Here is a 72,089-nt window from a genome sequence, read left to right on the forward strand (position 1 = left end):
ACTTCTCTTGCAGCAGTCTGGGGCAAGATCACATCCAGGATAACACATGTTTGGGAAGAAATACATGGCTTGAATGCGGTTTTATGAAAATAATATACAATGCTGGCCAGTTGCTTACCCTCCCCACCCCCACCCCCAAAAGCTAGCCCTGGCCAAAACTCTTTAGGAAAAATATACCAAAATATACCTGCAGAATCATAAGTCTACAATAAGGTTTATGTGGACAGGATATAAGATCAGGCTTACGGAAATGAATAGGTACAATCTTCATCAAGAGGTCCTAATAAATCCATGAGCAGTGTAACAAACACGTCACAGCCTGTTGGTCATACTTTTATATTGAACCGTGTGCAGAGTATATACTCATGTAACATTTGTCATGCTCACATAAGTAGTAATAATAATTCACCCTTTATTATGGTTGAAAGAGTATTATTCAAATTTCAAAGTGAGTCACATACATTCTATCAGTAATTCTCAAAGTAATACCTTGGGAAGTCCCAACAGTTTGATTTATTCTATTAGTTATTGAAAATGTTCTATATATACAGATTTATGAGGCTGCGTAGACAATCGCAATAAAACGATGCAATGAAAGCTGTTGAAACAATGGCAAGAACTGAAACGGACAATCAATGATGCAGAGTGAAAAGCAGACCCAATGTTGAGTGGCATTAAAACACAAGAGAATCCATTAAGTCCTAAGTCTAATATTTACTAAACGCACCACAGTTGTCGTGGAGGCAATGATGTCTCTGAATAGTATTTGCTGGAACCCACAGGTGGGGAGAATGCTCTTGTGCTCAAAGCCTGCTTGTGGGGTTCCCCCCAGGCATCTGGTTGGCCACTGTCAGAACATAATGTTGGACTAGATGGGCTCTTATGTTCACTGCCTGCTGGAACTGAACTGGGTTTTCCTCAGACCTTGTAGAGTTGATTAGGTTGGGTGGGCGTGGAGGTTCAAGGGGAGAGGAGAGGAAGTCCAGTTGTGCAGACAAACATCCTTGGGATGACTTTTCTGGATGCAACCCATATCTTCTGTGACCCCCCCCCCTCCTTCTCCTCTAGCTCTGTTGCTCTCCTCCTAATTTTCCAGGGGAAGGAATCTGAGTTATTATTATTATTGCACTGGATTAGGAGTATGCAACTGACTTCTCACAAAAGAATGAGCGGTGAGCAGAAGCAGCTCACTGGGTGGGGTGGAACTGCTACGCTAGCTTCGTGGTTGCTTCCCATAAGATAGAGGGGTGAGGTGGTGGGAGGTTACTCTGCTGGTGCGTTTGCACCATGCTGACCTGCCCACTGCCTCACCCCTCCTGGTCAGCAATGGTGATGCACCTGCTGGGAAGCTAGCACGAGTCACATGGTCCCAGTATTGAAGGGAAGCATTTTCAGAGCTTCCTTGCAATATGGGAATTTCACATCTCATCTTTTTATGCATTGTGAAAGAACCTTTATTGCTTTGGTGAAAAAACACATGGGGGGGAGAGAGAAACATACAATAGGGGAAAGCCTAACTTAATTACATTCACAGCCAAACCTCCTACTGACTTTGCTTAACCAGGATGTCACCTTCATGACTGAGATAAAATGGAGATCATGCGTTTCGGGGGTGGAGTTTTTACAGCCTCATTTGGTCACAAGTGCTGAGGCAACCATTGTGCAAGCCCACTGACTGCCCAATAATGAAGGGAGGAAAGTCATCATATGGGTTTAACTAAAATATTCATCTTCACATTCATTTTAATACAATACATATTGTTTGTGGCTAGCAACCATATGTTGCAGATGTTGTGGTTTCACATTGCCTTCCAGAATATTCTTCACAGTGTTAGCCAGCCATTGGAGAAAAAGCTTTGGTTTGGGAAAGTGTTGTGAAAACAGAGGGAAGCATTCTTTTATTTTTTATTTTGATTTAATAACAATTTATTAGAGTTTGAGTATGGGGAAATCAGGTGAAATTAGCCAGGCCTTTTCTTCCTAAAAAGAAAAGGTTTTCTTATGTAATTTTCAGCTGGTGTCAAATGTGAACGCCAACTATATCAGAGATTCCAATTAAGTTATTTCAATATACCTCAATAGAGGATTTTAAGCTATCCTATTGTAGGTCTTCTAAAGAAAGAAAGAAAGTGCAGGAAAAAAAGAAGTTCAGCAGTTTCCTTGTTATTGGAAGAGGCCAGTTGTGTCTTTGAAAGAAAAGGATGTGGTTTTCATATTAGGAATCGTGTTCATCTCATGTGTAATATGGTTCCTCAAAGAAAACCAGGCTGAAAAAGTCTTTTGAAGATGATAATTAATCATTTTTATATACTGTCCTTCCCCCTTAAAGAGCGCAGGGCAGTGGGAAGCATAAAATGTGACACAATAATTAAAACATCTACATTTACAAAACCAAGATCAATTGCATGGTATAACATTGGCACAGCAGGAAAAGAGCATGACTTGCATATATCAGATTGCCTCCTGGGACTTTCAGTAATGGCTGCCGGTCATGTTAGATGTTAGATGGACTCTGATTGCATCAGTACAAAGCTGCTCCTTACACATCTGTAAGCAGCCCAAGAAAGTGGTGTTTGTCTAGTGCACAATGTCAGAGACAAGAGCCTGCAGTTCATGTGGGTACGGTTGTTGTTGTTGTTGTTTAGTCGCTTAGTTGTGTCCGACTCTTCGTGACCCCATGGACCAGAGCACACCAGGCACTCCTGTTTTCCACTGCCTCCCGCAGTTTGGTCAGACTCATGTTGGTAGCTTCGAGAACACTGTCCAACCATCTCGTCCTCTGTCATCCCCTTCTCCTTGTGCCCTCCATCTTTCCCAGCATCAGGGTCTTTTCCAGGGAGTCTTCTCTTCTCATGAGGTGGCCAAAGTATTGGAGCCTCAGCTTCACGATCTGTCCTTCCAGTGAGCACTCAGAGCTAATTTCCTTAAGAATGGATGCGTTTGATCTTTTTGCAGTCCATGGGACTCTCAAGAGTCTCCTCCAGCACCATAATTCAAAAGCATCAATTCTTCGGCGATCTGCCTTCTTTATGGTCCAGCTGTCACTTGCATACATCACTACTGGGAAAACCATGGCTTTAACTATACAGACCTTTGTTGGTAAGGTGATGTCTCTGCTTTTTAAGATGCTGTCTAGGTTTGCCATCGCCTTTCTCCCAAGGAGCAGGCGTCTTTTAATTTCATGACTGCTGTCACCATCTGCAGTGATCATGGAGCCCAAGAAAGTAAAATCTCTCACTGCCTCCATTTCTTCCCCTTCTATTTGCCAGGAGGTGATGGGACCAGTGGCCATGATCTTTGTTTTTGTTTTTGTTTTTGTTGTTTTGTTTTGTTTTGTTTTGTTGGGTACGGTACCCCGGGACAAACCTGGGACCCCAGACTGTGTGCATTCACAATGGCGATGAAGGGGCTAAAGAGGTGGAGGCAGAAGGTGGTAGTGGATGAGCTAATACTCTCTCCAATCCTCAAGCTGCCTTTTATTCTGTGAGAGACAGTGGGAGTGTCTGGGACTTTCAGTAGGAAAGTGGGTCCCAGGGCCAAACCTACTATTTGGCAGAGTAAGGTGGCCACCTTGGGCAGCAATTGCTGAAGGGTGGAGAGTGGCAGCAAGGTGTTGGGAGGCAGAGCTGTGTGTGCTTTGTGACCTGCTCTGCACCCCTTAAGTTAGTCCGCTCTCCTCAGGAGCAACAGAGGGTGTTGCCCACTCTTCAGTTGTGATGAACCATTTGACTACCAGTTTAGTTAGCTTGACTATCACCACCACTATGGAATTTACTGCCACAACGTGAGCTACAAGTGATGGCTTTAAAGATAGGTTAGATAAATTTATGGAGGAGAAGGTAGTTGGTAGCTACTAGCCACAATGGCTATGTACTTCCTTCCAGCATCTGAATACCAGCTGGGAATTGAAGCAACTGCTGCTGTGTTCATATACAGCTTGTGGGTTTTCCACAGGCACCTGGTTGGCTACTGTGGGAACAGGATGCTGGACTAGATGGGCCTTTGGTGTGATCCAGTAGGGCTCCCTTTACATTCCTATGATCTTCAAGCAGGTGCCTTCTTGTATTTCACCTTAGGCAGTGAAATGTCTTCGGCTTGTGCTGGTGGGTCCTTTCCATAAACTATTTGTACAGTTCATAGAAGAAGAGGCAGGCAGAAAATCTAGCATAGCTCCTCATACCCCAAATCTCCCCCATGAAACTGCTGCAGCTCTATGTCCTTTACAGTATTTCCCTTATGGTACAGTATGTTGTTTGTTGATACTCTGCAAAATATATTGATCAGAGCCAGCCCATCCATGTGATGGGGTAAAGCAGCTGCCTGAAGCGGTGAAAGTGCAAGAGGTGGAGCCCCACCTGCCCTACCATTTCCACTGCCATTGGGACACTCTCCTTTCACTTAGTTTTGCACATGGCCTTGGCATTTGCTTTCCACGTGCCTAGGGTGGAAGAAAAGAGAAAGCAGCCAAGAATCCTCTCTTCCATCCATTAAGGGACCTCAAAGGACCTGAAAAGACCTGTAGCTCTTATGTTTGACAGCCGTGATCTACTGTATTGCATGTATGTACATGTGTGGTCATTGCACTTCCAGGCCCTTGGGTCCACATCTCACTATTAAAGGTATCTCCAGATTGTGCAGAACCCTTGGAGAGCTTCCTCTAAGCTTTTTATAATCAATCTTTTACCCAAGCAGCAATCTTCAATAATCACTGTAAGTAAAATTCCATGACAACGCCACCTGTCTGTCTCTTACACTTGACTCTATGCTGTTTCCTTTTTACTTCCTTGTTTTCATTAAGTGCAGACTCCTGGTCTCCGCTGCATAGCTCACAAAGCTAATTAATTGATCGCCCACCCTCATTCCTTTCTCTGGACACAGACAGGGGGTGTGGAGGAGGAGTAGGCAGCCTATGTAAATTTGTTCCCTTTTGTTTAGTCCAGACTTGAGTCATTGTTTCCCAGTCACTGTCTCCCCATTTTCCAGCTGATGCAGCTGACTTTAAAGCCACTGAGCAGGAGCCACAAGGAGATGGAGTCATCAGTCATCTTGGTCCAGCCACCTAGCTGTCCCCATCATGCCACCTGCTCACTTATCTCAGTTTCCTACTTACACATTCCACCACACCTTACTAATCTTCCACCCTTGTCTACTCACTCTACTTTAGATTACTAAGAGTGTGAACTGAGAAGCCCCAGGTTCAAATCTTTGGGTGGGACCATAGACCAGTAGCTAGAGGACATGCTTTGCATGCAGAAGACCTCAATTTCAATCACTGGTGTTCTAGTTTTAAAAAATTCCAGTGGGTTGGGAGCAGGAACAGGCCACCTATGTAAATTTGCTCCCATTTTATCCCAGACAATTCACCGTCTACCTGTCAGTGTCTGTCTCCTTATCTTCTTAGCTGATGCAAATGATATTAAAGTCACAGAATTTGCAAGTGGGACCTCAGATCAGTTGGAGAACAGATGCAGGGAGCCTCATGTTTAATGCACTTTAAAAGATCCCAAGGAAAGTCTCTGCCACGACATTGTCATTCAGAGCAGACATTAATCGTTTAGAGGGACCTACTTGGACAAGGGTGGAAGACAGAAGTGCCTGGCGTGCTCTGGTCCATGGGGTCACGAAGAGTCAGACACGACTAAACAACTAAACAACAACTTGGACAAGGCAGCTACATATCTTTATATTTGTGTTGATTTTAACACCCCCATGTCAATACTTAGAACGGACAGATATTTGCCTGAACTGTAGTTTTAGCACTATTTTCATACCAGTGCTACCTATGGGTACTGTTGGCATCTCATCCTCGCCCCAATTTCAAATGAGGGTTTGAGCTGCATTTGTAAACCCTGGTCAAGAGGGAAGCCAGTTAACATCAACCATGATTTAGATTTAGATTTAGATGTAACTCTAAGCTGTGATTAAGGAAAACAAGAGTCAAAGGGGGGAATTGGGCCAGATAAAGGAAAAGGAAGGGCCCATTTCTTAGGTTAACTTCTGGTATGAAAGCCAGTGTTACAGCTTGATGGGACTCAGCCACAGGGAGATGCCCAAGGAAAGCAAGGAAGCAGGAGTTCTGTTAAGGAATAAGAGAAATGCACCAGAAAGATCATTGCTAATCAGGCAAATGCTCGGCCCAAGAAGAAAGCCCTTTATAACCCTTCCTGTCCAGAAGGGTCCAGACAGATAAGATTATGGAGGGTAGCCAATCCCTTTTACCTTACCCACAAAAAGCCCCTGGGTTCATTTGTCTGTAATTTGTCAGGATTAATCCACTTGGAGAGTTTCCCATGCCTGTAAATTTCATTCACTTTGGTCAAAAAGAGAGACGATTATAGCCATTTTTAGACTCCCTATTGTAATGTATGGCGGGGGTGGGGGGGACAGTTTATTTTTATACACAGCAGTTTAGAGCCCAAATTCCAGATCCATATGGAAACAGCATAGAGTGAATCAAAAAGAGATCAGTTTTGTTTTGTTTTTAAAGCACAGATACAAGACTAATCTTGTGGGCTGCACGCCCCTATATAATGCTCACCTTACCTGACTATTGGCCATGGTGGCTGAGAGAGATGAGGGGGGAAAGCTGAGGAGGAACTTGTAGGAAATTAGATGAGCTACACTTCAGAGAGGGATTAGGAGGTTCATGAGCTCATCACTACGGAGGTGTCTGTTTGACATGACAAAAAGCAGCAAGCAAGGCTGCACAGGTGCATACCTGCTGTGTTGCAAGCAGCTGACACTGGATGAAATCCAGACTCCTGAGTTACTAGCTAAGAAGTGAGAGTGAAACCTGCATGGCAGGGCAGAGCAAGGGATTAGGGATTCGGGAAATACTATGCTTGGAACCACTTCCAACTTCAGACAGACTCTCTGCTGCCTTGAGTTTCAGAGAAATGCCCCAAACAAATGTTTGCTATCAAAACAGATCCTACGAAATTGGGGAACCTGCAGCCCTCCAGACATTGCTCAACTCCCACCAGCACCACCAAGCACAGCCAGTGGTCAGGGATTATGGGACTTGTAGTCTACACTGGTTTACACTGACTTCAGCTCCTCAGGTTTACAGACTGGAGTCTTTTCCAGCCCTTCCAGGAATCACCAGGAATTGAACCTGGGACCTTTGCAAACAATACATGTGTTCTGCCACGGAGAATACACCTAATTCCCAAAGAGAAACCTCTCCAAAGTAAGGAGTCTGAGCTTTGTTACTAATGAAGCAGTCATTGGGACACAGCTAGTCTCATAGTTGCTGGGTGAAACCATCATGTCCATTGCAATAGACTTATAGATATATAAAGGTTCAAGGGTGTGTCCACATCAAATGCCTGTGGTCTCCTGACTCTGCGGTTGCTATCTAATTATTGGATGATCCTTCCTTTGTTGCTAACCTGATGATGAGTGTCAAGCCATCTGTGATGGGCAAGATCAACACATGCAACAAGGTGGTGTCTTGAATTCTACATGCCTTGGGAAAAAATGTTGTTTTCTCTTGTAATAGCTTGGACCATTTCTAGGTTATCTAAAAGACACCACAGCTCTGTTGGTGGCAACTCAGTTGCTTAGAGAGCCTGCTTCACATATTGCTTAATGTTGTAGCCTATTAAGTAAGACCGAGTGGGCAGACACACACCCATGCTAACTGCAACTCTTAACTACTACCGCCTCCATCTGCAATGTGTCACTCACATCCCAAAACACATTCCAGCTTTGGGCACATAGATTCACATACTCCTCCCCTGACAGAGAATCCCTCATTGTGCAAGATGGCATTGTATCTGCCTTATAAATGCCATTTCAAACAATGCTGCCTTCTTAGTTGCTCATGAATACAAACAGCTCACATTTTTAAAGACATACTTTTCATTATGCTATTTCAGTGTCATTGGGTTGGATCCAGACTAAGTTAGTTGAACTTCGTTCTCATTGAAGTCAATTAGGCTCAAGTCATGTCTTTAATTCAACTTCATCATCAGCCTTTCTCAACCTGTGGGTCCCCAGATGTTGTTGAACTACAAATCCCATCACCCCTAGCTAGCAAGGCCAGAGCTCAGGGATGATGGGAGTTGTAGTCTAGTCCAACAACATCTGGGGATGCACAGGTTGAGAACCGCTGGTTTAGATCCAAGCTCCAGTTGTTTTTGAGCTACAATTCCCATCATCCCTGACCACTGGTTCTGCTAGCTAGGGATGGTGGAAGTTGTCATTCAAAAACAGCTGGAGACCCAGGTTTGGGAAACACTGGCTTAGAGGTTTTCTTGAAATGTACATGCCACTTCATTGCATTAAACAAGATCAATAAATAAAATTCTGTGCCATTCCTATTCTTCCAAACGGAGGACCCATTAAGTGACCAATGGCACAGTCCCACTGAGTGGAACACTAAGCTTGTACTTTCCCTCGTCTAACCACCAGGACCCACTCTTTTGAGCCTCACGGCTTCTCTGAAGTGCAACAATCCAGCTCATTGTGATGAAACTTTTCACCTCAAACATTTCAGAGAAAGGAAAGGCTTAGAAGTGCATTCCTGGCATGCTCTGTACTGTCATCAGACACCACCCATCTCTAATAATTAATAGCAATAATGCTTAGCAGTTAAGACTTTTAAATCTTCAAAGTGATTTACTAACTCAAACTAATTAATCCTTTCCACACCCCAGGCAAGTTAAGCGTAGTTCCACTGATGAGGAAACTGCTAGAGAGAGGCTGCACACAGCATGGTACATCAGAGGGGAAAGAAGTGGCCTTTTTTCACCTTCACTTTCTTTCACAGGGGGGTTCCCTCCAACCATCATTTCTAGCAGGGTTAGCCTATCCTCTTAACTGCAATAGCTGCAGCCTAGATCATCCTCAACTTACCTCTTAGGAGAATTTCGATTCTGCTGAAGGACCTTGTAAATGTTAAAGCTGCTTTTAACTCGAATACCATCCAGGTGGGAACTCCAAGGATGCACAGCACCTGTGTAGCAGGACTGCAGGCTCATTGCCTGATGCCACCATCACTTAGTGCAAGTGCCAGAGTGCTGCAGATGGGGCTACACCTTCCCATTCCCATTTCTTATTAAAAGAAATGTTTCCCTCTCATCCACACTCCCTTCTGCTCCAGAAACCCAAGCTTTCCCCTTGAGTTTCTTGCCTGTCTTGTTTAATGATAACTGGTAGGAGCCGAGAGGAAGCTAGATTCATATCCATCATTGTTATTTTGGGATACATTACCTAAATGGTGGTAGGAATGGACTTGATAACCCCTGTGGCCATTCCTACCTCTGTCCTTGGATAACCCTCTCTGGCTTTCTTAAATCACATCCCTGGTCTTTTGAGTTGGTCTTCTGTGCCTATCCATTAATTCAGGGAAGAGAACATCTGGCCCTTTAGATGTTGATAGACTCAAGCTCCTATCAACCCCAGAGAGCATGGCCAACTGTTGTAATTCAATGACAACTGAAGGACCATAAGTCCCCCATATCCCTGCCCTATCTTCACCCTATAAAAACAGTCTATTGTTGCTCCAAGGAGGGGTTCACACCCCAATCCTACACCCAAGATCCCTGTATGCAGAGGGCACACTCAATCCTGACCTTCTCAACTTGACTGGCAAGGTCAGAAGCAGACTTCTAAGAGCATTCAGCTAAATGTTCCCAAAGATTTGAAACGCTGCACTCTCAGGATTCCTGATTGTGAGGAAGTTTTTAAGTGAAATCTCTCCGGATTGTGAGGTGGCTTTTAAGCCATTCAGCCAACTACTATCAAAAAGTAGTTTGGTCCTTCCAACTCTTAGTCATAGTAGCTATGCACAGAATAGGGCACCCTCCTCCCCCAGACTTGGGCCTTAATACCTGAAGAGGCATTCAAACAGGGAATGGTTTCCAGATCTCCGGTGATGGTGGTCTGTGGGAAAGAGGGGCATTTAGGTCCCTATGACCTGTCTGCCAGTTGATCACAGTTCTCAGTATTTAATAACTGCCCAGTTTGTGGGTGGAATATTGCCTGAGTTAATGGCTATTTTTCAAGTGCACCAGCTATTCTAGTCAATTCTAAGAGAAAATTGCTAACCCACTGAGCTTCAAAACACTTGTAATTGCTTTGTCAAATGAGAGAAGAAGAGTAAACACCGATTATATGCATCACATTTCTGTGACTTTAACTGAAAACAATATACTCTAATTATAATGATACCCATTAAATCATGGATTGGGTTGGGAATGTGGGGTGGGCCTTGCTGCCCAGTATTATTGCTTAAGTACTCTTTATTCATTGTATTTCCTTTTAGGCTAAAGCAGCTGGAAACCAATTTGCATACGACTGAGAGGAAGTGCCTGCTATTGAAAAACAACCATTCACAGAATAGTAATGTTCTGATTGCCTCTTTTGACTACAGTACAGGCCATTTCCTCTCTGCTAGTCCTACTAAATCTGGGACTAGCAAGTCTCTGTACCATACCCCTCAGCTAGCCCAGTAAAAGTGGGACATTCCTTTTTCCTTTTTTGTCTGCAAGAGCATGGCAGTCATTTGGGGCATTGCGATCTCACCCAAAAGAAAGCACTTTTCTGGGGGCCACAATTTTGCGTGGGTCACATGACTCACGCAGGAACGCATCCTGGTTTTTCACCTCAACATGTTGGAGGGAATGCTCTATGCATTGTTAGAAGGGTTTAGTTTCTGCACCCATGGGGATATGTGCCAACAGTGTGTTGATAGAAAAGATAGGCACCACACATCTTTTCTCTTTAGGGTGGTATGTTTTGGAGGAAAGGGTGAGTTTTGAGCAATCAAATAGCAGGTAAGGATACATGAGGAATTAATTTATTAATATTTTGGGGGTGAATTCTGATAAAAACTGATTTGATCCACAACTCACGGACTCACACATAGATCAGAATGCCGTTTTCCTTTGCATTTCACATTCCTCCACAATCTGTTTTATCTGTTTTTAAACTGTTTTAATGGTTATGTTTTTTAATTGATTGTTTTAGTGTAGATTTTAATAAAGGATGCTTTAATGACCTAATGCACCTATTGTGCATTTTAATTCTGTTTCGATTTTATAGTTGTCAGCTGCTTAGAAGCCGCTTTGGCATATAAGTGGTATAGACACTGCTACTTCTACTAGCAATAATAATATAAATTTCCTTCCTCTCGTGTTTCAAAAGGACCTCACCATGAGCACAGCTGGCAAGTGGTGTACTATTTATTTACTTTATCATTTCATCAGACCAATGTGATCTGGCAGTATTGGCAGGTCTCATTAATCTTACTTAATGTTTACTTTTTAATTCATACATTTGCCACCCACCCAGAGCCTCCACAGATAAGCTCAAAGAAATCCATCAGGAGATATTTGCCATATGCCTGTCCCATTGGCACTGGGGTTTTCCTAAGTTTTTTGTAAGAACTTGAAATCAAGTAAAAATAATGCACTTGTGCAACTGCATTACCCTTTACCCTGCATTACTGGAAGGAATTAGATGACTGTGTAAAAGTCATTAGCTTTTTATCTTTCTGAGATCAGTCATCCCTTCTGGTGTGTCTCTAGCCAGGCAAAGAAACCCCCGTGATGAAAAGGCCACCCACCCACCCTCCAACTCCATGTTCCTATATCATAAAGATGCATAAACCTGACAATGGTGCCATATACAGTGCCATTCCTGCCCCTCCACACTCCCTCCCATTCCAGTCTGGAAGGGTCGGGATCATGAAGAACATATATCATCTATCTGGAAAGTAAACCCCACATCATTCGCTCAGAGAACCATATTTAAAGATGAAAACTGCTTCAACCATATTGCAGTTGGGAAAGGCATTGCTCAATATCCTATTGGGTCTGAGAAAGTGTGGGTTTGGGTCTTAATGTTTGTGTCCTGATGAATGGCAATTTCTATCCTTGCCCGTAGCTGTGGGTGTTGGGTGTGTTGGGTTAGGAAAATCAAAGACACGGAAACCAACGTGCTAAAACTTTGCAACCATCATGGCCTGGAGAACCTGAAGCCTCACCCATCTCTTACTCTATATTAAAGGACAGTGGGTAGAATTTAATGTTGCTCTGGTGCAAATGTTCCACCTGTGCAAGCGTTTCAGCTAGAAATGCCAGCTAGAACAATCTCTCTCCCCTTGCATGCTCTGATGGGGGCACTCCCAGCTCCCCATGCTAATTTCAGGAGGTGCAAGGGAAGGAGAGGGGGACTTCTGTGGATGGGGTTCATTAGGGGAATCCCTTCCACTTTCTTAGTCTTATAAAGGCAGTGTAAAGCATTTATTTCAACAGCAGTTTGCATAGAGACAGTAGGTGTAGGTCAGTGTTTGTTTTCACATGGATATTACACAGCCATGAATTAATTTATTGTCTCCATATTTTCTGCCAGCTTAGGTGTGCCTTGGAAGGCTGAACGCAAACAAGGGGGTGCTGATTCAACATCCTTCCTTCTTCACAAGGGTCCTGATGCTTTCACCACATCCTGTTTATCCCATCTTGTTTGCTTTGATGGAGGAATCTGCAGCTGACTAGCAGAAACTGGAAAAGGATTCTTTCGGAACGGGAAGCAACCACTTGAAAGGGTGGGATTGCAAGGCAATTCCTGGCAGGTGGTGGCGGGAACTGGGATGTAAAGTAGCAACAGAGGAACACACAGAGGGAATAATATAAACCAGTGTTAGTCATTTTCCATCGGGTCATGAGGCAGCAATATGTGAGCGTGGTTTGGGGTCTGGGTGATGCAAGGGAAAACAGATGTCCATTTATTATATTTGTGTTTTAAATTATATTATGTGGCAATCGCCTTCAGATGGTGGTTTATAGGGCAATTAATAAATTAATTGTAATAATAATAATAATTTATGTGTAATCTGTTGTTGAAATGTGGGGATTTTCTTTCCTTCGCTTTGCAAGATAAGTGGCTATATAAGAGCAACATTTTAGCACTGAAGCAAACTTGCTCTCAACAACTCTCACACTTCTCTTCTGCAAATATTGATGTTGAATATTCGCACGATATTCACATGATACATGGCAGCATGTCAGGCCAGAAGTCCACCTTGGGCAATGTTTTTCCCCTGCCCAAGGTCTGCTGACATGGGCTGTTTGTGGTTTGGTGTGTTGAGTGGCAGTAACATGCCAGACCCTGAAGAGATGAGGCAGGAGATACCCCCCCTCCCTCCAGCTTGCTACTGTCAGATTGGGTCAAAAGGGGAAGCAGTTTCTGGGGGTCAAGGGAGATGGGTGGGTTTGGGAACTAGCAGGATGGGAGATTGTTTTCTGGTTCAGAATCATAGAACTGTAGAGTTGGAAGAGAACCCAAGCGTCTTCTAGTCCAACCCCCTGCAATGCAGGAATCTAAAGCATCTATGACAAATGGCCATCCAGCCTCTGCTTTAAAACCTCCAAGGAAGGAGTCCACCACCTTCTGACCGAGTCCATTCCACTTTCAAACAGCTCTTACTGTCAAAAAGGTCTGACGGTATTCTGATGTTTAGTTACAATTTCCTTTCTTGTAACTTGAATCCATCGGTTCAGGTCTTAACCTCCGGAGCAGGAGAAAACAAGCTTGCTCCATCTTTCATGTGACAGCCCTTCAGACATTTGAAGATGATTATCATATCTCCTCTTGGTCTCTTCTTTTCCTGGCTAACATACACAACTTCCTCAACCATTTCTCATAAGGCTTGGTTTCCAGAACCCTGATCAACTTGGTTACCCTCCTCTGCACATATTCCAGCTTGTCAACATCCTTATTAAATGATGCCCAGAACTGGACACAGTACTCCAGATGTGGTCTGATCAAGGCAGAATAGAGTGGTACCATTACTTCACTTGATCTGTACACTATACCTCTTTTGATACTGCCTAGAATAGCATTAGCTTTTTTGCTGCTACATCACTCTGTTGTGATCTACTAAGGCTCCTAGATCCTTTTCACTTGTACTACTGGCAATCTATCTTATATTTGTGCAGATGTTCTGCACTTAGGCTCCTAGATCCTTTTCACTTGTACTACTAAGGCTCCTAGATCCTTTTCACTTGTACTACTGGCAATCTATCTTATATTTGTGCAGATGTTCTGCAGATATTCCTGCATAAGTGTAGAACTTTATATATGTGCCTAAAAAAATAGTTTGTTCATTTGGGCCCAGTTCTCCAATCTGTTAAGGTCATCTTGAATCCTGATTCTGTCTTCTGCAATATTAGCAGGATTACAAGAGTAAAATCCAGGCTGGAGAAGAATTTGAGGGCCTTAATGCTTACATATTTGTGTGCTGTTGCACTCAGATCCTGCTTGCAGGTTTCCTAAGACATCTGGTTGGTCACTGTGAGAATTAGATGCTGGATTAAATGGTTCCACTCTTTCCTCCAGAATAAGCGTGTAGGAAAGGAAAACTTACAGGAACAAAGAAAGTAGAAGACTTCCAAAAACAGAAGACAACTTGTGATAGCTTGTGTTCAGTTTAGTATGAATGTTTCATGTTTCATTGTTGACTTACATGGATCATTGTATATTTTCAGAATATAATACTGTAATCTCTTTTTCATTCACCTGCTGCCATCTCCTGGTGATGTTAGTACCTGGCTCTCTTAATTCTCAGTAGCTAATACCTTTGCTGTTCTTTGCATATCTCCATACATCCATCAGCAACTATTATGGTCTGAGGGTAAGCACACTTTGGCACAAAGAGCAGGTGGAAGGTGAGCCTCTCGCCTATGAGTGACCATGACGCAATTTGATAGGCTGCAGGTTGTCTGGGCCAGTACAATGGGGCTTACTCTGAGGGGAAGTATGTGTAGGCCAGGATTGCAACCTTAATCTTCCATAAAATAAGGAGAGATATAACCAGGGGGGACTGCTGGATTCCACTCCAGGAGAAGCAGGCCAATAATTCAGATTTCACTGAACCTTCAGATTCCAAACCCCCCCCCCCCCATTTGTATATCCAGACAAATGGAAAGATTGTAGGTTTGGGAACTGAAGGAAATACCTGAACATCTTAAAAGTTTAGAGAAACCTGATCTAGACTTCCTTTCTGATCTGAAATATGTTTGTCTCCTAAATATACAATCTAAATTGCATTGTGATAAATGGCAGATTCTGGAGATTTGCAAAAAAAAACCAAAGGCTTAACATTTATCAAACAGGCAAAGAAATACTAAGTGCTAAAGCAGCAGCAGCACAGCTGTTCCCTTCAAAGTAAAGGGTATGACTTAATTGTTTTCCTTGCAATAAAGCAAATGGGTCAGCTGGTTGCTGGCTGATACCAGTGGATGCACACAGAGAGAAAATACACAGCATTATCGTAGAAGAGCACACACAACTTACTGCCTCTGTGGAGTTCCGTGGGTGCCAGTCACAAAATGACTGCTGTTCTACCAACTATCCCTCAGGTTAGGTGTGTGGCATAAGGTCCAATATCTGCCACATCTTAAAAAGCCAAAGCAGAGACAGGACCACAAAACGTTGCAGGTTGCACCATTTGCCACTTCCATCTTGGGGAGGTGCCTACATCAGCTAGTGCCACACTCGCTCATAAAGATAAGTACATTGCACCTTTTTGCACCTTGTTTCTGCTCAGAACAAAAGGGAGGATAGGTGTCCAGTCCTGGCATCTGATGAAATATGGGCATGCTTAAGGGGTGTGTGAGTTCAATGTAGTCTCTCATGCATTGTGGATTTCTTAGCATATATTTACTGAGATGATATAGGGAGTACTGGCAAGTACACTGGTGGCTTCAGGAGACAGGTTGGTGTCCCCTGGTATAAAGCATTTGCATACATCCTAAGGCTTAAGAAATTAGGTTAAACCCACCTCCTGTTTACAAGAGAAGCTAGTGTGCACCATTATTTCCTTCTGTCCTGCTTGCACAAGCCCTTTCTTGGCATAATCACATGCCAACAGTAAAATGTGATGTGAGCAGGAACTAAAGCGATTTAAAAGCATGGGGAGAATTTGTTCTGGGTGACACCAATAGGGAAGATCTGATTATTGTTGGCCTCTGTCTGTTTTGAGAAACAGTGGAGTGTGCCTCGGCGGGGTGGGTGGGTGAAGTCAACCTGCTGTGTTAGCAGCACTGATGTGACCTCCCTGGAGGAAAAGACTGGGCAGTGTGCATGGAGGTCCTGTGCTGCCCAGATAACAAGGCCCCACTCTTGGCCTTGCTGATATGGTCCAAAGGAAAGGAGAGCGATATGTTTGGCACCAGATTGGCTGCAGCAGTTGTCAGAAGGTGGTGTCACCCAACTGACTTTGGGACTCAACTTCCTAGCCTTTTCTTCTCCCAAAGATGTCGCACAAGGAGTTTAGGATCAGAGTTTTCCTTCTTCTAAATGGGCTACCTTCCCAGGTTGGCAAGCCCCTCATTTCCCTCTATAGCCCTTGCAGAAACCATCTTCTTGACTATTGAACCACTATTGGTCTCATCTGCTTAACCCACCGGAGTCTGTCTTTGCATGTAGAGGAAGTCCCTATCTCACTGAGGGTTTGAGACCCATTGGCTGCCTCACCTGGTTTAGCAGGCCAGTCAAAGCCATTCCCGTGTGGCCACTGTCACATGCAGATAGCTTCTAGGAGCCACAGGTGCAGGGTAGGGACCAAAGGTGGATGAACTACCCCAGAAGGAACACCAGAAGTACTATCACTTCCCATATACCTCACACAATTCTGAGTGACACCAGCAAAGAAATGAAATGAAGAAGCTCTGACTAGTTCCAGTTTTATATATAGGTTACTCGCAGCATAGTGCTAAGAAAATCTTGTTCCTTCTAATCCAGTCTCTGCAGCTTATTTGTGATCTTGAAAATGCTATGTAAAGCTTCAGTTGTCAAGCATCTAGGGTGTGCACTTAAAATGACATAAAGTAGGGAATATTTCTTCAGATGCACAAACTGAAATGCATGCATCAAAACAGGAGAAACTATTCTCAAGGGCATATCCAAAGAACCTATGCTGAAAGGGTCCACATCAGGAGAAAAATTAATTATTTTATTAGCAAAGTGTCTGAAAACAGGTCACAGTTGGCTACTGAAGCTCTTCTCCCATCTCTGTTGAGACCAAGATTTAGCAAACGTTTAAGCAGCCAGGTCACATGAGATCAATTAGTGAAGAATAGATCACTGGACCATTGCTCTTGTTTTCCCTTCCTATAAGATACTCTTTGAACTTATTTTCATACCATAACACAAAAAGGCAGGCTGGAGTTCTGAACAATCCCACATTCTTTCTCTGTCTCGGTATGCTTTATTTCATTTCAAGCAAGGAGCATCCCGGGAGGCCTCTCTGAAATCAATCCTCACTCAGAGCAATTACTTTGCACTGGCTGTTAAGTGCTGTACAGTAAATACATGATGCTTCCATTCCTAAATTGGCATGTAATCTCATTTGGCTTGTAAACACTCAATGTAAATGCATAAATAGTCATTCATTTAAATGACTGTGTGCTTAAGGCTGGACAAACTACCTCCTATTTAATATAGGCTTCTTGGCTTCAAAAGTGGGGCACAAAGACACACCCAGTGAAATATATTGCCTTGTTTTATTCATGTCCCCCCCCCCCCAGGTACTGCCATTCACCACCATCCTTCCAGGTTCAGTATGCTCTCTCCTCCCCCCATGACCACACTTTCTTTGGAACGCTGCCCTTTCTAAAACCTGTTTGCAGCATGATTACCTCCTGCTTTGGTGACATTTATTTGTTTATTTTTAAAACAGCCTCCTCCATCCTACAAGCAAGGTAAAGATAAGGGACCCCTGGACAGTTAAGTCCAGTCCAAGGCAACTATGGGGTTGTGGCGCTCATCTCACTTTCAGGCCGAGGGAGCCAGCGTTTGTTCACAGACAGTTTTCCGGGTCATGTGGTCAGCATGACTAATCCGCTTCTGGTGCAACGGAACACCGTGACAGAAACCAGAGCCCACGGAAACACCATTTACCTTCCCACCATAGTGGTACCTGTTCATCTACTTGCACTGGCATGCTTTCAAACTGCTAGGTTGGCAGGTGCTGGGACTGAGCAACGGGAGCTCACCCCGTTGTGGGGATTCGAACCACTGACCTTCTGATCAGCAAGCCCAAGAGGCTCAGTGGTTTAGACCACAGTGCCGTGTGTGCACAGTGGTATCTGATGCTGAACCCACCAGACCAAGCTCCCCACCACCTTGCTCCTCCACCTCTCCACACCTTGCAACAAGATGTGGCATTGGAAAGCTAGGATAGTAATGCAGCTCCGCCCACTCTGCTGACTGCTAAAGGCTGTCAACCAATCATGTTTGGATCAGGTGATGACAGCAATCCGATTTTGTGGGCAATGACCTCATTCATTTGCATTCAGTGACGACATTACCCAGTCAAACCAAACTGGTGACATGGTGATGACCTCAGTAGTTCCAAGAGGAAGGAAACTTTTTTTTTAATGAATTGAATTGAAGCAGCAACTGTGAACACTGAACAGCAATTATTTTAGCGCTGAAAGCTGAACCCTGTGACAATTCAGTGCAGAATTAAGTCACTGTTTTGTGCTTCAGAGCACACCCCCTTTCTGCAAACACTTTCACTAATTGAATTTAGCAATTATGGCTCTGTGCTCAGCTAATTAAGAATAACTGTCTTGTCTTCCCAAGCACCTGTTGTTAACGCTTTGATCTCCACTTCTCTAGGGATTTGTGAGAGAGAAATCAAAGGGCTGTAGGAAAGCTAATTAACTGATTAGCCAACCAACATGATCCTGTTGCATGGATGAGACAGCACAGATATACTGTTAGCCAAGTAATGTTTTAGAACTAGTCAAAAGTGGAGTTTCCAACTTTTAAAAAGAAAATATTCATGATTATTAATAGCAATAGGATTACTTTCAAGCAAGGCTTTTTGAATATGAAACATTATGTTCGATAATTTTCGGAATAAGTGTGTTCTATTATCCTCACTTTATTCTTTCATATAATGTTTTATACCTTACAGTCAAGTCACTAGTCCATCTAGCATAGGAATATTAACACTGTGAGCGACAGCATCTTTCAAAGCCTCAGATCTGTCCCACCCCTGTATCCTAAGACCCTTTTAACTGGAGACGCCAGGACCTGATCCTACATTGGCAATCCTAATTCCCTGACCTGGCCGCCTTGTTTGCACACCTAAAAGGTTTTTTAAAAAACAGCAACAATGAAAGTGTTGTAATATCTCCTTGACAAATGCCTGCCATGTCTTTTTCCATGTAGTTAAACCAAATTGATTAAAATGCTGGTAGAGCTACAAGACAGGTGGGAATGCGGAAAGGCGAGACTCAAAGGAAGAACAAAGTGTTATTGTCAAGTCTAGCACTTATATTGGACTCACGGGGACTTCACAGGTGCATAGTAAATAAAAAGGAACGGGAACGAAGCCTTTCTAGATGCTAAGCCGCTGATAACATGACACCTGGTGGCAAATATTTGTATAGGGTGTTTGATTATTAGGTGGCTGCTGCAAACCGACACATTTATCTCTTGCCAAACTTTAATAAACTAATCGAGTTATACCAGGATTACAGGCTGCCCACCTTCTGCCTACATCTTACCTGTTCCAAATTTTGCCCTGTGAAATGTGCAGGTGGTATCTCTGCCATGTTGACAAAGCCAAATACCTTTGCAAGGGCTGCTGGACTCAGGTCTTGTCTTGCTTGTGGGCGCCCCATAGGCATTTTGTTGGCCACAGTGAGAGCAGATACCAGACTATGAGGAGCTCTTGCCCCTATCCAGATGGGATCTGCTTATGTTCTTATGTGGTTAAGCATTCGTTACAAATGTCTATGCATGATTTGTGTCTGATAGCAACTAGTTAAAGATTGAATGTTGTAAAATCAGTCAAATGCCTTTGACAATTCTATATGGCCCAGTGTGCTTTTGATCTGTTTGCCCCTGCTCTTTGTGAATAATTTTAGCTTGCCCTTTCTATACCATGACACACTCTAGATTACACTTCATAAACCCCTGTTTTGTAGAGGCCCTGGTTCTTGCTACCTCTTGATGGTTGCAGCCTCTCAGCTCATCTGGATTCATTTCAGCCTGGCTTCATCCTTGGTGACAAGGATAGGTTTGATAACCCTAGCTAATGACCTACTCTAGAAACTGGAAAGGAGGAGTCTGCATTGCCTTGGTAGGATGGGACTTGGAGGCATTGTTTAATGCTGCTTCCAGAGTTTCTTGGAGGGGCAATTCCAGAACCCGGTGCCAGGGTCTATCACTTGCTGCATTGATCTGTGCAGTTCCATTGGTTTGAGTCCTGCCCTCTAGAGCAGGAGAAAACAAGCTTGTTTCAGAAAGTGTGAATTCAGAGGTTCACTGGATCCATTTCCTCCCCCATCACTGTGATAGGTGAATGACACCCAAGTCTATATTTCTTTCCCATCTAGTTCAGAGAAGCTGTGGGCATTCTGAGCCAGTGTATGGAGTCAATAAGGAGCTGGAGGAGGGCTAATCAACTGAAACTTATTCCACAGGATACACAGTCTATAAACAGGTGTTTTAGCCTGTGCTGGGTGGCTCAGCAACCCCTTTGAAAGCACAGGTTCATATTCTAGGGCAGAGGTAGGCAACCTAAGGTCCGCAGGCCGGATGTGGCCCAATCTCCTTCTCAATCCGACCCACGGACGGTCCAGGAATCAATGTGTTTTTACATGAGTAGAATATGTGCTTTTATTTAAAATACATCTCTGGGTTATTTGTGGCACATAGGAATTCGTTCATATTTCTTTTCAAAATATAGTCTGGCCCACCACATGCTCTGAGGGACAGTGGACCAGCCCATGGCTGAAAAAGGTTGCTGACCCCTGGTCTAGGGTCCTAGACCCAACTTTAACCCTGGATGATAGCCATGGCGAAAAGTGCCTTTTCCTAGCTTAGTCTAGGTCTAGTTATGCCTGTTTCTGGGGAAGGTAGATCTAGCCCTGGTGATAGATGCCTAACCCATTATTTGGTTATTCTACCACATCTTTGCGTTCTTAACTTCTTATAAGCTGCTTTGAGACTTTTTCCTATAAAAAGCAATGGATTTGTTTATTTATTGAAACTACTACTTCACTACAATTGTCCTGTATTTGAAAAGTGTTCTGAAACTTCAGATGGAGCTCGTATCAGGAGTGTGCCACTTCCACTGCTGCAACAACCACATCTCCTCCCCACGTGTTTCTGGGCCCAATTCAAAGTGCCAGTGGTGGCAAGGATATCTGAAGGACAGTTTCTTCCCATATAAGCCTTCTTGTCATTACCATTCACAGAGGCCCATTTAATGGTCCCAACCCCGCCTTTGTTTGGAAAAATGGGAGATGTCTTTTTCTCTCTTCCGCTTAGCTTTGGAAATTTTGCCTAGGGAAGTGTGTTTTGCCCCTTTCTTTGGGGGTCTTCCAGTGGAGCACAAAGACCCTCCTTCTTATCTGGACTGCATCACTTGGCCTTGGCAAAGCAGTTGGCTTGCAACCCTTCTATTTCTTCTTCTGTTTCTCAATTCTTTTTCATTTGCTGGCTTGATATGTTTCTTGGTTGTTCTCATACTTGTTCAACCATATCCAGTCATTCCTGTCCTTAGCAGCCTTGGACGTGTTCTCCATTTGTATGCTCAAGTCATACTTTGGAAAACGCAAAATATTTTCCTCTTGGTCTATGCTTCCCTCTTGGCTCTCTCAAGGCATCCCAAGCTGCCTCCATCAAGGAAGAATGCCACATGATAACAAAGGCTGCTTCACACAGTGCAGCAAAAGATCAATGGCACCCTATGTTCCCTTTGCAGGCCAGACACTCCTCTGTGGTAATGTCTGAAGCTCTGAAAAGAGACAGCCCAAGATCTTTTGCTGCCTGAGGCAAAGGACAAAATGGCGCCTTCCCAGCAACCCTCCCCCCCCCCATGTTCCAAAGTCCACCAGGCTGGTAGCTGAAACTGAGATCTCATGTGCACCATACATTTAAAGCACTATTATGTCCACTTTAAATAGTCATGACTTCCCTCAAGGAATCCTGGGAAGTGAAGAAAGGGTGTGGAAGTTGTTAGGAGACCCCTATTCCCCTCACAGACGTCCCAGGGAAGAGGAATTGACTGCTAAACGACTTTGAGAGTTGTAGCTCCCTGGGAGGAATAGGTGTTTCGTAACAACTCGCAGCATGCTTAACAAACTACAGTTCCCCGGAGTCTTTGGGGGAAGCTGTGACTGTGTAAAGTAGTATGATAGTGCTTTAAATGTATTGTGAAGATGGGGCCTATCAGTGTTTCTCAAACTTGGGTTCCCAGCTGTTCATGCACTACAACTCCCATCATCCCTAGCCCCTGGTCCTGCTAGCTAGGGGTGATGGGAGTTGTAGTCCAAGAACAGCTGAGGACCCAGGTTTGAGAAACACTTTCTTCAACACTGGTAATGGGACAGCACCTCCCACTGCATCTGAGGGCAGTAGACTAAATTAGGGGCCAAAGAGAAGGCCAAATGTCACACACAGCTCTGCTCGCTCCTTGTGCCTTTTGCACCTGCTACCTGAGGTGGTTGTCTCATGGTGGTACTGGCCCTGAGAAGAGCATTCTCTCTGCCTACAAAAATACAGTAAACATGTCAAAGAACACCTTGGCTTGTCACAGTTATCAGAACTTTTAATATTTAATCTTGCCAATGCTGTTAGTCATTTGTTTCTGTTTTAATATGGCCTTGGGTGAGTCAGTAGAAAGCTGCCATATAAACTGTTGACAATAAAAAATAGAGCAGTAAAATATAGTTCCTTTCAATCTTACAGCATGTGTTTATGGCAAGGCTAGAGATATGAAGCAGAGTCAACAGATAATAGTCTGAATTACTTATTGTGGCATTCAAAAGTGGCAGCTTGTATATGAATATGATCCTTAAAGTGTCCTGGCATTCATGATTTCTAGCGTCTAGTTCTGTGACAACACAGATCTTTGAACCCACCTGGACAAATTATCTCATGTGGTTTGTGCTGTGTTGGCTATTACTTCACCGCCCTCTTTCCCTTCAAAAATACCTTTCCCATAGCACACGCTTGTTTGGACAATGACATCAAGGAGGAGGGGGAGTCTGAGGTGCCACAAACAGGTCATATAAAAAAGTTTCTTCTGGAATCTTGAGACATAGCTTCTTCAAAAGGATTATTCTTTTAACGTCAATAAGCAGCTCTACAATGAGAGTAACTAGCATATTCCTTCTCCTTGCAGTGGGGATCTTCTGTTCCTCAGGTAAGGGCTACATAGAATTCACATCTTTTCCTTGCAGATGCTAAAATTCCCAGTATAATTGTTCAGTCAATTTCCTATATGCTCCTGACAAAGGAGAGTATAGGAAAACATGCACCTCTATGATGGGATAGAGTTTTATTTTGAGGCTGAGGGGGAAAAAGAAAAGAGAGGAAAGGTATTTGAGTGACTTTGATGAGAACTAAAAAGGAACCAGATCTACGTATTAGATCTTCTCCAGATTTTGTATTGCAGTTCTGCAGTCAGGTAATGTGTGTAAAATTCATATACTATGGTAGTTTCCATTAAAGGAAGCGCATTAGTGAAAATAACATACAAAAATGCATTATATTACAGGAAATTGCTTCACCAAAACATATATATTAGTCAAAATTAAATGTTCTTTTTTAAAAATCCAAGATTTAAAGGTTATTCTATTTTTAAGGTCTAAATATGCAGCAGCAGACCTTGACATCTCAAATATCCGTGGCATCCTGTGTGAAGCCAAAATCTGACCTCTTGCCTCTCGCTTTGCATTGGACTTCATATCAGGGCATCTGCTGCAGCGCCCCCCAAAAGCTCCACACCCAGGGTGACCGAACAGGTCACGTTCCCCTAGATCCACCTTTGAAATATGCACCCTTGTCAAATGAATGTATTTGTGTTAAATGTTTAAATGTTGTTGTTGTTGTTGTTTAAAAAAAATTAGACTGATTTGATGCAGCTATAACACAACCAGCCGAGGTTATAGTCTCTGCTAGAAGTAGAGTGGATTTCTAATCAATCATGTTTTTTCTCACATTGTTAGGCAATGCAGAACCTGATGGTGGCAACGGTGAGGCAAGAGAGGTAATGTTGTCTTGATTATTTAAGTGCAGTGCATCCTGCTTTGGTGAAATTTTACCCCACCAATATATGGCAAATGCACTATTGTCACATAAAAGAAGACAGAACAATACAATGTGTCAGGTACTGACAGTGCTTCCCCCCTTTTTGGGGTAGAAAATGAGGTGCCGGTACACATACATTGATAAAAGAGTCATGGATGCCAGCACAAAATGGCTACCCTGGGTACTGAGCTGAAATTCAGGCAACCCAAACCTTCTGTCGTTGCCTTCGAGAGGAGTGCACTGAAATCACCCAGCTACATTTCTCTGTGTATTTCCTTACTAATAAACCAGGAGTGGGGAATCTAAGACCTGGGGTTGGATGTGGCCCCCAGGCCTTTATATCTGGCCCCCAGGACTCACTCTAGGCCCATCCCCAGGCTATGCCCAGGAACCCTTATCATTCACATATTTGGAAATTAGTCAACTGCACAGATGCAAGAGTCTCAACCATTGCCCTGCTCACTTTTACCTCTGGCCCTGAGCACCCCTGGCATGCACTCCCTTAATGAATATGGTCCTATGAGTGGAAAAATATTCCCCACTGCTGCTATAAACTAGCTACACAGATATTTTACTAAGCATGCTGGCTGGGGCTGATGAGAGTTGAGGTCCAACATTATCTTGACGGCAACAGGTTGAGGAAGGCTGCAGTAAAGAAGCTCTTGCCAAACAAACTAGGATTGATAACTGCAAAAGGCAGCAGCTTTTACTGGGAAACAAATGCCAGAGCACACAATGCTTCGGTAGCTAGCACGCCAGTGTCTAAATTTCCATGCCATTCTTCACTCTGCTTCCTCAACTTAACCTTCATTCTCCAGTATCTTCATTCTTCAATATCATCCTCTATTAAAGAATACTAGGATCGGCTCTACCATTAGGTAGCGTGAGGCAATTGCCTCGGGCAGTTGATTTTGGGTGTCATGAAAGAGGAGCAAATGTATTGTTCTTGGATTTTTACTGCCAGAAAGGGGGAGGTGGTTGTGAGATTTTCTTGCCTCGGGTACTGTTCATGGGTACTATGGCTTGACTTGGGGAGGGGGCACCCTTTGTCACTGCGTTTTGAGTAAGCAAATTGTCTTGCACCAACTTTGAGCTTTGAGGAATATAAATTTAAAAGATTGTTGCTGTTCCAGATACTGAACTGTACAGCTTTTATTCAACAGCCAGCCTGTGAACTTTATGAAACACCAGGATGCCCTAGAAATTTTGATCCTGTCTGTGGCACTGACCAAGTGACCTATCCCAATGAGTGTACCTTGTGCAGTACAAATCAGTAAGTATCTGTTTTTCCTTTACCACTAAGTTTCTTCAAGGGAACCTGTTTTCTTTAGGCCTTTGGCCATCTTTCAAGCCTCTTAAGTAGATAGGAGCGCCAGTAGGTTCCACAGGGAAAGAAATAGTAAGTGAGACACCTTAAGATCCCTCCTTTCAATCTGTGTGGTCACCCCTCCTGTGAACAGAAGCTTTCCCTAAGAGGTACAACACTCACATGATAAAGATTACCCACACTCCAAAATAGAGCAGCAACATATATATCAGTCATAAAGTAATTCAAATACTTAAAATTGCTACTTGCTCTGGTATATGGAGTGGTGCTGGATTATCCTCTTTAAATGGGTCCTGCTGAAAGGTGGGCTATCTGGCCAATGTAGCCTGATGGCAGATGCAGCCTAATTCACTTAGGTTCTTGTAGTATTTTTAATATAACATTTTGTATTGGTTTTACATGATTTTATACATTTTAACTTTAACCATTTCAAACATTAAAATAAAAGCTTTCTTTTGAACCTTCGGACCTCCTTCCCTCCCTCTATGGGTTCCATATTTAAGATTTAAGTTTTCTGCATCCTTTTCCTTTATCCATCTGTTAGGTATCTATAGTTACCATATTTAATTCCACATTACAAGTGTCATTACATCCCTGCCAATGATTTTAGCTGTTTAACTGTCTTTTAAATAAATTAAGAATTTACTCCAGTCTTTTAAAAATAATTGATCTTCCTGGTTTCTGATCTTCCCCGTCAGTTTCACCATCTCTGCATACTCCATCAGTTTTGTTTGCCATTCTTCTCTTGTTGGGACTTCTCCTTCCTTCCATCTCTGGGCTAGGTTCTCCTAGTATTTTTAGTCCCAACAGCAAGATGGAAACAATAGTTCTGAAGAAGCATTGTGAGGAACAGAAATAGGAGATTGAAGAGAGCTTGTTCCAACATCAGAGGCAGATCCACACCATACATTTAATGCATATCCAACACATATTTATAGCAGAGGACTTGCTCTTCAAAGAATCCTGAGAACTGTGCTTTGTTAAGGGCAGCTCTCTGTGAGAAGGAAACAACATAAGCATGTGACAATAAGCTGGGGTTCTGCCCAGTAGAAAGGGTATTGCTGGCACCTACAAACCCAATTTTCACGTTCCACACTCACTTTCTGAAAATTTGCACTCCCTTCTCCTGCTGCACATCTGCATGGGTGGTTGTGAGAGGTTCCAAAGCAGTATGGAAGATGACTCAGGAACTGCAAAGGTGCAGGAATCAACAAAAACAGTCTCCCTCTTTCTATTAGAACAGGGATTGAGGGGCTCTCCAGAAGTTATTGGATGACACTTCTCATCATCCCTGGCCATTGGGGTTGATGGGAGATGGAGTCCAATAACATTTGGAGGGCCATGTATTTTCCATCCCTGAATTACGGTAGCAGGAACGAAATCCAAATCCCTTCTATCCACAGAAGGACTCATTCCATGAATGGAAAGGCACCTTAGGATCCAAATCAATGTCTCCCCCTCCCTCTTTCTCAAGAACGTGAATTTCATCTAGTGAATTCTGAACATATAGCCGCTCTTGAAGGAACAAGGTCATTTTTTCCAGTCAGTTGGCAAGGCCTTATTTGACACAGAGAAGGTGAAAGTCTCCCTTAAGAGCCTTTTCACTGTTTCAGAGACTGTGCAGGCAGTAGCTCCATGTATTGATACTTCAACAGGAATTTGTATGTGTGAGTAATAAGGATAAGGATGGGGGAGAAAGTTGGTTTTGTTGACATTTTAGGTGAATCTACCTTATTTGAATTTCTCAAAAACCACAGGCAGAAAAACAGTTCTCCCGTGAAAGCCACAGTACTCTGAACTTTGAAACGCAGTTCTCTAGCTCCAAAGTGTGTGGGGAGGGAGACGTATGCATAACTTGCATGCAAATGCTGGTGAATTTTCATGAGGACTTGGCCAGTGAGATCCTGCCCAAATTGTAAAATTCTATCTCTTTTAAGTTGTCCATGCCCTGAACACTAGCAGGTGTCAAAATGTATTATCGCACAAATGCATTAGCCTCTGGCCCTAGCAATGCCTATCTGAAATACATATGCTCAGATTCTCACAAGGCATGATTTGGCAGCATCTCAACTTTGACCTGGGAAATGAAAGATACTATTCAGTATGTTTTATACCTTTTTTGCAGGCAAAAGAATGTACAAGTCAAAATTCAGAAGGCTGGAATTTGCTGAGTGTTGAACATGCATCATTTTTTGCTGAAGAATTTAGGAATGGGCTTTCTGGCTTTCTCTGATGAAAATGCAGAGTTAATAACTGCTTGTTATTCCTATTTTCCAGATTTTATTGTCAATAGAACAACAGCATTGCAGCAATCTAGTTTGGTCATTGTATTTATTCTTGATGGGTAGTTTGTGGCAAGTGAAATAAGCAACACTCTTCTACTGAACTATATGACGAAGAGTTTGCACACACATTTTCTGCCGAGTCCTCTTTGTATAAGGAACTGCATGCAGGAGGTACTGTATGAATTAGATGGCTATATTTCATAGCATTTGTCTGTAATCACAACAGAACTGGAATGAGCTGCCCACACCATCTGGTGAGATGTTTTTCATTTATTTACTGCCATAAAAGAAACTGTTGTTTCTTCACTTGAATAATTCATAGCCTGCTCTTCATTAATCCCAGAACAGGCTACAATATAAAAAATTAAGCAGATAATAAACAATAAAACCAGTTACATAAAACCAATAAAAAGATCATCATCTACAGTCATTGAACAAGACAACAAGCTGCCCAATTCCACATCCAGCTTAACTAACAGCCTGGGCAAATAAATATACTTTTAACTGGTGCCCCGAACCCATACCAGCTGATGTCAGTTGAATTTGCGAAGAGAAGCCTGGAGTTGGACAATACCTTTATTAGGACGAACCCACCCACTCCCCAAATACAAAAATTCTCCAGAACTCTTCATTAGGCAAGATATTACACAAAGAAGAGAGTCATGTGACAAAATGGGAGTAATAAAATAAGGCTGGTTGTTATAGCCATAAGGTCTTGCTGACAGAATGAGTTTCAAGATGGAGATTGCAAGCTAAGTCCCTCTGAGGTGATGAGACATCAGGTAATACCACTGGGAATAAAAGGAAAAAAACACTGGCTGCTGCCCCCGTGGTTTAAGAAAGTAAAGATGGGCTTGCAGCCCAGTTCTGCCTCACCACACTTTCAACAAAACCCACAGGTTCCTGGCAGCCAGAACCAAGGAGCAACATGGCAGTCTTTATATCAGTAGCAGATGGAGCTTCACCACTTAGGTGACATCTGGTCAGTTGGTTCGCCACTGTTTACAGGGAGGAAGAGGGGGAGGAACGAGATGGTAGTGAGTCTGATGTGGTGCAAATGTACTGGCAGAGCCCATTCAGTGCTCCTGCCAGCTGGTTTGCACTGCATCAACCTTGTCACCATCTCTTCCTTCCCCCTCTATCTCCCTGTACACAGCAGCAATGCAGCCAACTGGAGGTAAGGTGCCACCTCATCAGGCCATCCCCTACTACTTGATATGCTTCATATCATATACTTTGCATGCATTGTGCTGAGTCAGACTCACTCAGCATTTGAACATGAACAAACTTTTTGCAAGGCAGGAAATAAAAGGAAATGAACAGCCTGAATCAAAGGAACATACTGTTTGACCAGCAGGTGGTGTCCATGTATTACAAAGCTTCAGAGCTGATAAAACCTGAAAGCAGCATTTGAAATTCCTTCCAGCATCTTCACAGTGGGGGGAAACAAACATTAATGTCCCATGACAACAAAAAAGCAGGCAGGTTAGTGCTTAACAGGTGATACTGAAATGCATCTGGAAGGCTGTGTGTTAAATTATGTACGTTTGGAAGAACTGCAGCCAATTCACACATCTGCCGAACTTTCTCCAAGAAATTGTTCTTGGGGTGGAAGCCCTGCATGCCATTGCCTTTCTGATTCAGAGTCTTCAAGTGCATTTCCTGAAGAACTCTGACTCCAGTGTCATGACAACAGGGAAGCTAGACAAATCAAACAGAGAAGTCTAGGTGGGGGGTGGTGTTCCCCATCCCTGGGATAAACCAAAATGAGAGATTAGGGGATAACAGGCTGAAAATTTAGTCACGTGTGACATAGGTGAAGACCTCCTGCTAAGCTCATAGAGTGTTCAGTAACACTATAACAGACCCCTTTTTCTGTCTGTTAGCCTTTGCAATCGTTCTGCATGGAGCTTGGTCGAGCCTTGAGCCAGGTCCACTCTGAACTGACCACAACCTTTCCTTCTTCCCATTGTTGCTCCCATGACTTACGAGGTGAAACTGTATCATTTTTGCTTGTGCTGTTTTCCTGATGGGGCTGAACGATTTTTAAAACGAAAATGCAAAATAGCATGCGCAAAGAGCACTCTGCAAACTGAGTGTGAAATGTTTAAATGCCTATGTTTCAACTATCCATGTTGTACATTTAGACAGAAATTTCAGATTTTGTGACAAGAAAGCTTGTCTGTTGTTGTTTTGAAATCCATATTTTGATTGCAAAGGTTTTTTTCTAACATACAGAAAACCATGGGTGGTATTCATCCCTAGTCCTACTCCGATTAGACCCATTGGGGTTAATGGACATGGCTAACTTTAATTCATTCCAATGTGTCTACTCTTAGTAGGACTTAGTTGACTACAACCATATATGAGACAGCTGCACCATGATGCATGCAAAGGATGGTTTTTGCAATGAATGGCTTGAAAGCCAAGTCATGTAGCTGAGTTTTAACAAACCTCCATCATCTTAGCACAGCCTGGTGCTCAATCTGATGTTGCTGGACAAAAACCCCATCAGTCCCAATCTGCATGGCCAATGAAGATGCTGAGCTTCTCTCATACAAGGCTCTATGGTGTCAAGACTTGTTATGTCTTGACACAAGGTCTGCATCGTACCAGTTTCAGTGTGCAGTAGCAACTATTCCCAAAATAACTCTGGAATCCTCTGCATTTGCCAGCATGAGAGCTAGCTTCAGCCACATTTCTTGCTATCACCATTTAAAAAGGGTGGCTTGCCAAAATTAGATACTAAATAATGAAGTTCAGGCTCAAAGTTTGACTTTAAAACAAGCAAGAATGTGCTAAGGTATCAAGAGGAATAAATCACCTTGCCCCAAGAAACAAGGTCATGTATTGGCAAGCATGCAAGAGATGCGGTTTTGACTTGAAATCAAAATTTCAGATCTTATCCACAAGCAAGATGTCTACAACTGATAACTGATTCATCATTAACATTCTGCAACTTCATTGTCCTTAACTTCCAAGCTACAACAAGAGGTTGCACTGAATAGGCCAATGTCGCACAAGGAGAAGGCGACTGGCGCAATGGATCTTTCTCCTTTCTGCTCTCCTTTCCAGCTCCTTGTTCCAAAGGAAAAGTTTCTACAGAGGATCACAGGGACTTTCTGAACATTGTAAGCAATCACCTGTAATCAAGTGAATGAATCTTATGCTGCCACATACAAACCTAAAAATGCAGGAGCTGTAGCTTCCGTTAGCCTCTGTGCAATTAAGCCCATGCAGAGAGAGAGAGAGAGAGAGAGAGAGAGAGAGAGAGAGAGAGAGAATATGGAGCTACTGCCCTCATTCCCTTTCCCATCACCTTCTCTAATGGCTCTTCTTCCCTGCTCTTCTCCCTGCTGAACAGGCAAAGGCACTCCTCCCCATGTGGCAGAACACAGGTTTCAGGAGACTGGAAGAGCTGGTGTGCATTTGGCAGTCTTCTCCTTGGCAGGCATGCTTTCTGTGCATGAGCTGGTTCTGGCAGCAGAGACCATGGTGGGTGGTGGCGTCACAGACCTCGCTTTTTCTCCACACCTTCTTAAGACTAATGACTAAAGGGGTTTCCAGCCGCGATGAGTGATGGGTGTGAAACCCTGGACATTCATTATGTCTTGAGGGGGGTACAATTATCTGCAAAGAGGGCCTACACTTAAGAGAAGTGACACCCAATAAGTGACACCCAAGGACACTCTGTTGCCTTTTTCTTCAGGCTTGGTTCCCCTTTGTGTAAGAACCAATTGCACAATCTAATGCATGCTTACCCTAAAGCAGAGGTGGTTAAACCTTTGGGCCTGAGACCACTTTCAGTCTTGGCCAAGCCTCCAGAGGGCACAGACCAATGATAGGTGTGGCTACCCCACACTGTCATGCAGGAGCGTCTCCACCCCCATCGTCCAACCTGGACACTGAGGTCCAGCTCTCAGAGGGCCTTCTGGCGGTTCCCACACTGCAAGAAGTGAGGTTACAGGGAATGAGGCAGAGGGCCTTTTCGGTAGTGGCGCCCGCCCTGTGGAACACCCTCCCATCAGATGTCAAGGAAATAAACAACTATTTGATTTTTAGAAGATATATGAAGGCAGTCCTGTTTAGGGAAGTTTTTTTAATATGTTTTACTGTGTTTGATGTTTTAATTTGCTGGAAGCTGCCAAGAGTGGAAAGATAACATTTATTATTATTATTATTATTATTATTATTATTATTATTATTATACATGCAAGCACAGGACACACACAGGTGCACAGCGCCCCCTTTCTTCAGGTTCTTTGTGCAGCAGATGAGCAAATGATTCATCTGGGTGCTGGCCTGAGTGGAGAGACTTAAAATATTCTGTCTGACCCAGTGCAGGGTTTCTATTCCCTCCACTTTTTGTTGCCATCCAAAGCAGCATGTTATGGGGGGTAGCAGATTAAGTACCCAGGCTAGGGGTTTTCCATCCCTGCTCCAAAGAAAATGTGAGTGTGTTCAGTGGGGCTTCCTTCCTTGTAAGTGTCCTCAGTAATTGCAGCCCCAGTGTCAACTCCCAGCAAGGAACTTGCTTTACTGTTTTCTGGACGGATGGGCTTCTTTCTCGGTGTCAGTGTAATATAACTCACAATGCCACTGAGCTGGCACATTAAATGGAGGGGAAAAGTAGGAGAATTATGCTTGAAGGAATGGAAGTTGCCTCTCATTTTGTCTGAGTCACCCCAGCCTTTCATCCTGCCTGCCTTCCACAGGCAGCACTTCTGAAAATTACTGTGTAGGATGGCTTTGAATGCAATTTAAACGATGCAATTAGGAAAGGGGGGGTGAAGGAGCCTGTTGCTGCTTTTAGGAAGCAGCAGATTTCACCCTTCAGTCTCTATCCCCTCTAACGTTTTCGCTTGTTCAGCTACTACTCATGAAAAGAAGCATCTGCATTGTAACAGAGGGGCTATAATTAAACTTTTAACAGGGCCTCTGCACACAAAGGGATTTGAGGCTTTACTGAAATCACAGCTCATCCACACTTTCCTTTGCCTGGCCACTTTCCTCCGGGAAAACCCACTCTTTAGCGCTGAATTGGAACAAACGGCAATGGGGTTTTAATCGGTCCATCACAGGGGTATTACCGGTAAGTGGTGACTTGGCAATACATGAAGGAGCCATTGCAGATCAAATATGATGCAGATGGAGCTTTCTTATTGATTTACCTACTGGCAGTGGAGAGGACTTGCCACGGAGCCCCTGTTAAGGTGTCACGGAGGACCCACCAACAGCCTTCCTGTCCTTCCTGCCACGGCCAGGCAAGTTTGGGACAGGAAGGAGTGGGGAATGGGAATGAGTTGTGGTGGGCTTGCAAGGGAAGCTTGGGTATGTCTCTGGCATAGGTCAGCCAATAAATCAAGGGCATGCCTAAGCTGGTGGAGAAATGCCAATACAGATGACCCCTCTATCTTGAGCATCACAACAAAATTGCCTTACTTACAATAACCACAGTAAATGTAATGGGCAGCAAGCATCACTAACAAAAATCTCAAAGAGCCACATTAGGATAGAACATGGCGTTCTTGGCTTCATCTCTGTACTGCTGCACGCAAATTGGATTGCAATGCAAATCTCATTGTACAGAAGTATCCCTTTCCCAGAAAAGGAATATATATATATGTATATTCCTTGCTGCTTGGAATACAAATGACCCCGCTATAGTCATGGAAGGCAGGCAGAAGGGAGCTCTGCCAACATTTCCCATTTATTTTCTGCCCACAGCATCCATGTCGGATGCATTCAGCATGCAAGACTAAACAAGATTTTGTGCATCTGCTGGCACTTGTCAGCTCAACATGGTGTCTGGAAACCAAGATGGACCCTGACTGCTTTGTCAATTTACAGCAGACATGAGGTTGATGGAATAAGGACCGACTAGATAAAGAATTGTTTGCATGCATGCTGTGGCAATGATTTACAAAACAATAAACATAAAAATAAGCATGGATTAAACAAAAGTTTGGCCTTTGAATGAGGTTGGCAAAATAAATGGGCCTTTTCGTCTCTCTTTTCAAAGTTTTGAAAAGTTTGGGGAGGTCAAGTTCTCTCTCTCTTTCTCTCTCTCACAAACACTCTCGCTCTTTCACTCCTTAGCAAGCAAAACAAGATGGGCGGGACTTTGTGCATGCCAAAATATGATCCAGCAGGCTTGATAGGATGAAAGTTCTACATCCGCAAACTGAGTTGTCCAAAGTACAGCTGGAGAGACTTGCATTTTCCAATCAATGTGGCTAATGCATCCAAAAGCCACAAAAGGGACTAAAGATGTTGGAGCTCCCATGTTTATAAGAAGCACTTATGCAAGATAAACACAGCTCTTACATATATAAACAAAAGTACGGCTGCTCCATCAATCAGGCTGACCTAATGGTTCGGAGGCAGTGAAATCCAAATACGTTCTGCACTTTGGTACTGGGAAAGGAAAAGCTTTCTCTTCCAGAAAGGAACAGTTTTATCATCCGGCTCTTCTTCCGTTCTTATCTTTAAAAGGGTGTTGGATAGACTGACCTATTCCATGTACTAATAGCATGTTTTTGCTTATTTTTATTTATTTGGGGGGAAATATAAATCCCCTTAAATATAACAACCACACCCTTCCACATAAAACAATGGTCAGTAAAGCATAGATAAGATCAGCAAAGGTTAAAAAGAAGCCTATATAAATAAATTATTCTTCAAGGATTCCCCCCCCCCTTAGAGCATTTTTACCCAACTCTTTAGCCAAAGCGTATATCAGAATGGCAATGAATTAAAGTAAAGTAAGTAACACAACACACAAGGAAAAGGGGATGGGAGGGAAGAGGAAGAAAGCAAACTCAAGCACCAATTTTTACACAGTAGTTCTTATAATGACCAGCTGCCATAGAAGCAGTTCAGGGGCAGGAAGTGCCTGATGGAGCTGGGCTTTTGGCAAACAGAATGGAATGAGCCTGGCTCCTCGCCTCTCCCACTGAGGCAGCCAGATGGAAAACCACACACCACTGACATACAAGAGGGAGGAATCAGCAGGTTAAAGGGGATGCCAAGGTTTGCAGAAGTACAAAAAAAGGACTAGAATTCTAAAGGGGGCGATTCCAAGAGAGCTCTCAGTGAGGACTGACCATGTTTAGAGGACATGTTGATTGAGGAGAAACAGAAAATTAGAATATTGTATCCTGGAAATAGGCATGGCTAGTTGGCTGGGATCCTAAACAGGAGCATTCCCCACTGCAATGTTTTATTTCAGAACCCGCTTGTTAGCAGCAACGGTTAGACTTGGCAGCTCAATGGAACTTCTGGATCCAGAGGCATTAGGTCTCGGAATAACAGATTAAACAAGCAAATGCAAAGGACTGTTTCCTTCATGCCTTCCCTGTGGCTTCCTTGAAGTATTGCTGGAGGGTTGCTGTACTAGACAGAACCTTGATCAGCTCTAGCAGAGCTATACTTATATATGTTGCAGTACAAGGAGCCAAGCCACAGGTGGACAACCAACACCCATGTAGACAGAGGTCCAAATGGGTCACTGCCCCACCAACCTCAGTGCACCCTCAGCCATTCCCTGCTTGCCTACCTCCCTACAGCTGGTCTCCCTGCCTTTTCCCAACTAGTCCCAGTGCTGCAGCCCCAGACACAGTTTTGGTGGCCTCTGATGCCTCCATAACTGCCACCTGCCATCTGGGGATGTCAGAGAAATCTAAGGAGACACAGAACCATATTTGGCTCAGTTTTGCACTTTTATCCATGTTCAGGAATGGATATCAGTAAAGCTAAAAGGATTGGTAATTATTATTGGGAGCGGGGTTGCTTAAGCCTGCAAATAGTACAAAAATAATGATATATTGGGGATATTTCCTTTGCATTGGGGTGGAGGAGAGCATGAACAGAATTGAACCCCTGAGAGATGGAGGTTAAAGCCAATTTTTCACAGGTTTAAACTGTGCAAAGGGATCTCCTAGGTCAGGCATCCCCAACCTGTGCCCTTCCAGATGTTTTTGTCCTACAACTCCCATGATCCCTAGTTAACAGGCCCAGTGGTCAGGGATGATGGGAATTGTAGCCCAAAACATCTGGAGGGCCGAAGGTTGGGGATGCCTGGCTTAGGCACACAGGCAGCCAAGAAGGATTTAACCCCCACCCCAATTAACCACCTGATGTGGGAGTGAAATCAATAACATCAACACTAATTATGGCAGAAATTATGAAATACTATAACAGACAGTCAGCATGATGAATGATGTAGTTATCTGGTGGAAATGAACTGCAGAAGAATAGAAACAACAGTTAGTTTTTATCAAAAACAGATCACAACAGAAATTGTTTCCTCCTAACATCCCTGATACCATCACATCAGAGTTCCTTCTTTCCTGTTTCTTTGCTTTACATTTTTCCTGGCTTTTAAGAGTGTCCCCTCTCTTCTTTAAATATATCTTCAGAACAATAGGAAGGGGCAGTACTGTATTTGATTTAAAAAAAAAAATTAGGAGGGGACCTTTATTCTGGCTGCATGGCTTTGGGAAAATATGTTTCTCCCCAACCCCCAACTGTCTGAGAGGCAGGCTTCCGTGTGTGTGTGTGTGTGTGTGTGCGCGCAGTACACAACACTCAAAAGGAATTCCTTTAACTTGATCTCCAGAACAGCAGCTGTACTGGTGTGTTGTACTAAAGAAACACAAATAAAATTCAATGTTTGTTTGTTTGTAATTCAATCAAAAGATCCAATGGGGCTTACTTCTGAGTAGACTCTAAATTCTAGTATGTTGTAGATATGGAGAAAACTGAAGCAGGATAAACTTTATTTCAGGTTAGTTAATTCAGAACCATTTTGTTTTGGAACTACCCACTCTCAGTTCTGGCTGTTTGGTATGGGGCCCCTGACAAATTTTCCCCATGGGAAATTTTATCCTTGGCAGGATAAAAAAAAAAAGGTTGCCCACCCCTCCTGGAACTAGTCAGTCAGCAGAAGCTATTCCATAAGCAAAGGGGAAAGCTGACTTCTGTTCTCTTAAGTGGGATATTTTCCTCAATTCTCAGAAGATGGGCCTGGGAATGGGGTTTTCATTTTGTGCATCAGTACTTTTCCACTGAGCCTGTTGATGTCAGTCCCTTTTTAGTCATCACAAAAGGACTCTGTCTCTGCATTTTAAGTAAGTCCTGGGTTGTGGCCAATGCCCAAGGTTCTTGAGGGAAGTTGGATCCTTTTCCAGGAAGCAAGTAACTAAGCCTCTTTTGCCGTGACTGAGCTCTGTCCCAGATAGTAGTCCATTTACATGGCACCAGAGAAAACTCAATCAGAGCATTTAAGGCCCAAGCCTCACTCCTTTCACCTGCAAAGCCCTGCTTGGGTCACTCTAGAGCAACTCAAACTAAACTGGTGCCAAGCCAATGGTTAGGGACACTGGGAACTGGTAGACTAAAGCAACTGTGAAACACCAAGCTGAGGAAGGCTGTTTGAAAAGATGTGACAGTACCTTGGGAGTAGATAGATAGTCAGCATAGTAAGGAATGAGTAGCAGCTCTGGAAAGCTCAGAACTCTCATATTCTCTGTGAAAGGTGCCATTTATTGTCATTGACTTGAAGACTTGAGTGGGTTTCCTCCCTGCTTTTCTGTCCGTAGACACAGAAAGCAGCTTACAGTATTATAACAACATTAAAACATAAATAACAAACCATCATATAAAGGAACCTTTTAAGACAACAGCAAAGAAAACCAATCATCTGTTATTCCCCACCTAAGCTCCCTTTGTTGATTGCCAGGTCCAGACTGTGTTTCGCAAAAACCAAGGCCTTCCTCTTGCTACAGAAAAGGTAAGAATTGATGCTCAGTGACTTGACAAGCCACCCCCATCTAGCTAACTGCTTTTTGGCTGAAGCTAGGCATTTTTAGGTCCACTCTGGCAATAGGACTATTTGGTCAACATTGGTATCTCTTGTCATATGCACAAAATCACACCCTTGGTAAGCATCCGTTGGTTGGTATCCGTTTGTCTTGGGAGACAGTGGAAAAGTGCACTTTGGGAGACAAAAGATGAGCAAGTAAAATCCTCAATGATACATTGGGCTATAGATATTGGTTATAATGGGAACATGGAAGCATGGGAACGATTGGGAATATGGATGTAAAATTTACAGCATGCTATGGCTTAAGAGAAAATTATATGAAAATGTTATATTGATGGTACCTAACACCGAGTAAATTGGCAAAAATGTATAAATCAAATAAGTGTTGGAAATATAAAGAGAAAGAAGGTTCTTTTTATCATATGTGTCTTGTAGTAAGGTTAAAGCTTACTGGTAAATGATCTATAATGAATTGAAAAAGATGTTTAAAATAACATTTGTTTTTTTAAAAAAACAACAACCCAGAAGCTTTCCTTTTGGGAATTATAGGGACAGAACTATCCAAACTGTAAAAAAAAATATTCATGTATACGACTGCAGCGGCAAGAATGTTACTTGCCCAAAAATGGAAAGAAGAAAAAGTACCAGCCAAAGAAGAATGGATACAAAATCTTATGGAATATGTAGAAATGGCAAAACTTACCAGAAAAAATAATAAATCAAGATAACAAACATTTTAAGTAAAAGAATGGAAATTTTTTATTGAATATTTACAAACAAACTGTAAACAGATAAGAACTGGCAGGATTATTGTCCTAACCTGCAGTTTTATAAGAGTATATATTAAAAGTAGAGGAATAAATGAGGAAATTAATTTAATCTGGAATATGCAGAAAATATAAAAAACAAATTTAAGGAACCGCAGAAAGAGGGGGAAGGAAGTCAAGTTTTGAAATGTTAAAATGATTGTAAAATTACTGAAATATATAAAACTGAATATCATAAAAAATAATAATAATAATAATAATAAGTGCACTTTCAGGGATGAAGTCAAACTGCTGGGAAGCTACAGCACCTGCTGAGGTTGTAGAGACTGATATGGGAGAGAGATGCTTTGTTACAGCTGGGGCAGGTGAAAGTGTCTGGTTGTGCTGATGCAGGTGAACATTTGGATGCATCAAAATGGTGGATATAGTTGTCCCTTTTACCCTTCCTAATTTTAAGTACAGTGCAGTGTCAGATGTGTTAACTGAACTGCCCTTAGTGATCTTGAGTAGGCCTCTCTCACCTATCCAGTGTCAGATAGGCAAGCAATGCCATTAGAAATGAGGGAATTCTCTCCCTGGTGAAGGAAGCTGATATAAATGAAAGCCATGTCTATGTGCACTTTCCTGGGAGTCATAGAGCCTGGTGAGGTTTAATTCCAAGAAAACAGGATTGTGCTGTCATGGTGAAAGTCTCACAGAAACTCAGAAGTCCAGGTCTGCAGCAGCACTTGTTCAGCACTCCAGTTCTCTAAAGAACGGCAGCGTACGTTGGACTCAGATCCTCTTATTAAAGAACAATAAAGCACTGCAGACGGGGGATAAATGCTTTTACATCTGTTGAGATAAATCTATCCCAAGACAAGAGGAGCATCTGGCAGAGGATTAAAAATACCTTCACAAACTTGTGCTCTAGCATTAAGGCTAATTGTGCAGTGTTGGCATCTGGAGCTGGCGCATCATTGCAAAGTGGCTCATGTTTTGTAATTTGTTGGCATGAGCCCCCATCAACTCTGTTACAGACATAGCTCATTACCCCTAAGCCTAACTTCTCAGAAGGTAGAAGGGGAGCAAAATGTTACTGGAAATGAAACACAGCACAGAAAATTAAATTACGCCCCCTCTCAGAAAAAAACACCTGCCTTTCATAAGGTGTGCCAATATGAAGGGAAGGGAGGATACTTCAGTAGCCAGGATGCTGCCAGGATGCTGCCCTCTGCTCAGGGAAGGCGTCCCCCACCTGAAACAGCCTTTGCCTCACTGATGCCACACCTCCCTGTCTTTGTTCTGTGCTAATTAATGGCCTATCTCTCATGCATTTTCCTGAGCACAGAAAAACTGGTCCAGCCTGCCTTTTAGCACTTTGTTAAACCCAGCATCTGGCAGCCTATCTCAATATTCCAAGCATTGATTAAATTCTAACATTTACTACATCCAGGAATTATGGGTGTCCTGCTCTTTAGTGCTCAATTGGAGCAAACACTACTTTGGGTTCCCCACACTTTGGGTTTGCTCCAATTGACCACGAAAGATTAGGTTTTCAGAGAGAATGAAAGAGTGGAGGAAAGGTAACTGTGGATAAGCTCTAAGTCCATCAGAAGTGGATCTTATTGCCATGGTGCTGCATCCACACACAAATATTAATTTAATTTGTGAATAACATCTGCATGGCTCCTTCCCAATAATATTTTAGCTGGTGTAAAATTTAGATTTCTGTGCTCCAAAATGGGCAGAGGGGCAGGCAGGATTGGGGCGGGCGGGCAGGGGAGTCTATGGGCCTCTCTCAGAATTAGCTGGTATTTATTTTGTTCTTCTGTGCAGCAATACTTTTCCTTGGCTGAAAAAACAAAGACAAAGAATCCAAAACGATAAATCTTCCATCTTATTTTTGTTTTCTTGCAGACTCTCTTATTTCCTTCTGAATGTCTATTTCCTGCATGGGAATCCCTTTAAAGTGGCTTCCAGTATGCAGTCCCTGAACCAAAGTGGGAATTGAGAAAAACATTGTTCGCTCTCTCCCACAGTCAGGCCAAACGGGTACAAGTGCACCACTCTAAAGATCATCTAAGGAATGTGATACTATGGGAACTCAGTAAGAAAGCTGAGCCGGACAGGCATAATTTGTAAAAGTGTTGGCCCGCAGCCTCAAAAAGATTAGCATTTAGCACCACACTTAGCTAGAGATTAGAGGCACGAATGAGCTTTCAATTGTGTGCAAAGGCATCATAAATTTCAAGAAGCTGGCTGGGTGCTGCTCATTTGTTTACCTAGCTAGGTACCTTTTCTTGGTCTCTATTCCAGGGAAATAGGATGCCAAAACCAAAAGGAAGCAAGTGAGTAGGGAATGAGCAGTGTCTATGTCTGTGGGCGGATCATTGCTTAGGACTCATCTTGCCCACACACGTTGTCCAAGCCAACGCCACCACTGTAACAGCCTGCCCCTCCGCCAGCGAGCACCTTGATTTTGGGTGCCAATGTGTGGAGGGTGCTGCTAGAAGGGGTCTCTATTGTCTAAGTGAAAAGTTCACCACTGCATCAAGCCAACAGGAAATTTACTAACAACAACTAGTCTCCTTAAGGCAAAGGGACAGATGGACCTGTGGATCTATCCAGGGGGCTGATCTCCATGCAAACTTTGCATTTCTCCCCATTTCTCTGCCTTTAAAAAACCCTGCTTTTAGGGGAGTGAAGCTTTATTCTTCTGCCTTGCAAGGAAAATAATGTCTCCACCCCCATCGTTCAGCCCTGAAGGAGCGTCTCCACCCCCATCGTTCAACCCGGACACTGAGGACCTTCTGGAGGTTCCCTCACTGCGAGAAGCGAAGTTACAGGGAACCAGGCAGAGGGCCTTCTCAGTAGTGGTGCCTGCCCTGTGGAACGCCCTCCCATCAGATGTCAAGGAAATAAGCAACTATCTGACTTTTAGAAGACATCTGAAGGCAGCCCTGTTTAGGGAAGTTAAAGTTTGAAGTTTTATTCTGTTTTTAATGTTCTGTTGAAATCTACCCAGAGTGGGGTAGAAAAAATAAATTTATTATTATTATTATTATTATTGCCTCATGGATGGTGGAGGGCAGGGGAAGACAACAGACAGTTGTTCCCTTGAGGGAACCCAGAACTGGGTTTGGCCAGATGATGACAGAGTACAAGCTAGTGGTAGTTGGAACAGGAGGCACTGGGGCAAGTGCCTGGACCATTCAGCTTCTCCAGAAACATTTTGTTGATGAGTATGATCCTACAATACAGGATTCCTACAGAAAGCTAGTTATGATTGATGGAGAGACATCTTAGTTACAGTACCCATGGAGGGTACAGTGAATGCAAGACCAGTACTTGCAGACAGGAGAAGGCTTCCTTTGGGACTTTGCTATTAGCAACATCAAGTCCTTTGAATACATTCATCAGTACAGGGAGCAAATCAAGAAGTGCTGGGGCGGGGAAATTAAGTGTGACCTTCTAGCTGTGGAAAGCTGGCAAGCCTAGGAGCTGGCTTGGATTCCCTGCACAGAGATGTCAGTCAAAACTAGACAGGGAGTTTAATATGGCTTCTACACTTTAGTGCGAGGGATCTGGCAGCACAAACAATGCAAATTGATTCCCCCAAATGAAAGAGGCCCAGGCTGCATGAACTGTAGATGCTTCATATCATGGGGAAGCTGACCTGACTTGGAGGGATTTCCACTTTGTGTAGTGCAGAGACAGAGGCGATGTGAAAGAAAAATCAAGTGGATTCAAGGGGACAGACAAGATGGTGTCTGCAGCTCTGCTCAACCTGTCTCAAAACCTTGCCAAGGCCTGCAATGAAGTATTTTTTATTTTTAAAAACAACACCCTCCTCTTCTTGCCTCCTCCCCCCTCACGGCAACACATACAAAGCCATAGATTGAAGGAATTTTTAGTACGGTGGTCTTGAAACCTGTTTCTGTATCTCTCTCCCTGCTCCAGAGGATGGATTGGCATTGCCTGTTTTTTCTGGAGCAGGCACTGGCAGAGGGGAGGGGAGGCCCATGCAGAGCAGCCAGGCGAGTGGTTCCTTCAGTCTCTTTGAGTTTACCTCCTTGGCAGGGACCAAAGCCTAGCTGGATCTGGAGCTGTGCCCTGGCCCACTGCTTTTCTTTCATGAAGCTTTTTATACAAAAGGGAGCAAATATATAATACCTGGGTTGTGTGGCTCCATGAATGTACCTCAAAAAAGGGTTAACTGTTGCCTGTGGAAGATCTTGCCTCTTTGGAAGGTGCTGCCAAGAAAGTCCATCCATTGACAGTCTTCCATTCTCTAGTGATAGGGAAAACTGAATGCTCCTAGCTAGGAACATGCAGCTGGTGTGTTTCTTTGCCCACCAAGTGCCCTGGTGTTTCTTTGCCCACCAAGAGATACAGCAGAAGGGATGACAGATGTCTAACTTAGTAAGAAAGAGAGTTAACTACCTTTTCACCTCAAGACCTCTTTTCTTTGTTTCTTTGCCTTCTAACTTTCATTGAATTAGCAGTACAATGTTCACCAATTTGCATGGACTAATTAGCAATTAACTCTGCATTCTAGAATTTCAGCTTCAATGAGCAAAGACAAGATTCCTATAAAGTGAAATCACAATTCTGGTTTCCAAAAACGGTTGTGTAATTCCAAACACCCCAGTGCACACAGATAATGCAGTTGCGTCAGTGCATTGTTTTGTCTTGATTTCACGTTCTTAAGAAAAACCCAGTTCCAAAGGGACAGGCATATGCAAATTTCCAACTGACTGATCTGTTTGAGCTTATATCCCACCCTGTTGTGAAGACTCTGGGTTAGTGGCAAATGTGTGGATAAAAAAGTAAACATTAAGCAAGATTCTCAATGTCTTGCAAAAGAACAATGTTAAACAACAATTGATGACCTCCTTCTACTGGTCCACAATAGAAAGTGTCCTCTCCTATTGTATCACAGTGTGGTACGTTGGCTTCACAACCATGGACAGAAAGTCTTTACAGAGGGTGGTGAACACAGCACATGATATCATGGGCTGTCCCCTGAGCCTGCTAGATGACATCGCAAGGGACCGTTGCCTTAGGAGAGCGAGAAAGGCCAGCACCTCTTTAATCTTCTACCCTCAGGCAGGAGATATAGAAGTATAATCAGTCGTACCAACAGGCTAAAAAACAGTTTCTATCCGTGGGCTGTTAGGCTGCTGAACGGAAAATAATATAGTGCAACTGACTTTTGGGGTTGCAATGAGAATGAGTGTTTGTGAGGGGGAGAGGCTCGGTTAATTACATTGTACACAGGTTGTACATTGACAATAAAGGTATTATTATTATTATTATTATTATTATTATTATTATTATTATTATTAAATAGACCCAACAACATAGTTTCCTGTTGAAGCCAGATCACATTGATCTGCTGAAATGAACAAGCAAATAAATCCTATATGTCTTCTCAGATGTGCTCACAGTAATGTTCTCTTGAAGCACCAGAGGAAGGCAATATCTACTCTAATTAATTAATTAATATACTGCTTACACAATAACAAAACCACTGGGGCATTAAAACATCCTTCCTTAAAATACACTAAAACAACCAATTAAAAAGCATAACAATTAAAACAGTTTAAGAACAGCTGAAACAATAAAATCACAAGTTGAGTTCAGGGGGATGCCGCAGAGCTGAAGCGGCTACAAAGAAGAGAGACTGTCTCTCAGTGCCAAGACTTTACATGTAGTCCCACAATTCTGTTTCTGATTATTTTTAAAGGTAAAAACAAAAACCATGGCAGAGTGGAATCTGGAGAGGGAAACTCTTTCCATCAATCTGTTCCTGGTTCTCATCAGTTGCGCAACTTCTGCATATGCTCATTCAAAAGTCCATTCCATTCCCTTTGCACAATCAGGAGGAGGGGGAAGAAGAAGAAGAAGAAGAAGAAGAAGAAGAAGAAGAAGAAGAAGAAGAAGAAGAAGAAGAAGAACCACAATGAACAAAATGAAAAAGTTTGTATTTTTTAATGTGTTTTCTCACAGAATATACACATCTCAATATATTTTATCTGAAAAGGCACATTATAAAACACGCTTTGATCTATCTTTCTTAGAGCAAAGAACTACACTGCAGAATGTGGAGAAGTGTGAGATCCAAGGGAAAAGAACTTCCTGCATGAGTCTGTGAGGAGTGGATCACATCAATGTGTATCAGAATTCACACACAAACAAAAATCAAATTTCCTCACGTATCCTTTCCAGCCACTTGGCTGCTCAAAACCCACCCTTTCCTCAAAGCTTCCCACCTCATAGGGAAAAGATTTGAGCCTAGGTTTGAGAGGTCAAGGAAGCTGTCTTATACCAAGTCAGGCCATTGACCCATATAGCTTAGTGCAGACTACACTGACTGGCAGCAGTTCTCCCAGGTTACATAGGGGAGCCATTCCCAGCCCTACCTGGAAACACCATGAAATGAACCTACCACTGAACTGCATTCTTATCTGTCTACAGTTTCATGTGTGATTTGTAAAAACAGGTGCTAAATAGTCAGAAGGACTGAATTCCACATGGACTCAAAACAATGAGTCATGTTTGGGTAAGAGGATTTCCAGTTAGCTATGTTGGCAACCATTTATTTTATTAAACTAAATTTGATGTTCAATGCTTGTGTTCCATCCCTGCCATTTACACACCGAAATGAGCCAATGAATTATTACAAACCATCACTCTGTGCAGTGAGCTTTCTTGGAATTCAGTACTGGCAGAAATCCATTCTGAAAGCACTGCAATTAATTGGTTCATCGGATTTGGAGATGGGGTGTCCATGTCGTTTGCTGTCCAGTGGCAACTTGTGTGCACTTGTACCACATAGATGCACTGAGAAGGATGGGAAATTATTGGCATATGACAAGGATGCACTTTAGTCCTTCTGCAATATAGGGAATTTAGGCTGGGAGTCCAATGACAGAGACATCACATTTGGCACCGAATCCAGCAGTCTTGGATATGTTTTTGAAGTGATGACAGCTACAAAGAAAAGAGCTCAGGGGGATTCAATGATCACATTCAAAGCACACATTCACAGCACTTTGGAAATAAAAAGCTTCCAGTTTCTCTGGCTTTCAATTTCATAAGTAAACATAATGTAAAGCTAATCCTGTTTAACTCCGCAGTCAACATTGCACTTTGGTGCATTTGTATACAACTGAGGTTAAGATGTTTGTTTTCCTTCTGTTTCTTTTACTGCTTTGGATGAATATTTGAGGTTGGCGAACAACTGGAAATGTTGTTCATTCTTCAGAATTCTCCAACATGTCAATTGCTTAGAAAGTGCTCCCTCCCTCAGCCATTTCCTGCTCTGCACTTGGATGAAAAACACAGCTGAGACTACAAAACTTTGCCTATCCTCTTTCCTCCCTTGGCTCCCATTGGCCCTTCAAAAGGAAGCTGGAAGAAGCTGCTGCCTTTTTGGCCAGCAGTTCCATTACTGGATTGTGTCTCTTCTTTGAAGTTTCAGCCCTCATCCTTTCTTTTCAACCCGAGTGGTTCTGATGCTACTCTCATCTTCTCACTCACATAATTGATATTTCAGGTCTTTTCTAAGCCTGCCTTGATTCCTACAAAGATTCCATGGACCACTTCTTTCATAACTAACTCAAACTTGTGCTCTCTGACCTGACAGATCTCTAGAATTTTTAGGTGGATATTGGATGTGAAAGGATGGTAAAATGCAACTGAAATGGGATTTTCCTAGGAAATTTTGCTCTCACATAACCCATTTTAAAAACAACTACACTGGTTGTTTCCAGGCCCAATTCAAGGTGTTCACAGTCATGTTCATAGCACTAAACAACTTGGGCCCCAAAGACCTCAAATGCCACCTCCATTCCTACAGTCCCTCTTGGGTCTTAAGGTCAGCAGAGGAAGCCCAGTTATGTCACCCCTTGCCTGCAGAGCTGGCAGCCTCTCACCCTTTTTCAAACACCCTCCCTTGTAGAGTGTTCCCTCAGCCTCCTCTCCTCTCCTTGGGAGTCCTCTGGGCAGCCGCTGCTGCCGTCCCTGGTCTTTGAGCTGCCGCCCCACAGAGAGGTGCCTCCTCACACTGCCCCACAGCAGCCTGGGACTTGTCTGTCCATTCCCAACAGTAAGAGCTGGTAGACTGACTGGTTGGGCTCCCTCGCCAGCTTGCTTATTCTGAGGCTGTCTCAGCTCCTGGCAACCAGACCCCCCTAACTAGCCCCAGAGACCCCATTCGCCTGCGGAACTTGTAGCCAGGGCTGCTGCAACAAACAACTGTGCAAACCTTTGGTAGGCAGAGACACGAGAGGGCATCGGAGGAGGGAGGGAAGGAAAGAGGGACAGAGGCCAGTGTTATTCGTGGCACCCCTGTCCACCATTCAAGGCACCCCAGGGGGCCACGGCACACTGGTTGAAAACCACTGCCCTAAATCATGGAACTCTTTCCTCGCAAAGGTTCATCTAGCATCTTTATTGCACAGTTGTCACCATGCCTCCTCCATGAGAGGTCCAGAGGGTGGCAACACAAGAATTGGCATTTTCTGCAGTGGAAATTCCTGTTTGTGGAATCTCCCCAGAACATAAATCTGACATCAGGAATCACAAGACAGAGAAACCAGTAGGAGAACACTTCAATCTCCCAGGACATTCTATACAAGATCTCAAAGTAGCTGTTCTATTACAAAGGAATTTCAGAAATAGACTGGAAAGAGAAGCTGCTGAATTGCAACTTATTACCAAACTTAAAACCATGGAGAGACCTGGTCTGAACAAAGACATTGGATTCTTATCTCATTATACATGACAAAGCCATTTTTCACCTTCTCACCCCTTGCTTTTTCCTGTAAGACCTATTGCAGTCGTTAAGAGTCGTCAACAGGCTCATCACAGCTATCTGCCAATCACCCATTCCCACCACCCTTCTGAGCAATACCCCTCCCCACCTTCTCACTATATAGAAGGGTCTGGTGACTTCTGTTTCAGTGTATCTGAAGAAGTGTGCATGCACACGAAAGCTCATACCTAGAACTAACTTAGTTGGTCTTTAAGGTGCTACTGGAAGGAATTTTGTGTTTTAAATCATGTGTTTTTATGCTGTGAACCACCCTGAGATCTACGGATGTAGGGCAGTACTGTATATAAATTCGATAAATAATATTTTTTTTTAAAAAAATAATATTTATTCAAATTTTACAAATTACAAAGAGAAAAATTTGAAAAAACAACAAAAAAGAAAAAAAATATTTAAAAAAAGATACAGAAAATACAATACAAAGATACAAACGGTTAGAAAAAAGAGAAAAAACAGCTCAAACCTTTACATAACTTTCTTTCCTTTGCTTATTTCCTTGACCTCCTCACACCTCCCTTTTTTTGTATTCTAGTTCAATTAGATATTTCAGCAAATCCTTTCCAGCTTTGTTTTTATCCTAATAATTTATCTTAATATACTGTAGTCTTACATTCTCGTCTTTCTCCAATTAAAGAAATCAATTTTCACCTAATCCTTTATATCATTTCTGCTAAAACCACATTACTTCATTCCAACATCCTTCTAACATTCCTTAATTTTGCAATGTCTCTGTAAATAAACTTTAAATTTTTCCCAGTCTTCTTCCACCAACTCTTCACCTTGGTCAATAATAATAATATTTTGAAGATGCACCTCTTAATCCTGGCCTTTGTTAGGTAAGGTGTTTTGTTTTGTGGAACTTACCTCTTACTGTTCTGTTTTGGTTGGGATAGTTTTGCTGTTTCATTTGTATATGCAATTGTAACTGTTTGCTTTTTTATAGCTGAATTATTGCATAGTTATAGCCCACTCTGTTTTCACTTATAACAAGAAACAGCAGGCCAATTTTGATGGCAGTTCTGATGAACACAGCCTGAAAAAATGTCCCACCATTTCCAAGGAAGGAGATAAAAAACATCCAAAGTCATGGTCTGGAACCTCTGACCTGCGGGCCAAATTAGGCCCATGACATACCCTCCAACATTTCTCTGATGAAAATGCAGACATCCTATTTAATAATAATCCCCCACCCATATGACTGTGTTGCCCCAGCCACTCTGGGCAGCTTCCAACATATATAAAAACATAATAAAATATTGAACATTAAAAAACTTCCCTATACAGGACTTGAGATGTTACTTATCTCCTTGGTTTGGGGGTTGCATAACTCCATACCCTCCAACATTTATCTGATGAAAATAGGAATGACCTGAGGAAAAACGGGACCAGGACCAAATAAGAAACTGAGACTCTCTCTGTAAATCTGGGACAGTCCCTGGAAAATAGGGACACTTGGAGGGTCTGCCGCTAGCCATCCCCACCTGTCACTCACACATGTCAGGTGTGTGTCCTATAAAGCCGGGTTCAGAAAGAACCAATTGGGATCCTTAGACTGCACTCCTTACTGTCCCTTTGCAAGCATGGCTTGCATTTGGTGCAATTTAAATTTGGCAGCAAATGCAAGCTGCACCGTCGGGGTTAGAACCACTCAGAAGCGCCTGATGGGATGTTTGCCAGAAGCAGCAGGGCTTGCAATCAGAACTTTAAATGAAACCAAATGCAGCTTACATTTAGCACTGAATGCAAGCTGTGCTGCTTTGGCCAGGGGTCAGATCCATTTCCATAAGGTGATTGACAGGCAGGTGTTTTTCTCTCTCTCACTCAGTGGAACTCACTTCCGGCACTCACTTTCCAGGTGGACGCCATTGCCATTCTAAGAGAACAAGGGTGGCGTTCATGGTGAGTTCTGGCACCTCTTTTTTCTAGAAAAAGAGCACTACTGGCAGGTGGGTGGCTTGCCCACCTGTCAGGTGTGGCCCACAGACAGTTAGGCACAATTGGAGCTGGCCTGCCCACCAGAAGGGGTTCCCCACCCTTGGTCAATAAGAATATGCATGCACACCTGTCAGGGGTTCAGAAGGAGAGACACAGGAGGGGGAGCAAATGGAGAGTGAGGAGGAGGAGTCCGAGGGGGGAGCAGGCAGTGACAGTGGAAAGAGTTATTCCACAAGCCTCTCCAGCGAATCGGAGGACTCACAGAAGGGAGCGCCGATGGCCAGAGCGAGGGGGGTTCCAGGGGGGAAGCCCCAGGAGGAAGGTGCCAGCGGGGAGTCCCTGAGCAGCAGTTGGAAATCAGGACCAGCTTCCCCACCAGAGCGCAGTGGGGAGGGGGAGTCCCAGGAATCGGGACCAGTGCTCTCACCACCAGCGGGAGGAGAGGAGTCAGGTTTGGTCACGCCCACATCAGGAAGCGGGGAAACGGTCAGGAGGAAGGTTACCGGCTGGGCGCGCGCGCCAAGTTCAAATGTACAGGCGAACGGCACAGCAGGGAGCCTGGGTAGGGAGCCAGGTCCTAAAGCCCGCCGGAAGGAAGGGGAAGACCAAGGGGGGTCAGCGTCAGAGGAGTCCAGGAAGGAGGAAACCCCAGAGGGCAGAAGGACCCAGCGAAGGAAAGAACAGCGTAGGAGGTGGAGCCGGGCTAGGATCTTAAACTGGTGTGGGAGGAGCAGTGAGTCAGAGGGGACTTAGCCGGTCTAGCGTCGAGACGTGGGTCTGCGCGCCCAGAGCTTTGAAATGGAAACTAAACTTCAATAAAGACTTTGTATATTATATCTACCGGGCGTTGGTCCTCTGTGAGCTGGGATCTAGAGGCAGACCTGACAACACCCAATTTCTTCCCCAGATTTCTCAAGGGTTATTCCCCTAGAATGCCAAACTTGTTGGTTTATGAACGTAAGAAAGGCCAAATGAATCAGGTCAGTGGTTCATCCTAGCCTCAAGTTGGAACAATGAGCACTCCCAGATTGTGCACCTGAGCCTTTAGAGACCCTCTTTTATGACCATAGGCCATTCAGTCCTAACGTGGAGGAGGCACCTCCATTATCACACTAATAGCAGAGAGGAGGTGAATCATTCTGGGCTCCATGTTGCAAATCGACCCCATTCATCTGGCATACAACTGGATATGAGGAGGCAGTGGGCTACGGTGGATAGTGCTGGACTTGTACCAGGGAGATCTGGGTTCAACTCTCTACTCAGCCATGAAGTTATTTGAGTGAACTTGGGCTTGTTACCCTCTCTCCATCTTTCTCCTTATCTGGGCTGTTTTAAGGGTGAATGGGAAACCATATTTGTTGTCCTGAGCTCCTTCAAAGGGAGCCTGGGGTAGAACAAAGACAGGGTTTTTTTCTTGTTAAATTTTTTATTGATTTTACATTTTCAAAACTAATTTCCAATATCAATACTAAACATTCATTTTTCAACCCCCCCCCCCCCCATTGACTTCCCTCAGCTTCCATTTCTGGTTTATTACATCAAATGATACATTCTGCTGTTTGTATATAATACTATGTTATCACATTGTTATATTTCTTGTTTTGTGTAAATGTTAATTTAAATCCTGCCAATGAGTCCATGTGGGTTTTTTTGTTTCTGCAAATATATTGTAAAAGGTTCCCACTCTTTTTCAAAGTCCCTGTTGTCCCTTTCTCACAGTTTGTCTGTTAACTTTGCTAACTCTGCATAGTTCATCAGTTTTTCTTGCCATTGTTCTTTAGATGGTACTTCTCCTGTCTTCCAATTTTGTGCTATTAGAATTCTTGCTGCTGTTGTAGCATACATAAATAATGTTCGCTTTTCTTTCAGCAGCTCTGGATAAAGACAGTTTTTTTAAAAAACCTTCACATGATGGTGAGAATGAGGATTAAACGGATGGGTGTCCCTAGGAAGCCTTTGCAATCAAATTCAAGATTTATCATGCAATACAAGGTCAAGGGACTGGCCTTTACTGAGCACAATGTCCTGTAAGCTCCTGAAGAATATAGTAATTTCTGTGAACTTTCTACATTATACCTATCTAAACAAGCCACTCTTCCTCAGTCCCACACCTCCCAAATGCAGTAAGGGGGACAATAATACAGTGGTACCTTGGGTTAAGAACTTAATTTGTTCTGGAGGTCCGTTCTTAACCTGAAACTGTTCTTAACCTGAGGTACCACTTTAGCTAGTGGGGCCTCCCGCTGCCGCCGCGCCGCTACCACGCAATTTCTATTCTCATCCTGAAGCAAAGTTCTTAACCCAGGGTACTATGTCTGGCCTAGCGGAGTCTGTTACCTGAAGTGTCTGTAACCCGAGGTACCACTGTACTGACTTAACATTCAGGGTTGTCATCAGGATTAGAACTAGATAGTATAGTACATGTGAAGAACTTTCAACACTAGGCAGTGCTAAGCATATTATTATTATTATTATTATTATTATTATTATTATTATTAGACTGCATGAGCAGAGTGAGATTATTACATTGATAAACTGTGTGTAAATTAGTTGACTGTGTCACTCCTGCTATTAGTACAAAACATAGGAACATGGAAAACTGCCTTATTCTGAACCAATCATTGATCCATCTGGCTCAATATTGTCGACACTGATTGGCAGCAGCTCTCCAGGCTTTCTGGCAGCGCTTTCTTCCAGTCCTACCTGCCAGGGCTGGAAATGGAACCGAGGACCTTCTGTGTGAAAAGCAGATGACGTACCACCAGGCTGCAACAACTTGCAACCATAATATTTGCTTTCTGCTACAGAGAAAAATGTTAGAGGTAGCATACAACCTACCAAACACACACAGCAGCTTTTTGACCTTCAGTTGCTTCCCAGGATCCAGCTGCTGCAGAAGAAAGTCAGGCTAGGCTAAAAGTACCCCCTTCTTATCCCCCGCCCTTTGGTGATTAAATTAAAAATTGACATGGCAACGTACCCTGCTTGTTGCTGAAATAACAGAGGACCACCTGCCCACTGCGATCACTGTGTGGATCCTCTGTTCCTTATTACCGCTAAAACATCCACCACCAATTCCCCTTGCCCCCCTGACCAAGTTACGGGGGCTTAATTAGAGCCAGTAATGTGTCCCACCAGCTCTTTCTCCCCTACTGGCTGCCCTTCAGAGCAAAGGCACAACAACACAGTGACTAATGATGCCTTGGGTTTCCAAAGGAGGTGTTTACTATAATGGCAATTATCCTTTCAGCTCCAGCTCCCCTCTGTGAGCTTATTGACAAAGAAAACACACCCCTCTGCTTAAGGCACTACAAAGAGATGTACAAAATAAACCTGACATTTCCTAACCACCATCTCCTGGAGTCTTTCCAAATCAAGCCAGAGCCGGTCGCTTGGCCCAACTGCTGAGGCTCTCCCTTGCTCTTGTCACATTGCACTCCATGACTGCACTGAGGTAACACAGATGCAGCACGAGTGAAAGCCAAATCCCATGAACGGAATAAATTGTGCACACCAAGACAAGCTGCATAAATGCACTTGTTTTTCATAACTTGGTCTCTACTTAAACCTAAAGCTACAGTCTGATGTCTATTTCCACAGTCAAGAAGAAGAAGAAGAAGAAGAAGAAGAAGAAGAAGAAGAAGAAGAAGAAGAAGAAGTGGAAGAGTTTGGATTTGATATCCCACTTTATCGCTACCCGAAGGAGTCTCAAAGCGGCTAACATTCTCCTTTCCCTTCCTCCCCCACAACAAACACTCTGTGAGGTGAGTGAGGCTGAGAGACTTCAAAGAAGTGTGACTGGCCCAAGGTCACCCAGTAGCTGTATGTGGGGGAGCGGGGACGCGAACCTGGTTCCCCAGATTACGAGACTACCGCTCTTAACCACTACACCACACTGGCTCTCAAGACACCGTTTCTAGTGATACGGGGTTGGGGTAGGCGAACCTGTTCCATAAATTTGTTTGTAACAATGAATGGATACTGACCATGAAAATACAACATCAGGCAAACAGGCAAATGCAAAAAAAAACAACCCTTTAGTTTTGTTTACTCAGGAGAAAAACTAGGTTATATTTCACCCGGGTCAAAGACCCATTTGGCACCCTCCATGTGTATTTGCATACATACACACACACAAAGGCTGGGAGCCTCAATGGCACCCCCTGGAGGCTTCACCTGGGGCAAAAAGAACCAGCTAGCCCTTCCCCCCAGTAGCCACAGCCCTGGTGAACCTTAGGCTTGGGGGTCAAATGCAGCATCTTTCTCTGTGTGTCCCCAGCCCTGGGGACTTTGCTCAGGCTCCTTAGGCTACAGTCCTCACAGCCCCTTCCTCAAGTGCATTTGCCTGGCTGGAATGTGACTTGTAGTGATAATGCTTCTTGGTTACCTTGATGGAGGAGCATAATGCGTTGGAAGCAAGGTTTTGAAAATATCTGACTTTTGCACAGCTAAAACGTTGCCCACTGTACAAAGTAGAGGTTGCATCTGTTGCCCCACCCATTATTTTGCCTCTGGCTCCACCCACCTTGCAGCCTCTGGAAGCTTGCCCACAATGGAATGCAGCCCTTGGGGCATTGGGAATTTGTCCAATGGAAATAGCCCTATGCAAATTGCTGTGTAAATGACCCTTAGTGAATTACCAATTTGACACACACACCACCAATCCCATACCTGTGCCCAAAGCGACAGGAGCTATGAGCAAATGCAACTTTGGGGCATCTGGGGCTGCCATCTCCCAACTTAAACAGGAAATGACCCAGCTCAGAAAGGGGGCAAGGAAGCAGCAGTGGCAGGCAGCTGCAACACATCCAGACCCATTATCAAGCACTTAAAGATGTTTATCATATCCAAGCATTCCTTGGGCTGTGTAGCTCCCAGGACTGTTCTGTGCACCTGGAGTCCAAAGAGCTCCCTCTTGGCTTTCTACCAGAACAAGGGAGTTTCTCCATGTTTTATTTACCTTTTTTGTATCTTGCTCTCTGGCCAGTTAGAAGTGGCTCCATAGAAAAGGCATTTGTCCCATAGTGCAATGGATGCTTATCTCTGGCAAGGATTAAAAGGAGCCAGAAATCTGTATCACCTTGGCACTGCCACGATTCAAGCCACACACACACACACCAACCCTGGGCAAAGTCCCAGCATTTTCTCTAAGGATTGACTTACAAGAAACATCTGGCAACCCCAAATAGCACAGAGCACAGTGTGTGTTTTAAATCCAGAAACCTAAAGTCTTTCTATCTCTGCCCTGTTGTGTTTTGTTAAGTAATTACTGGGTTCTAGTGTATCTACCAGGGAAGGGGCAGGATACTGAGCTGAGTAGAATAAACTCTGATTTGGGAAGACAAGGATCAGAACAAGTGCACCAGCTGAGGTAAAGTTAAAGGACCCCTGGACTGCTATGTCCAGTCAAAGGCGACTACGGGATTGCAGCACTCATCTCACTTACAGGCCAAGGGAGCTGGTGTTTGTCCACAGACAGCTTTCCGGGTCATGTGGCCAGAATGACTAAACCACTTCTGGCGCAATAGAACACCATGATGGAAACCAGAGCGCACGGAAATGCCATTTACCTACCCACCACAGTAGTACCTATTTATCTCCTTGCACTAGTGTGCTTTCAAACTGCTAGGTTGCCAGAAGCTGGGGCAGAGCAATGAAAGCTCACCCCATCGTGTGGATTTGAACTGTTGACCTTCTGATCAGCAAGCCCAAGAGGCTCAGTGGTTTAGGGATTTCCGGGTTGGCGCCATCGCCGAATGGCGGACTCCCTCCGAGCTCCGGAGGGAGCCTGCTCGGCAGGGGCTGGGTCCTACCGCGTTGGCGACGTGGGGACCCTTAAAAACCATGGGCGCTGAAACCCATGGACATGGTGACTCGGCTGGCACCTTTTGAGCCCCCCCCGACCCGCGAAGGAGCCTTTTTAAAGGCTACGGAACGGGTGACGGGGGGGTGGTGCTTTGAGTCCTCCGCTTCCCCTGCCGAGCGAAGCCGCATGCCATTCGACGGAGAGCGCTGACTTCTTCTATTGGAAATTTGGACTTAAAAGCATAACCCGTGAGTAATCGGAACTTGGATTAAAAAAGGCGAGAAATTTTTAAAGAATTCGGAACAAGCGGGGGAGGCGTAAAAAGGAAGTCAGCCCCCCCCCTGTTGTAGAGGAGCTAAAGTAAAGGACTTAACATCTAAGATTGAGCGCAACCCTATTTTGATAAAGTTATGAAATTTCGCGATGGAAAACTATAAGATTGAGCTGGAGGAGAAAAGTGGAATTTAATCAAAAAGCAACCCCCCCCCCCCCGGAACCTGGGAGCGTTTTAGTTAGAGCGCTGGGAGAAGACAAGGAGAGGTTTTGACAGCTGTCAAAGAGCTGTCAAAGCAGAAGAACAAAAATGAGAACTTTGTTACGAGGACTTTGCCGGTTATATTTGTTACAAATTGGATACAAAATGTTTAAAACAAGGAATAATAAGTTACTTTGACTGGTGGACGTGATCTGGAAGGGAACTGAGTTATTACAATCCACCTAGAGGAGCCGAGGGATATTACAAGTTGTTGGCATCGAATTTGACAGAACTTTTTATCTCCTGGGAAACTGCAGAAATGGAACACTATTTTGGCTACAGAGGTTTACACACTAAAGGAGACAATAGACTTATCTATTGAAGAATGGAAGGGACTTGGCATCATGTTTCGTTCCTGAATAACAGAGCCTCTGCAGTGGAATTTAGAAGCTTTTGGAATTAGAACATTTGTGCAGGAAAACAGGAAAAGAAAGAGGAGAGAGATTAACAAGAACAACAAGAATAATAAGAATTGGACAAAGTTGGAAGTGGGAACATTTGGGACATCCAGATTTGAAAGGTTTAAGAAATAAAATTGGAGTTTTTACTCCCAAGTATATAAAAATCTGGATGGAAAAAATGGGCCTTTTTGAGATAGACTCCTTCCAAGATTGGACATTTAAAATTAAAGAAGACTGGTAAAGGACTATGGTTTAAATAAATGTGGGAGCTCCAGGAAGACATCAGATGTTGATAAATATGGGGAACGCAACCAGGAAAAGGGGGAGGGAAATTTGGAATCCAAAGGGTGTAAAATCATATTTTATTTTATTATATTTTAATCTATTATGTATATTAAAGGGGGGAACGCGTGGAAGGGAATAGGTCGATCTTAGGAGATGGGAAAATATTTTTAAATTGGGCTAATGATAATAAGGTTAAAATCTGGGATAATAAATTGCTGAATTTATTTGTAAGAATTGGAATATAAGAGGGGGAGGGGAGGGGAAGTCCTGGAAAGATGTTATGGAAAATAAGATCTTAAATTTGGATGTTTTTTTTTATATTGTTATAACTGGAAACTTTTAATAAATATTATTAAAAAAAAAAAGAGGCTCAGTGGTTTAGACCACAGCACCATCCACTCCCAATCAGCTGAGGTAGCCTTCCCAAACTGGGCCTTTCCAGTTTTTTATACTACAGGTCCCATCCCCCTAATCATTGGTGAAACTAACTTGGTCTGATGGGAACTGTCGTCTAGAACAACCTGGGGAGTGCCCAAGGTTGGAAGAGGCTGGTTTCATGAGGGCCACTGGATCTACCTATGCTCCTAGGGAATCTACTAATGGCAGAAGCCAGCAGCATCTTCAATTTCATTGTGTATTAATTTATTTAGAATTCTTATACCCTGCTTTAAAACCCTGAGAGTCAGTTTATCCTTGGCTCCTAATGGTCAGGAAGGAACATGTGGACCAAGGCACTACCAAAATGTTGGACACCCATGTTAGAAGGACAAGAGGTTACCTTTTACCAGGTCAGTCTATTTATTAATTGAGTCCCATACTAACTACTCTGCCTGACTGTGGTTCATCTGTCTCAGCAGAGAAAGGTACTTTACAGGATCAAACCTGAGACCATCTCCATACAAAGCTTGTTCTCAACCACTGAGCTGTGGTCCGTCCAACAATGGCTTTCAAGGAGAGCTTCAGCACCTTAAATTTAGTAGTGCAGTTCTTAGCCTGCTTAGTTAAATGACAACCAAGACATTATTATTATAAATCAAAGGAATCTTGAGGAACACATGGCAGTGTCTCCTTCCAGCTCTTGCCATTCCTTGGTTGAATTAAAAACATTCTATCCAGGGAGGAGGGGATATCAGTGGTTATTTGTTCCGGTTGAGTATACATCATTCAGTTTGGGGTTTCTTCTTTCTTCAATGTTCCCGCCTTAGTGCTCTTAATATGCCTGTTGATGGCATGTTGAAGTTGTAAATAGCTTATATGCAATGTCATTTGTTCCAAGCAAATGGTGACAAGGGGTTGTTGTGGGACTTGCTACCTGATTTTAGCTTGCTGTATCTCTAATGAGGTTCTGTTCACTGTCAGATTCATGTACCTAAAACATTAACCAGGACCAGAATCAATATAATCTTCCCAGGAGGCCCAACAGTCACAGAAATACTGCACAATGAAAGAGGAAAATGGTTATTACATTGCTTGTGTTCATGAGGGTAGGTGCGTAAGCACAAGACATCAATAAACATCAGCAGCATAAATAGAAAGCAGATCTGGACAATGAAATGCTTCTGTTTGAATAATGGGTTGCTATGCTTCTTGCAAAGTGCAACAGAGAATGAATGAGATTCAAACTATGATATGTTTCTTATACAGATTCTCTTCTGGTTCTTAGGAATTGTTTACTCTCTTTTTCCACCCACCCTTTGTCCTCACAACAATTCTGTAAGGTAGGTTAGACTGAAAGATAGTTAGTTGTCCATTGGTCCAAAGTCACCCAATGAGCTTTCTAGGCAAGGGGAGATTTGAACATGGATTTTAATGGCACTAGTCTGACACTTTACCGATATTAGATAGTGTCTAGCTGCTCAGCCACACAAGCCAGATGGCCATCCCATTTGGTGAAGCTGGTGGAAGTGAAGAGATTACTGACAAATGCTTGACACTTCTTCGCTGATGATATCAATGCAGAGCTATAGCTTGCTGCAGCTAAAACTGGCCAGTGGGCTGTACAGCTCAAACAGTAAAGAAATCCAGGTCCTATGTATTGCTATCAGCTAGTCAAGCACATTTATGATACTCTCTTATCCAGGAAAATATATAAAGATCTTTCAATAGAATTTTGATGTGCTAGTTCTAGTCAAACTGCAGCTAATCAAATTGACTTGCATGTCCAGTCACCACTTTCAATGAACCATCAGTCTCCACCAGAGGTGCCGACTTGGGCCCCAGACAGTGGGTATAATCCTGGGGTTGTGATTTGTTTTAAACTATCTTTAATGTTGTATTTTTTAATTGTTGTGACGTGCTCTGGGACCTTAGGGTGAAGGGCAAATAATAAATCAAATTATTGTACTATTATAATAGTTCTGAAAATAACATACAAAAATACAATATACCATAGAAGATTGATTGCAAAAATGTACTTATTAGGAAAAATTGCATGAAGAGGGGGATTTATTTAGAGAACTGTGCACTAAGATGCTGAATAATTTTTGGGAGGACTTTAAAATTTAAAATAGGAAATTAAAACAGGAAAAATGATGAACTAAGAGAAACTGAAATTGAGAGATTCATCCAACCTTATTAATATGCATGATTCCCATTGATCTGTCCTAGGGGTGCCAACCCCCCCCCCCATTGTGGGGGTACAGCCACGTGACACATCACATGACGCTGTCCAGCATGCGCCAGATGGGAGCAGGATGCGTGGAGGGTGATCTTTGTGCTTGCTCATCCCTGCCACCACCCGATTCCTGAACTGCCAGGTAGATGCTGGGGTGAGCAAAGCAAATCTCACTTATCCTGCCTCCTGGTTCCTGGTTCCTGGACTGCCCGGTAGAGGTTCAGGCTGGGGCATGTGGAGGGTGCCTGGGAGTGGCAGTGGGGGTGGCAGCCCCCTCAATATTGGGGGCGCTGCCCCCTGCCCCAAAATATTGGGGGAGCTGAAGCCTCCTCTGCCTCCTATACCTGGCACCACTGATCTGTCCCGAGATAACCAAACAAATTCAGATCCGGGTCAGTGCCCAGAAATTGTCAGTTCCCATCCATGATAGAATAGAATATCCTGGATAGCTGGTTAGAGTGTGGTGCTGTCCCCGTAAGGGACAGCTGCATATTCCTGCATTACAGGGGGTTGGACTAGATGATCCTCAAGGTCCCTTCCAACTCTATGATTCTATGAGCTCTATTCTATGAGTTCTATGTTCCCTGTGATGTGCTTCGCACCACCTCTCCGATTCCATCCTACTTAGCCTCCCAAATCAGAGCTGACAGCCTTGAGCTTATTTGGCAGGGCACGTTTCCCCTGCCAGCTTCCAAAGGTTATGAGGAATTGGCTGAACGTAAGCAATTTGGTCCCAGTCCAAGATGCCGGGTTTCAAGCTAGCTCTGTCAGGCTGCTGTCGGTCTGGCAAGGTGAAGTGACAAACTCCTGGCACCAGTGGAATTTATGGGATGCAGAAGCAGGTGTTTAATGTGTGATACTCGGCGGAGATTAGCTGCCTTTTTTTGCAGGGAAGCTGGTGATTAGCATGGAACAGGCAGCAGAAGTGCAAAAGGAGCAAAGAAATACAAAGGAGAGGCATGCAGTTGCTTGTCAATGAAAAGGCTTAGCATTTAGCACAGCATCAGTTCCCTCTGTCCCTAAAATGTGCCGTACAAAATTAGCAGCAATTTGTTGTCCTTGGGACTGGCCACCAGCCTATTTCTGTAGCACGGCTGTCATTTCTCATGGGAACTTGTTGAGTGGTTTTATGGCCGTACAGCTGCAGAAGTGCTTTTCTGCATATGTATATTTTACACTGGGGTGTACTTGATATCATGGGACTTGGTGAGATTGTGAGGGAGGATTTGGTGAGAAAGAGCCAAAGTGTGTGTGTTTGTGGGGGGGGGGGTGTAAATACTGGAAGAATCCGAATGGTCTGGCATGAAAGGGTTAACGTATCCCGACCAAGAAAGGTCATTTGGTTCAAACAAGGATGCAGCCATCACTAGAATACATAATTCCCATTCCTTTTGGCAAAGCGTTTATGCACTTTAAAGGAAATGAACAGCTCAATATAACTGAAAGCAAAATAAACACACATGGGAATGATAAATGTATTTCGCAGCCAGAAAATGACAATATCCATGAATGTGAATGGTCATCCAGGCTTCCTGTTGAAACTCCAGTGTTCAAAACTGAGCAAACATTGAAAAAACAAAGATTTTCTCCACCAAGCTTAATGCATATTTTAGACTGTTACAATGTGTAACTGTTGTAATGTTTCTTGGTCAAATGGCCAAGTGTTATTGGGTGTGGGGGCTGTTATTGGGTTGTTGTTTTTATTTTGATGATATATATTATGGTTTTTATGTTGATCTTTTCTGTGAACCGCCCTGAGACCTTAGGATATAGGGCAGTACAGTGGCACCTCGGGTTACATACACTTCAGGTTACATTTCAGGTTACATACGCTTCAGGTTACAGACTCCACTAACCCAGAAATAGTGCTTCAGGTTAAGAACTTTGCTTCAGGATGAGAACAGAAATCGTGCTCGGGCGGTGCAGCAGCAGCAGGAGGCCCTATTAGCTAAAGTGGTGCTTCAGATTAAGAACAGTTTCAGGTTAAGAACAGACCTCTTGAACGAATTAAGTACTTAACCCGAGGTACCACTGTATATAAATTCAATAGAGGAGGAGGAGGAATAGGTTTTGAAAAGGAGGTTTATTCTGAGGAGTCTCTAATACCCTCTGGTAGAACTGGAAATAAAGGCTAGCTGGTCATGTAATTCCAAGGCAGGTCCTCAAATTGCCAGGTCCTTAACGTTAAGAGAGTGTCAGCAAATTACGATTGCTACTATTATAGTGTTGTCTAAAGCAATATTTTGAATGATGGTCATAGTCTGTAGTTGCACAACAGGAATGTGCAGGAGAAATTCTAAGCCGGGTTCTTGAGGCAGTTGTTCCCCCTCCTCCCTACTCTCAAGGTCCAGGCAGAGCGTAGCTCAGCAATAAGAGATCCTAGTTTAATCCCTTGTATCTCCAACAAGAAGGCTCAGATAGCAAGTGATGGCAACTTTTGCTTGAGATCCTGGGAAACCGCTGCCAGTCAAAGCAGGGAGCACTGGTCTGGATGAACAAATAGCCTTGCCTGGTTTAAGGCCCCTTCCGGTGTGGGTTTTGGTGGCACACAGCACTTTTCGTATTAGGTCCTAGCAACCTTTAATGTCAACAGCTGCAGACCCTCCAAGTGTCCCTATTTTCCAGGGATGTCCCTGATTTAGAGAAACCTACCCAGTTTCTGATTTGATCCCAGAATGTCCCACTCTTCCTTAGGATGTCTCTATTTTCATTGGAGAAATGTTGGAGGGTATGGAGTTATCTGACCCCTGAGCTGTCTGAAGGCAATCCGGTACAGAGAAGGTTTTTTAAAAATGTTTAATGTTTTATTATGTTTTTATATGTGTTGGAAGCTGTCCAGAGTGGCTGGAGCAACCTAGTAACATGTGTGGGGTATAAATGGTAAAATTATCGTTATGGGATGGGACGTCCCTATTTTCATTGGCAAAATGTTGGAGGGTATGCAGCTGCCAGTGCCCCTAAGGACTGCCAGAACCCAGTGGCCGTCTTACATTCAGGACTCTGGAACCAGGATGTCCATGCATCATTACCAGCAAGCCATTTCTTAAGAAAAGCCATCTGTTAAGGCAACTTGGGTATAATTAAAAGGCAAACAAATGCAATGTCGTTTGGCAGCGTTGACGTTTGCTCTCGGCCTGCCGAGAAAGGACAAAACTGTGAGGGAGAAACCCAAGGCAGCAAAGAGCATGTGAAATGACGATCCCCATGACGGGGTAAGCTCCCGTTGCTCAGTCCCTGCTCCTACCAGCCTAGCAGTTCGAAAGCACGTCAAAGTGCAAGTAGATAAATAGGTACCGCTCCAGTGGGAAGGTAAACGGCATTTCTGTGCGCTGCTCTGGTTTGCCAGAAGTGGCTTAGTCATGCTGGCCACATGACCCAGAAGCTGTACGCCGGCTCCCTCGGCCAATAAAGCGAGATGAGCGCCGCAACCCCAGAGTCGGCCACGACTGGACCTAATGGTCAGGGGTCCCTTTACCTTTAACCTAGGGTTACCAGACGTCTCCAGTTCCCGGGAACAGTCCCCAGATTTGCAAATTTGTCCCCAGACAACTGGCTGGCTTCAGACGCTGCTCGCTGCCGTGGCGCTTGCCATTTTTCCCAGGCCATGGCAGCGAGCAGCGAGCAGCTCCTGAAGCCAGCCAGAGCCAACTGCACTACCAGGCTGGCCCCTCCTGGGCAACGGCGCGCTGTTGCCCAGTTTTTTAAAAAACTGTGCATTTATGTTTCACAGGGTGCGAAAGAAGGGCTTTGCACCTTTATACAATAGGCATGTGTGCTTGGGTCCAGGGTCTTTTGCCTCACCATCCCCACTACTGACTACCTGTTGCTAGTCAGCTTCAAAATAATAATAATAATAATAATAATAATAATAATAATAATAATAATAATAATATGTCCCTGGATTCATTGAAAAAAATCTGGTAACCATAGGCTAACCTGGCTTCTCCAAAGAAACACCAATAACAAGCTTTAAGTAAAAAAAAAAAAAAAAGGCAAATAATACAAAATTTATGTAAGGTCAGTCTCAAAAAAAATAAGAGAGGTTGCACTTTGATGCTATCAAGCATCATCTTTTATCCAACTACATGTGGGATTACCACTTAACTAATCAAACCATTACAGCAATCCTTCCCAGCACATGTACATAGTTACAAGACACTGTTGTCATTCTTAAATGCCTCAGATATCCTTTGGATCTTCTGACTAGCCCACCCCAATCTATCCTTCAGGGTCTTTCTTCATTGTCTTCTAACTAATTGTTCTGTTTATTAGTAGTCTGCCAATGTCGGCTTTCAGTTCTCTATGCTGATAATGTATTCTTCTTGACCTAGGACTTAGCTCAGCTACCATACTTTGGCCAATCTCCTAGGGTTTCATTCTCCATACAGTCCATTCCTTTTAGTTGTGCTAGGAACTGTAAATGAAAACAGGCTTGTGCATATTTCTTCTTGAAAACAGTTGGTTTGTTCTATAAGGAAAGATTTAATAAGGCTCATGCACAGACTGCAAAGCTCTAACTGAGCCAAATGGGTTCAGAAATGGAATAAGGTGGGGAGATTCTCCTACACATTCACACCAATGCATCATCCAGGGCAGAGAAGACCCACTGCCAGTTGCAGATAGTTGTTGTTACTGTTTTCTAAGAAGGGCTTATATGAGGGCATTCAAGCTGGACTGTGACTATGGCATAGGAGGGTGGGGCTTTAATACTTTGTCCCCATCATGGTCCCTCTAGGTGACAAACAATCTTTTATATAGTTTGGCCATCAGATGAGAAGATAAGAGTTTTCATTCCCTACTAATTGCCTGGGCAGTCATTGCCTGCCTGCCTGTTTGCTTTATTGAGTTTATATCCCACCCTTCCTCCTGAAGGAACCGCAGGCAGCAAGCAGATATACAATTTAAAAACAATTTAAAAACCAAAAGCATTCTAAAGCAGATTAAAACATTCTGCAATTGCAATTAAAAACATCTAAATGTAGTTGCAGTTAAAAAACATTCTGCATGCAATTACAATTAAAAGCATACTTCCATCCTGTGATGTAAGCGTTGCCAGGAACAACATACTTCAGCCACCAAATGCCTGGTTAAAGAGAAATGTTTTCAAATGCCTTTTGAAAGTGAATAATGGTGAAGATAAGTGTGCATTCCACACTGAACCACACCAGATACTCAGATATCTCCTCTCCCTTGGAGATGTGGAAACCTCATCACATAGATAATGTGCATCTATTTTCAGTTGCCCCCCCCCCCCCGCCTGTGGAATGCTCTCCCAAGGAACGCCTGCCTGGCACTGACAACGGGCACTTTTTTGCGCACCATATTAAGATTTTCCACTTTACCCAGGCATTTTATGCAATTCAGTCTGTGGCAGCTGGGATAGCTCAGTCGGTAGATCATGAGATCTCACCATGTCAGGCAAAAGATTCCTGCATTGCAGCGGGTTGGACTAAAATGGCTGGGGAAACCCACCCAGATGGGTGGGGTATTAATAATAATAATAATAATAATAATAATAATAATAATAATAATAATATTACCCTCGTGCTCTCGCTTCCAACTCTACAGCTCTATGATTCTAATCCAGCTTTGTCACACTGCTCTGAGTTGCTGATTAGTCCTTCCATCCCCATGAAAGTTGAGAGTTTTAAGTATTGATTTGACTGTATAGATTTTGGGTGGTGGTTGTTTTTAACAATTTTGTGTGTTTTAGAACTCATCCATAAATTGCCCAGAGACACAGCCTTAAAGATTATAAAGTAACAACTGAGCAATGCGTTCTTAACAATTTTATCAAGAGTCGGGGAAAGATTGTCTAAAAAGAAAGATTATCAGTTTCCTCTTGAAAGCCAGCACGGCTGATACTTTCTGATTTCTAGAGGGAAGGTATTTCAGAGAGTAGGTGCCAGAACAGAGAAGACCTGCTCCTGTAATGCATAATAGAACAGTCTGCAGATTTCCATCCATTTGGGGGTTGATGTGAAGACTGAATTTAAAAACCCAGGTTTTTCTCACAGCCAATGGTTTATCGGTAAGTTCTTTGTTGTGGGAAACCCTTTTAGAAATGCCAATAGCCATTGTTGATTTCTTTGGATTGATATCCCATCCTAATCAACTCATCTTCTCAAGGCCCACTGCCATTTCATGCAGGCAAATGAAAGTACATCTTTGTCTCAAAAGCATCGCATCTGAATTAAACAACTCTTTCGTTCATTCTCTTCTGTCCACTCCAACTAAGTTACATAAAATTATTTCACGGCAGCAACACACAGGCCATTCATTTCTTCTTATAATGAAACATATTACATAACTGGGAAATATGGCTGGAAACAAAAGCCCAATCTTACTGTTACATCTGACAGCTGATTAAAAGAATGGTACAGAACAACATTGAGTATGTCATTCTGGGCCATGAGAATGGAAACATAAACATGCTAGATAAAAATGTACTCTCTGGTACTACCCCATCCTCTACACCAAAAAACCCCCCCAAACACTGCATTTTTCATAAAGGAAAACATTGTGGAATCTTAGCATGCCCTTCTTGGACAAGTTAGTAGCAAAAGACCAGTTTCCAACAGATTGATCGTGTGAGAAAGTTTCATGTGGTCTGATCCCACAAGAGCTGGACAAATGTAGCTTACCAGCCTCCCTTCACCTGGTGCCCTTCAGGGGTTTTGGAAGGTGAGTCTCATCAGCCCCAGGCAGCACAACCATGCTTTATGAGGCTCGTGGGAATTGCAGTCCAAAACATCTGGAGGGTACCAGGTAGGGGAAGACTGAGATGTACACCTTTCTTTTATTTATGAAAAAAAATAGAAATGCTAGGGTACCTGTAGTAGCCCTGTTCCACACTGACTTCCTGAGTATCCACCTTAATACCTTTCAGATGTTTGGCACATCTGTCATGGGTGCTTTCATTGAAATTCCTCCATTGCAGGGGGCTGGAGTAGGTGACTCTCAGGGCCCCTTCCAACTCCATAATTCTATGATTCTATATAATAAGAAGGCTTCTTGCAGATACCATCTTATCAGGAAGTCCATTCTGCACAATGTAGAGGAATTGGTTCTTTAGTGTGGTGCCACCTGCCCTTTGGAATTCCATCCCAGTGTCTGCTGTCATTTCAGGATCCACTGAAGAACTTCTTCCAACTAGACTTTTGGGAAGAGATCTTTCCCAGTCTGCATCTGCACTGGAGTTTTGTTTTGTTTTGTTTTTAAGATGTAGAGAATGTTCTCTACACAAGTGGAAAGACCCTAAAAGCAAAGTTCTGCAAGTGTAAAGTTGTCTGCATGCATAGGGACTTTTTATATATCTATGTATGTGTGCGGTTGTTGGTTTCACCTGTGACCTCCATCCCCACTTGCTCCACACATCTGAAAGGGAATCCCTCTGGCTGCTGTAGGCTGTGCTGACTTAATTCAACATTATCTCTTCTTTCACTGAAAGCAGTGTGGGTGTGTGCGTGAGTAGTGTGTGTCCCTGTGTGCATTTCCCTCTTGGTTTGTCCTTCCCCTCTGGGGGATCTCAGAGAGTTGATAGGACAGAACACACAACCTCCCGGAGACTGGAAGTGTGATGTGCAGTGTTAAGCAAGAGCCACACATGGTCATGGTTTTAAGCAGGAACTCATGAGTGAAAGTGGAAGAAACCAGAATATTTTCAGCACAACAACCAGCTGCTTATTCCTGATAAAAGCATAAATCAACAGCCTAGGCATTTCCTGTGGCCAAAAGAAAAAAATATATAGTGATGCCAAAATTAGTTTTATATGTGCAGCATTCATTATATGCAGAATTATTATGTTCTTCTAGGGAATTTTATAGGAATGTGTGGCAGTAGAGCCAGAAGACTGTTGAAAATATTATTATCCCACATCATACATTTAAAGCTCGCGCACACACAGACCCCAAATCCTGGAAATTATAGTTTATCTCTGAGCTACAATTCCTAGCATCCTTAACAAGCTACAGGACCCAGGACTCCTCGGGGTACTTTAAATTTATGGTGTGTCTGCAATAAATGGAAGTGCAGGTGAAACTTGAGCATTCAACCATACTTGAACCTTCCATTTCTTCTCATGGAATCTGGAAAAAAATCAGCATGCCCGAAAGGAAGATTGAAGTTATAACTGAGAACCATAGCTGCCCCTATCATCACCACATCATGCTAGGCACAATAATTATATCCAATCTGCTTCATTGCCAGACTATTGGGCATAACCCTTACAACCAACACATGAAGACTAGCTTCTAAATTTGGGTGTGGGTGGGGGTGGGGAATACCACTCACTTATTTTAGAATTTCCAAAAATGACTTTGGTTGATACAAACTCTCTAAAGACAGGGAGCATGGCCTTGCTGCGTTTAGAATGTAAACAGAGCAAGAATCTGTCCCCTGAGTTTACAGAGTTTGTTGCAGAAGCCACAGTTATTTTCTTTTTTTTTAATAATATCTTTATTGAGCAATTTTTAAAAATATACATACAAAAATATAGCGAAATTAATGAGGACCGTAGAAGAAAGAGGCAAACACAGAAGAAAAAAGAAAAAAAAGATAGAAAATACAAAAGAAAAAGAAAAAAAAGAAGAACTTACAAACTTACAAATAATAGACCTCCGTCCAACTCGGTTTAGGATTGCATTATCCTATACTCTTTCTGCAGTTGTCATTACAATAATTCTAAAACGTGGTAGGTATTAAGTACCGTCTGCCACAGTTATTTTCTAGACTGGAAGTCTAAAGTGAATGGTATTTTCCCCCACATACTAAGGTTGCTTTAAGGTGACTTGTTTGCAGGGAGGTTATACAATGGCCATTATTTATGGAATAGTCATCCTGATTTGTTTGCAGAGGGTTACGCAATGTCATGTCAGGCTTTTGTTATCCCACACCTCCCAATATATTTTTCCATCACTTTTCTTACCGCAAATCATCCAACTTTGGGCTGGGGTTAGGGGAGTGGGTTTGTTGTGCAAGCGTTTTTCCATATGTGCTTGAATGCCACCCACAAAACAGCAATGATTTGGAAGTGACCTAAATAACTTGGAAGTGACCTAAATAACTATCCAAGAACTCTGGGTTCTCAACTTTATGGATTACGCTACTGGCACTGTGTTCCAGACAGTGCAATTTTTTCCTCTTTTCTCTGGAATTCAGATGATTATTTTCCCATTTCTGAATTGCTTCCATCAAATACGAATCCCATGAGATGTGTCCCATTCATCTTGTGCTTGAGCAAGTCCCCCACCGCAGCAGCTTAAGCTGATGACAACCTTCTGAGATGACGGTTTGAGAGAACCCTCAGTTTCCATGTGTGTAGTTATCTCTCTTTTGTCCCACAATTGTCTCTAGTCAAACAAGTTTTGTACAAGGTCACAGGTTTAATTCCCAATAGTTCCAGATGGAACTGGGCATGGCCCATCTGAAACCCTGGAGAGCCACTGTCAAAAAGACAGTGTGGGGTGAAAAGGCAGGCAGAAGAGGTATCTGTACAAGGAAGAGAAGGGCAGAAAGGCGAGGAACTGGCAAAGGGCAAGAAGATAAAAAATACAGGAAAGAAAACACTATGTACAAGTAAACAGACATGGTGGCATCCTGCGATAAAAGGGGGCAATTAAACCCTTACAGTAAGGTCCCCACAAGGAAGCACTCTGAGTACAAGAGACCACTTGAGGTTCTGAGGACTCCTGGGACTGAAGACAGGGATGGAGCTGACAGAAGAGTTTGGAACTGTTTCCAAAGCAAAGTCTCTGACTTGAGTGTCACCAGGATTGGCCCTATAAGTGCTCCAGGAAAGGCTGGGGTTGCAAAGGCAGTGATAGAAGCTGTTATTTGCTGCCTAGACCTTGTTGATACAACATCTCTTCCGACCAGCCTCCAGCTGTAGCTTCCTAGGGACATGGGTGGCGCTGTGGTCCAAACCACTGAACCTCTTGGGCTTGCTGATCAGAAGGTCGACGGTTCGAATCCGTTGCTCTGTCCCAGCTTCTACGAACCTAGCAGTTCAAAGCATTCCAGTGCAAGTAAATAAATAGGTACTGCTGCAGTGAGAAGGTAAACAGTGTTTCTGTGTGCTCTGGTTTCCGTCACAGTGTTCCGTTGTGCCAGAAACCGTTTAGTCATTCTGACCACATGACCCACAAAGCTGTCTGTGGACAAACACCTGCTCCCTTGGCCTGAAAGTGAGATGAGTGCCGCAACCCCGTAGTCGCCTTTGACTGGACTTAACCATCCAGGGGTCCTTTACCTTATACCTCCTTGTGGAGTAGCCCCCATGCTGCCTCAGCAAACTTGTGATAGAACCTTCTTCTTTCCCTGCTAGACAGCTCCCTGAGCACCAGCTGTGTCTTCTCAGAAGAAGCTAGGAGCTCGCCACCAACCTGACTCTCCTTCCTGCCTGATAGCCCATCTCTGATACAGAACCTCATAGGACAAATGCCTCCACACAACAGCTGTTGAGTGGAGGCATCAATCCTGCATGACACAGGGTGTTTCTTAAAGAGCACCCTGCAAGATGCACCTGTTTTGCTGTTGATCCTGGGTGGGGCAGCATCTCCTCCCCCCACCCCTCTCACAACTATGTGTTAAATAACCCCATATAAAACATTAGCCCTGACACCAAACTAATTTGGGAAGAGATTCTTGATGGAATAGGTAGTCTCCAGATTTTTCTAGGGCATGTTGCCCTGACTGGGCAGCTTGGGGAGCTGTGTGCAGCCCTAGTAGTGATGAACATTAGCTTTCCAAATGTTTTTAGATTCTAACTCTCATCATTCCTGATCATTGGCTATGCTAGTTGTGGCTGGTGGAAACTGGAATCCAACAATATCTGGAGGACCACAGACCTCCAGCCCTGGACTGGTCAATCATAGGCTCATAGAATGGTAGGGTAGGAATGGACCCCAAAGGGAAGCTGTTCCACTCACACAATGACATAATTAGATACAAGCCCACTGGCGGAAGAAGAGGAGTGCGGGGGGAGCACACAGCCTCCGGCAGCGCAATCCCCAGGGTGCCATCACGGCTGCCCCCTGCCCCCACAGGCGGTGCCCCACACCCCCAGGACACATGCCACACCCCCGTGGGTGGCGCACCACACCCCCAAGATATGCACCAGCCCCGCCCCCACCTGCTCTCTGCCCCTGGTGCCAGAGCATGAAGCTCCACCACTGTACAAGCCTATATATATCTTCTTAAGAAACTTGACCTGGGATTCTTTCCTGAAACATTTTCAAGGATCTATTACATTTCACAAGCTATCGGACTAGGCAAGAAAGCATTTTCTCTAAATAATACACTTTCTACTTATTTTAAACCAGTCTCCAGACGAAAAATCTTCCAACCACCTTATCTTTTGACTATTTGCATAGCTAAACTGTAAACAGTGAGTAACTTCTCCAAACCAAATATCTCTTCTTCCTTAGTAAATTATGTCTTTCTGTAATGAATTGCTCAGGAAGAAGAAGAAATGGTTGGTGCTGGCTTCCAGGACAGATCCCAGATGCTGGAAGATAAGGAAAACATAAGATTGCATGATGAACAGCCTGAATCCTTTAGATCATTAATCAGGCATATCTTTTGAACTAAACATTACCATGTAGGGATTTTGATGAGGACAAGTGTAAAATGAATGTATAATCAAGTATCACAGTGTTATGCACATCCCAGGCTGCAAGTGTGAAAGATTTTAGGAGTGCCAGTCAGCACATACCACTGTGTTGGTTTCCTTGGATTGAAGATCTCTGGAGATTGTGGTATCTTTGTGATATTTACACATATGTGCAGGATAGACGGGCTCACACCATTAGCACTAGAACAGAACTTGCTCTCATATTTAGGTTTTATAGGGGAATCTACAAAGCCTTAGCTTTGGATTCAGCACAGAGAGCAAGGCAAGTCTGTGTCTCTTTCCAACTCAGCCCCTGTTCTGTTGCTTTCCTATTTACAGGTGGCTTCACCTCCATCCAGAGGAGGAGGGAGTGGTCTACTCCACCTCATCAAAGCATCCCCAGCTGGTAAAATCTGTAGCATACAATCACCTGCATTCGTTAGGGTTGCCAAATCTTCCTTCCTTCCTTCCTTCCTTCCTTCCTTCCTTCCTTCCTTCCTTCCTTCCTTCCTTCTTATTTATTAAATTTCTATGCAGCCTTGCATCTGGGGATCAAGGAGTGGTTTACAATATAAAAACACAAAAATACATAACATAATAACAAGCAAAACAATACCCCCCCTCCACACACAGTTTAATTAGCCAAAGGCCTTCGAGGAGAGGAATGTTTTTGCCTGGTTCCTAAAAGTGTTCTTGTGTTGCTATCCTTCAGACCTCTTATAGAGGAGGCACACAAAGAAAGGCCTCAGATCATGATTGCAGGGTCCAGGCTAGTTCATATGGGGAGAGGCAGTGCTTGAGGTATTGTCATCCTGAGCAGTTTAAGGCTACATAGGTTGAAGCCAACACTTTGGGCTGGGGCTGGTCAGGATTGGCATTATATGCTCAAACTGTCTTGCCTTGCTAAGCAACTTGGCCACTGAAATTTGCACCAGCTGAAGTTTCCAAACTGTGTTCAGAGGCAGCTAATCTAATTTCATTGTATTTATTTTTATTTCTTCCTATCTACATAAAAATGTAAGAATGTCAGCATGCTCTTCAGTTTGTATGGGTCACCCACAGACATTCACATCCTCTCCAGTGTGACAAACAGCAGGCCAGAGAGTGAGGAGGCAGTGCTGGTGGCCGATGGCTCATGGGAGCTGTTTAACGGAGGGAAGAGAGGCGCTTCACAGAGCATTTTAGCAAACCACCCTATGAAGCACCCTCCTTTAAAAGGGGTTGGTGCAAACTGTAAGAGGGAGGGGCTTCAGTTAGCTGTGTGGGGAGGTATGTCATGTAAACAGAACATCTTTCTATCCTGGAATAAAGCAGAGTTCGAACTTGACTGCACAAGGAAAGCACCACTTCATCTGTTATACGAAGGCTCACCCTCTCCAGAGCTATTAGCATCACTTCCTATTTTGCCTGGGTTCAGTTTTAGCATCTTTACCTGAATCCAGGCAGCCATAGCCACTCAACACTGGTCCAGAATCAGACAGCTACTTCTGAGTGCTTGGTTGTGGCACTTTTCATTGTGTGTTTACTTTCTGTAGTTTTCCTGTTGTGTATTTAATCCAGAGCTGGTTAATCTCTCCCAGTGGCCTCATTTACCTGATTAACAACATCACTAATAAAAACCAAGCCCAGTGGAACATCACATCAACCTCAGGCATCACCAGTAATGATCCACTGAATGTGTTCCAACAATGAAAGCACTTGAGAGCCAGAGCTGGCACTCCTGCTAGCTTTTGAAGCTGGGTTAACAGAACAACAGCTTGATGTGCTGAATCAAGCTAGTGAGGGTTCCAAAAGCATCAGAGGAAAGAG

General features: G+C 43.5%; 1 protein-coding gene and 1 pseudogene across 2 annotated transcripts; both read left to right on the forward strand.

The window, feature by feature from the left end:
- The first annotated feature begins 22,989 nt into the window (after positions 1-22,989).
- On the forward strand, positions 22,990-27,705 carry LOC309336124 (trypsin inhibitor ClTI-1-like). Its single transcript, XM_081851605.1, has 4 exons — positions 22,990-23,179; positions 23,985-24,025; positions 25,230-25,339; positions 27,519-27,705. Exons 1-4 carry the CDS (start codon positions 23,125-23,127, stop codon positions 27,562-27,564), a joined length of 252 nt encoding a protein of 83 aa, XP_081707731.1. The 5' UTR covers positions 22,990-23,124; the 3' UTR covers positions 27,565-27,705.
- Positions 27,706-41,403: 13,698 nt separating this feature from the next.
- Positions 41,404-41,928, forward strand: LOC309336294 (GTPase HRas pseudogene; annotated as a pseudogene). The gene has a single exon. The product of its transcript is annotated as a GTPase HRas pseudogene (transcript).
- The last annotated feature ends 30,161 nt before the right edge of the window (positions 41,929-72,089 follow it).

The sequence above is a fragment of the Podarcis erhardii genome, assembly GCF_964252035.2.
Source record: "Podarcis erhardii genome assembly, chromosome: 2".
Lineage (NCBI taxonomy): Eukaryota > Metazoa > Chordata > Lepidosauria > Squamata > Lacertidae > Podarcis > Podarcis erhardii.

Bases quoted from the DNA above. Each gene is read 5' to 3' on its own strand.
- LOC309336124 (XM_081851605.1), top strand. From the start codon at position 23,125: ATGAGAGTAACTAGCATATTCCTTCTCCTTGCAGTGGGGATCTTCTGT. The intron at 23,180-23,984 runs GTAAGGGCTACA...TCACATTGTTAG, and splicing joins GGGGATCTTCTGTTCCTCAG to GCAATGCAGAACCTGATGGT. The intron at 24,026-25,229 runs GTAATGTTGTCT...TTTATTCAACAG, and splicing joins GCAACGGTGAGGCAAGAGAG to CCAGCCTGTGAACTTTATGA.